The 72089-nt window shown below is 46.5% G+C and overlaps 1 long non-coding RNA gene across 1 annotated transcript; it reads right to left on the reverse strand.

Annotated features, from left to right (window-relative positions):
• Positions 1-113: 113 nt before the first annotated feature.
• LOC138663518 (uncharacterized) lies at positions 114-1806 on the reverse strand. Its single transcript, XR_011318203.1, has 3 exons — positions 1391-1806; positions 1157-1267; positions 114-709 (listed from the first exon to the last, which is right to left on the reverse strand). It is a non-coding gene; the product is annotated as an uncharacterized lncRNA (long non-coding RNA).
• Between the last annotated feature and the right edge of the window lie 70283 nt (positions 1807-72089).

Genomic DNA, 72089 nt, shown 5'->3' on the forward strand with positions numbered 1-72089 from the left:
ATTTTTGTAGTGGAAGGTTTTCTACTCTGGAGGAGTGTGTTTATCAATCCCTCCGAGAACCCCCTTGATTTTAGCATCTGCCTCTCAAATTCCAGGCCGTTAGATGTAGACTGTCCACTTGAGGGTGGAAAAACGGACCTTGGAAGAGAAGATTGGGTGTTGAGGGGAGGACCCAAGGATCTGAGACCGACATGGTTTGCAGCCACAAGAACCAAGGCCTCTTCGGCCAGAATGGAGCTATTAGTATCACCCTCGCTCCTTCGGTTCTGATTTTGCGAATGACTTGGGGTAATAGTATGATCGGCGGAAAAGCATATGCTAGACTGAACTGCCAAGGGGCTTGGAGAGCGTCCAGAATGTCCGGATGATCCGCTAGAGATAGGGAGGCAAATTTCCGGACTTTTTTGTTTTTCCTTGTGGCGAAGAGATCTTGTTGAGGTTGACCCCATAGGGATACTATGTCTTGAAAAATCTGCTGGTTTAGGCACCACTCTCCTTGTTTCAAGGTGTGTCGACTTAAGAAGTCTGCCTGCTGGTTGTTTTCCCCTCTTATGTGCAGTGCAGTAAGGGATGTTAGGTGACTTTCTGCTAGATTCAGGATTTCTGTAGCAGAAGACATCAGAGTCTCTGATCGCGTGCCTCCTTGCCTGTTTAGATACGCCACTGTGGTGGTGTTGTCGGAAAGGATTCTGACGTCTTTCCCTCGTAGCTGTGGGAGAAAATGGCATAAGGCGTATTTTACTGCATTTAATTCTTTAACATTAGAGGAATAGCAGCTTTCCTCCATGTTCCATAACCCTTGGCAAAAATCATTCCCCATATGAGTGCCCCATCCATGAGGACTGGCGTCAGTGGTTATGGTATGAGATGGCGTTATTATCCATGGAACACCACTCATCAAATGGTCTGAATTCAGCCACCACGATAAGGAAGCCACAACTTCCTGAGATAAGGTTATTTTTACATTTAGGTGACCAGATAACCGTCTATCTTCTTGTAAAATCTGGTGTTGCAGTGTACGAGTATGATGTTGAGCCCATTTTACCGCAGGTATACAAGAGATAAGGGATCCTAGTAAGGACATAGCTTGTCTTAGGGATATATGTGGATTGTTTATTGCCGCTAGGACTTTGTGTTTGATCAGTAGTATTTTTACCTGAGGCAGGAGACACTTTTGAGATACGGAGTCTAGATGGAACCCCAAGAACGCCTGACAGGATAGCGGAGTGAGTCTGGATTTGTTGGTATTGATTATCCAGCCTAGATCCTGTAGAGAGGAAATTGCATGAGTCAAACGATCAGCACATTGAGTAACTGAATTTCCAATGACCAAAAAGTCATCCAGATAGGGAACAATTAAGGTTTCTTTTTGGCGAAGGTAGGCCATCACCTCTAGCATTATCTTGGTGAAGATCCTCGGTGCTGTTGAAAGGCCGAAGGGCATGGCTGTATACTGGAAATGATGAATCTCGCCGTTGATTGTCACTGCTACTCTGAGGTACTTTTGGTATCTGTCATGGATAGGGAGATGATAATAAGCATCTTTCAAATCAATGCCCCCCATCATACAGTTTGGAAAGAGGAGTTTTATAGTGGATCTAATGGATTCCATCTTGAATGTATGGTTTTTAACAAATGAATTGAGTTTTTTAAGGTTTATGATGGTCCTGAAAGAACCGTCGGGTTTAGAAATCAGGAATAAGGGAGAGTAGAATCCTCTGCCTTCCTGTCCCTCGGGGACTTGGACTAAAACCCGCTTTGATAATAGGGTTTGAATTTCCAGCTCTAGAGCCTGCTGTTGTGCAGGCGAGCTGAGGGACGTTATAATATATGACTTGTGGGGAACACGAGAGAATTGTAGTTTAATTCCATCTCGGATGATGTTTAAAACCCACGAGCTAGATGTTACTTTTTCCCATTGGGTGGCGAAAAACTTTAGTCTGCCCCCTACTGGTATATCCTCAGAATTTATTGTCTTTTGGGGGGTTGGGTCTTCTAAACATGGTACCTCTTTGCCTGTCCTCTTTAGCAGTCCATGCTGTAGACCTATCCGTTTGCCTCCTTTTACCAAACGGTCTCCTCTTAAAGGCTCTCCTGTAAAAGGGAATAGAGGAATCAGGAAAAGCTTTCTTCCTGTCCTTTGCCTTTTTGAGTATCTCATCTAAGGTTTTACCAAAGAGGTACTCACCCTCACATGGGATTGCGCATATTTTAGATTTAGACTGCGCGTCCCCTTTCCAACTTTTCATCCAAAGTGCGCGTCTTGCATTGTTCACAAGGCCTGCAGATCTTGCTGCTAATCGAAGAGAGTCGGCAGATGCGTCCGCCATAAAAGCTGCTGCTCCACGTATTAAGGGGATGGCCGCTCGTAGTTTCTCTCTTGAAATTTTATTTTCGATCTGCTGGTCCAACTGATCAATCCAAATGATCATTGACCGGGCCGCGCAGGTGCTGGCTACTGCAGGTTTAAAAATTCCTGTAGCCGCTTCCCAAGATCGTTTAAGGGATGATTCAACTTTACGATCCAATGGATCGACCAGAAGTCCCGCATCCTCCACAGGCAGAGTGGATTGCTTAGAGGTAGAGGCTACGGCTGCATCGACCTTAGGGACTTAGGTCCATGTAAGAAGCTCCTCATCACTAAACGCGGAGGGCAAAAAGCTTCTTTGATCCTGCTTCTCCCACTCTCTTTTAATTAATGCTTTCACCGCAGGTATAACCGGAAAACATCTCCTCTTTCTCTCTGCCAAACCCGCAAACATAATTTCCTGCGTGGTTTGCGCACCCTTTACCTCCTCACACCCCATGGTATTGCGGATTGACTTTACCAAGTTGTCAACACTGTCCAAGGGGAAACATGAACGACCCTCGATTTCTGATGAGGAAGATGATGATGATGATGATAGGGAGGCCTCTGACAGTACAGTCTGGTCACTTTCGGAGTCTGACACAGGTGTTGGTGTTTTGGACTTAGCTTTACGCGGTTTTTCCTGGGTCATATTTTTTAGCTCCTCCCTAATAATGGCCCGTAAGTCCGTAACGGACACTGTCGCTCCCTGAGTTGTTTCCTTACACCAGTCCTTGCACAGTTTTTTGGGTATGAGTCCGGAAGGGGCTGGCTACACAAGGCACATTCCTTATGCTTGGACTTTTGTCGTTTTTTAGACTGGGCGTAATAAGTAGCGAGAGAGAGAGAAAAGAGAGAGATAGGGAGACAACGTCAGCTTAATAGGCAGAGTTTTAACACTCACCCAGTGAAGCGAATAGTACCGGATCAGAAGGCCGAGATCCTGTTCTGGAACTGTCACTCTTACGAGCGGTCTCCGAGGATCCTTTGTGATCTTTGGTGGGGGGCACTGGATCTCCAGCTGTGGGGTCCATGGCATCTGGGGATGACATCTCTGCATCGCCGCATTATTGTTTCTGGGCGTTTTAAATAGTGCGCCTTTTTTTTTTCGCTGCGCAATGCGCATGCGCGGATCGTCGCTGGCTCCCCCGCCCCAGATCCGGCCTAGGCGCCCCGGAAGTGACTTCTTCAGTTCCGGGGTAGCCAGTATTGCGGCGGTCGGCGCATGCGCGGTCTGGGGTTCAGCGCCGGACCGCAATGGAGATCATCTTATCCGGCTCCTGGCCGTACCGCACGCAGGAGAAGACGCCGGGTGGCCCTCCCCGGACCCGGCCGTCTGCTCGATCCACCAGCCGAGGAGGGAGCCGTTTAACGGAACTCCCCCGACGCTGCTTCTGAGCTGCAGCCCCTGCCGTTCTCACGGACACTGCGCAGGCGGCATGCTAGCCCAGGTATGTCCATGTAGTCGTCCTGTCGTTCCCGCAGGAACAGGAAACCTAAACTGAGGAGGAGAGGCGGACCGCCCCCTTTTATTTCTCGGTAGGTTTCCTGTTCCTGCGGGGCGGATCCCTCTCTCCAGTGGGGTGCTGTCGTGGCGAAAGGGAATAAAGGTTTTTTTTATTTACTATTTATAGCGAGTTTTTATGTCACACACTAAAAGACGCTTTTTATTGCAAAAAATATTTTTTGCATCACCACATTTTGAGAGCTATAATTTTTCCATATTTTGGCCCACAGAGTCATGTGAGGTCTTGTTGTTTGCGGGATGAGTTAAAGTTTTTATTGGTACCATTTTCTGGCACATGACATTTTTTGATCGCTTTTTATTCTGATTTTTGTTAGGCAGAATGAACAGAAACCAGCAATTCATGAATTTCTTTTGGGGGAGAGGGGGCAATTTATACCATTCCTCGTTTGGTAAAATTGATAAAACAGTTGTATTCTTCGGGTCAGTACGATTACAGCGATGCCTCATATAATTTTTTATGTTTTGGCGTTTTTTTATACAATGAAAACTACTTTATAGAAAAAAATTATTATTTTTGCATCACTTTATTCTGAGGGCTATAACTTTTTTATTTTTTCGCTGATAACGCTGTATGGCAGCTCATTTTTTGCGGGACAAGATGATGTTTTCAGCAGTACCATGTTTATTTATATCTATCTTTTTGATCGCGTGTTATTCCACTTTTTGTTCGGCGGTATGATGAGAAAGCGTTGTTTTTTGCCTCGTTTTTTATCTTTATTTTTTTACGGTGTTCACTGAAGGGGTTAACTAGTGGAACAGTTTTGTAGGTCGGGTTGTTACGGATGCGGTGATACTAAATATGTGCACTTTTATTTTTATATATATATATATATATGTATATATATATATATGTATATATATACAGTGGGGCAAAAAAGTATTTAGTCAGTCAGCAATAGTGCAAGTTCCACCACTTAAAAAGATGAGGGTCGTCTGTAATTTACATCATAGGTAGACCTCAACTATGGGAGACAAACTGAGAAAAAAAAATCCAGAAAATCACATTGTCTGTTTTTTTAACATTTTATTTGCATATTATGGTGGAAAATAAGTATTTGGTCAGAAACAAACAATCAAGATTTCTGGCTCTCACAGACCTGTAACTTCTTCTTTAAGAGTCTCCTCTTTCCTCCACTCATTACCTATAGTAATGGCACCTGTTTAAACTTGTTATCAGTATAAAAAGACACCTGTGCACACCCTCAAACAGTCTGACTCCAAACTCCACTATGGTGAAGACCAAAGAGCTGTCAAAGGACACCAGAAACAAAATTGTAGCCCTGCACCAGGCTGGGAAGACTGAATCTGCAATAGCCAACCAGCTTGGAGTGAAGAAATCAACAGTGGGAGCAATAATTAGAAAATGGAAGACATACAAGATCACTGATAATCTCCCTCGATCTGGGGCTCCACGCAAAATCCCACCTCGTGGGGTCAGAATGATCACAAGAACGGTGAGCAAAAATCCCAGAACCATGCGGGGGGACCTAGTGAATGAACTGCAGAGAGCTGGGACCAATGTAACAAGGCTTACCATAAGTAACACACTACGCCACCATGGACTCAGATCCTGCAGTGCCAGACGTGTCCCACTGCTTAAGCCAGTACATGTCCGGGCCCGTCTGAAGTTTGCTAGAGAGCATTTGGATGATCCAGAGGAGTTTTGGGAGAATGTCCTATGGTCTGATGAAACCAAACTGGAACTGTTTGGTAGAAACACAACTTGTCGTGTTTGGAGGAAAAAGAATACTGAGTTGCATCCATCAAACACCATACCTACTGTAAAGCATGGTGGTGGAAACATCATGCTTTGGGGCTGTTTCTCTGCAAAGGGGCCAGGACGACTGATCCGGGTACATGAAAGAATGAATGGGGCCATGTATCGTGAGATTTTGAGTGCAAACCTCCTTCCATCAGCAAGGGCATTGAAGATGAAACGTGGCTGTGTCTTTCAACATGACAATGATCCAAAGCACACCGCCAGGGCAACGAAGGAGTGGCTTCGTAAGAAGCATTTCAAGGTCCTGGAGTGGCCTAGCCAGTCTCCAGATCTCAACCCTATAGAAAACCTTTGGAGGGAGTTGAAAGTCCGTGTTGCCAAGCAAAAAGCCAAAAACATCACTGCTCTAGAGGAGATCTGCATGGAGGAATGGGCCAACATACCAACAACAGTGTGTGGCAACCTTGTGAAGACTTACAGAAAACGTTTGACCTCTGTCATTGCCAACAAAGGATATATTACAAAGTATTGAGATGAAATTTTGTTTCTGACCAAATACTTATTTTCCACCATAATATGCAAATAAAATGATAAAAAAACAGACAATGTGATTTTCTGGATTTTTTTTTCTCAGTTTGTCTCCCATAGTTGAGGTCTATCTATGATGTAAATTACAGACGCCTCTCATCTTTTTAAGTGGTGGAACTTGCACTATTGCTGACTGACTAAATACTTTTTTGCCCCACTGTATATATACATAAATATATTTATTGGAACAATATTTTTTTCTTCTTTAATTAAGAAATTTTTTTTTCTTACACACGATAATTTTTTTTAACTTTATTACTTTGTTCCAGGGTGGGACATCACTGTATAATGTCAGATCGATGATCTGACACTTTGCAAAGCACTGTGTCAGATCTGCGATCTGACAGGCAGTGCAGGAATCTCACCGGCGCCTGCTCTCAGCAGGAGCTTGCAAGCCACTTCCCTGCAGGATCCGGAAGGCCCCCCGTGGCTATCTTGGATCCAGGGCCTGCAGGGAGGAGGACAGAGGAGACGCTCGGAACAATGCGATCACATCGCGCTGTTCCAAGGGTCTCGGGGAAGCATGCAGGAATCCCCCTCCCTGTACGATGCTTCCCTATGCCGCCAGAACACTGCGATCATGTTTGATCGCAGTGTTCCGGGGGTTAATGTGCTGGGAGCGGTCCGTGACTGCTCCTGGCACATAGTGCCCAATGTCAGCTGTAATAATCAGCTGACACCCGGCCGCAATCGGCCGCGCTCCCCACGTGAGCACGGCTGATTGCATATGATGTACTATCCCGTCGGTGGTCATACGGGCCCAGACCCCCTCAACGGGATAGTACATCTAATGTCAGAAAGTGATTAAACATGAACGCATCACTGTAATGTTGTTTCCAGATTTTTCATTTGACTTGCACAAACAAAAGAGTCTCATTTATATCAATTAGGAGATGCCTGAAGAGTTGTAATATGATTTCTTCAATGGCGTACCCTGCCAGGCTGAGGTAGTAGATGGCGAAAAGGTATTTTTCTTTCAGAATCCGGCGGAAGCGGAGGAGTGAATTTCCAGGAGAGAGGTGTCAGAGGCAAAACTGAGAGTGCAGGACAATATGAAAAGTTTATTGTATTAACACATCATCAACTTGAACCCGCAGGTTACTGTTCAAAATGCTTGGCAATGGCTATGTTTATCTCTGTGTGGGGTTATCAGAATAACCAATTGAAATACCTCTCTGAATTTGATATCTGACTATCGAAATAGCGTTTATACTTGTATGGGCTTGTTGAACTCTTCATATATTGGTTAACTAAACTATGTTTTACCTCCCCTGTGTTGGTTAGCTAGGAGGAAAGGAGGCAGTGTATATTGAAGGGGGTAAGACTCATGCTTAGATTATAGACCCCTATGTTAGTGCTTTCAGAAAAGGCTGATGGAGATTATCGAAGATCCGAAATGGGATGGTGGCGAGGTACACATTTCTGCAGGTGCCTGCGCCTCAATCCTTGGCCTGGGGACTTGGTTACCCTTTTGGGTTCAGCAAAAACCGGGTTGTCAGACCAATATTTCTGTAGTTGCCTTTGCAAAGAACTATGTAAGATATATACATTGAATCTATTATAGTTGTTATTAGTGGCTCGGATAGACAACAATATAAGAATTTCTATTTATGCCTATATTTAAGTTTTGGGTAGCTTATAGGCATCCCCAGTTGTATTTCTCTGGCTATTATTGGTCAGTGGTTCTAGATCCAATTGTAATTTCAGTTGAATATGAGCATTGCACTTACTGTATATACTCGAGTATAAGCTGAGATTTTCAGCCCATTTTTCATTTTTGGGCTGAAAGTGCCCCTCTAGGCTTATACTCGAGTCATGGTCAGCGGGTGAGGGGGAGAGAGGACTGTCGCATACCCGCATACTCACCTGCTCCCGGCGCTGTCCCTGCCTGTGCCATGGTCTTCAGGTGCAGCAGCTCTTCCTCTGTTCAGTGGTCACGTGGTACCACTCATTAAAGTAATGAATATGGACTCCATTCCCATAGGGGTGGAGCCGCATATTCATTCCTGTAATGAGCGGTACCAGTGACCACTGACAGAGGAAGAAGCTGCCGTGCCCGGAGATCATCTGTCCGGGAGAAGGAGCCAGGGACCGAGCCGGAGCAGGTGAGTATTTCATATTTACCTGTCCACGTTCCACCCGCCGGGAGCCGCTCAGTCTTCCCGTCCTCTTGCTGTGACTGTTCAGGTCAGAGGGCGCGATGACGTATTAGTGTGCGTGCTGCCCTCTGCCTGCACAATTACTGTGGAGAGCCGGGATGCTGAGGAGCAGCGGGCAGCGATGAGAGGTGAGTATGTCATTTTTTTTTATTGCAGCAGCATTATATGTGGCACAATTTTATATGGAGCATCTATGGGGCAATAATGAACAGTATGGAGTAGGGTTGAGCGACTTAGTTTTTCAGGGTCGAGTCGGGTTTCGCGAAACCCGACCATCTCAAAAGTCGAGTTGAGTGAAATCGGCCGATTATCGCAAAAAGTCGGGGATCGACCGAAACACGAAACCCAATGCAAGTCAATGAGGAAGCATAGTCGGCAGTGAGTGGAGGCCAGGAAAACACCTACAGTGCCCATTTTAATGGCCAAAACATCCATTCTTGGAACTGAAGCTTGTCAATCTTAATTTACCTTATAATAATAGTTAGGCATTGGACATTGGGGGTAATTTAGCAAAATTTGTGGGGGGTATGGCTGGGTCAAGTATTTAGTGGGCCCAGGAAACATGGACCACGTCACGGCAGTGGAGCAGGGAGAGGTAAGTATTTCAACTTTGCAAGTGCTGTGATCCAGAGCAAGCATGGGGGGGCCCACTCGTTCGCATTGCCACTGGCACAGGGCCCCTCAAAGTAAGGCGGTGTGTTTGCGGGGGCGCCTCCCACCGGCAGCGACACTTTTGCTTACTATGAGGGGCCCTGTGCCAGTGGCAATGCGAACGAGTGGGCCCCCCCACCTGATGAAGGAACCTGCACTTTCATCTGCACCTTCCTATTTGTCCCCGTGTAAGGTGGTATAGTATGCGGGAAGGGGAACCTCACTTTCAGCAGGGTCAGAATCTGGCTGTGTCGCGTGCAAGGGGAATGTAGCGATCTGGGTCAATGTACCAGCAGTGTCATCTAGCACTGGCTGGGCAATGGTCAGGATGAGGAGGAAACACAGATCTAGGCCCAAATAATAAAGTAGGCTAAATGCATTTCAAAATTGGTAACAGGACTAACCAGGTGGCATTGCTTTGTTCAGTGGAGGACAACTGTAATGAGAGGCTGACACAGAGAGTAGGCCCAAATCAGTAAGTAGTCTAAATGCAGTTCAAAATTGGCAACAGTAGTAAACAAAGTATGGCAGGCAGCAATAAAAAGGAGTTGACTGATGCACAAAAAAGTCAAAAGTGTGGACAAACAAACAAGATAGCTGTGCAGAAAGGAAGGAGCAACAGGATTTGTGCTTTGAAAAAAGCAGTTGGTTTGCACAGCGGCATACAAACAGCAATGCAGCTATCAGGGAGCCTTCTAGGGCAGCCCAATGAGCTACAGCGCTGAAGAAAAAAAAATGTAGCCTCCACTGTCCCTGCAAACAAAAGGTGGTGTTGGACAGTGGAAATCGCTACAGCACAAGCGGTTTGGGGGTTAATGTACCCTACCTAACGCTATCCCTGCTTCTGACGAAGCGGCAGCAACCTCTCCCTATGCTCAGATCAGCAGCAGTAAGATGGTGGTCGGCGGGAACGCCCCTTTATAGCCCCTGTGACGCCACAGAAATCAAGCCAATCACTGCCATGCCCTTCTCTAAGATGGTGGGGACCAGGAACTATGTCATCACGCTGCCCACACTCTGCGTCTACCTTCATTGGCTTAGAAATGGCGCTGAACGCGTCATCGAAACGCGACTTTGGCGCGAAGGTCGTGTACCGCGTGGCCGACCCCACACAGGGATCGGGTCGGGTTTCATGAAACCCGACTTTGCCAAAAGTCGGCGACTTATGAAAATGACCGATCCATTTCGCTCAACCCTAGTATGGAGCATTACATGTGGCACAGTTTTATATGGAGCATAAGGAATAGACCATATAAGGGGATCACCCGAGGCTATGGATTAGGTGTAAAAAATGCAAATTTTATTCATATAACATCAATGGATACCTCACCATCATTATGGGTTCCCATATGCCATTCTTTATGTCCTGTGCTATTGCAATTAGTTTTGCTGCTTATATTTGATCCACGGTGATATATGGTTAGACCTGCTTATGTGAGGTATCCATATACTGGTACACTACAGTTACAAATATACTTCCAAAGCAGTGACACTTTATCTCTCAGCTTAGGAGTGCTGTTCATGCAGACATCTTATACTGGGTTTATTAAAACTAGCTATTGTATTGTGCCTGGGGAGTGATCGCATCAAGGGGGAGGGCTCCATTATGGGCCATTTGTTTATGTTTCTAGGTCACATGTGTGACCAATTTTAAATGCTTTTAATTGTGTGTTCCATGTGGGTTTTTTCTGTGCCCATTGATGTTATATGAATAAAATTTGCATTTTTTACACCTAATCCATAGCCTCGGGTGATCCCCTTATATGGTCTATTCCTTGTGTGTTTTTTATAGTTCATGATAGCATAGACCAGGTTGGATCCCCATTCTCTCTGTGGTGCCCCCTCTCCATTTACTAAGTTTTATATGGAGCATCTATGGGGCAATAATGAACGGTATGGAGCATTATGTGTGGCACAGTTTTATATGGAGCATCTATGGGGCAATAATGAACTGTATGGAGCATTATATGTGGCAATTTTATATGGAGCATCTATGGGGCCATAAAGAACTGTATGGAGCATTACATGTGGCAGTTTTATATGGAGCATCTATGGGGCAATAATGAACGGTATGGAGCATTATACGTGGCACAGTTTTATAAGGAGCATCTATGGGGCCATAATGAACTGTATGGGGCATTATATGGGGCACATTGTTATATGGAGCATCTTATGGGGCCATAATGAACTGTATGGAGCATTATATGCAGCACAGTTTTATATGGAGCATCTATGGGGCAATAATGAACGGTATGGAGCATTATATGTGGCACAGTTTTATAAGGAGCATCTATGGGGCCGTAATGAACTGTATGGAGCATTACATGTGGCAGTTTTATATGGAGCATCTATGGGGCAATAATGAATGGTATGGAGCATTATATGTGGCACATTTTTATATGGAGCATTGTATGGGCCCATCATGAACTTTATGGAGCATTATATGGGGCTCCTGATTCAATATGGATATTCAAAAACACTTAACCTACTGATGTCTCAATTAATTTTACTATTATTGGTATCTATTTTTATTTTTGAAATTTACCGGCGGCTGCTGCATTTCCCACCCTAGGCTTATACTCGAGTCAATAAGTTTTCCCAGTTTTTTGTGGCAAAATTAGGGGGGTCGGCTTATTCTTGGGTCGGCTTATACTCGAGTATATACAATTTACTTCATTGTTCAAGGGCGGTCTGCAAACGATAAATTTAACCACTCTTGAAGGGAATAGTATCCTATATCAAAATTTTATATGGAGTCTGTATGGTGTCACTTAAACTTCTTCCATGGAACATTAGGGGGTTGGTATTCCTCAGATACGTAAATCACAGGCACAGATAGGTCTTCAGGAAACCCACTTAACACCAGATGCTATATCCAGAATGAATAAACCTTGGTTACAATGGCAAAAGCATGCCATGAACACTTCCTATCCTAGAGGGGTAGTCACTATGGTGCATAAATCACTGACATAGCTGGTTCAAGGGGTCAAAAGAAACCTGGAGGGTAGATTTATTTTTATATATGCATTTAATAATATGGTGCCTTATGTACTGCTTAATATTTACAACCCACCACCAGCCAAAATAGATGTACTCCAACAGGCAGCGATTTTTGTATCACAGTACCCTGATGCCAAGATGTTATGTATGGGTGATTTTAATATGGTTCTCAATCTACATTTGGATAGAATGAGCGTGGCAAATTTTAGGCCTGGTAATCAAGACCCCACCGAATTACATTCATAACAGAGATGGGCTGGATTGATTTATAGAGGCAGCAACATCCACTTAGGAAAGAATTCTCCAGCCGCTCGATGTTTATCTAGGATAAAGCATATATTTGGGAATAATGCTGCATTTTCAGATCTGAGTAAAATGAAATATTCCGCTAAGGCAGTGTTCGATCATGCTCCATTCGTGGTATGCCTTCATCTATGGGACCAAAACAGACCAAAGAGATTCCGCATACATCCGTTTTGGTTATCCCTTATAGGGGAATACGATAGAATAACAGATCAATTGGAGGTATTTATAGCAGATCATGGTGTTTTTCCTGATAGATTGGTGGTGTGAGACACACTTAAAGCATATTTGAGAGGATGTGTCAGGTCCACGATTTAATATAATAAATGGGAGTCTGTTGTGAATTCTGTGGCAGAGCTCCCTCCTGTGGTCACAAGTGGTACTTCGGCTGGTTTTCTCTGTGAGCTTCCGTTGGTGGAGGAAAGTGGTACTGTGGCTTCTGAGTTTCCTTCCTCAGGTGATGTGGTGAAGTCGTTAGGTGCTGCTCTATTTAACTCCACCTAGTGCTTTGATCCTGGCCTCCAGTCAATGTTCTAGTTTTGGACCTGTTTCCTCCTGGATCGTTCCTGTGGCCTGCTGCTCTGCATAGCTAAGTTCCTCTTTGCTATTTGTTTGCTGTTTTTTTCTGTCCAGCTTGTCAATTTGTTTTTTTTTCTGCTTGCTGGAAGCTCTGGGATGCAGAGGGTGTACCTCCGTGCCGTTAGTTCGGTACGGAGGGTCTTTTTGCCCCCTTTGCGTGGTTTTTGTAGGGTTTTGTGTTGACCGCAAAGTTACCTTTCCTATCCTCGCTCTGTTCAGAAAGTTGGGCCTCACTTTGCTAAATCTATTTCATCTCTACGTTTGTCTTTTCATCTTAACTCACAGTCATTATATGTGGGGGCTGCCTTTTCCTTTGGGGTATTTCTCTGAGGCAAGGTAGGCTTATTTTCTATCTTCAGGCTAGCTAGTTTCTCAGGCCGTGCCGAGTTGCATAGGGAGCGTTAGGCGCAATCCACGGCTGCCTTTAGTGTGGTTGGAGAGGATTAGGAATTGCGGTCAACAGAGTTCCCACGTCTCAGAGCTCGTTCTTGTTTTTTGGGTTATTGCCAGGTCACTTTATGTGCGCTGACCTCTATGTCCATTGTGGTACTGAATTACCTTTCATAACAGTACTGGAGGCCATAAGTACTAATGATTCCCAATAGAGGGAAAAAAGAAGTTCTGAGACCATTTTTTTTTCTTTGCACTGTGTTTTGCCTTTTTTTTCCCCTAGACATTTGGGTCGTTCAGGACACAGGTGTAGCAATGGACATTAAAGGTCTGTCTTCATGTGTGGATCAGCTCACGGCAAGAGTACAAAGTATTCAAGACTTTGTGGTTCAGAATTCTATGTTAGAACCGAGAATTCCTATTCCTGATTTGTTTTTTGGAGATAGAACTAAATTTCTGAGTATCAAAAATAATTGTAAACTATTTCTGGCTTTGAAACCTCGCTCCTCTGGTGACCCAGTTCAACAAGTTAGGATCGTTATTTCTTTTTTGCGTGGCGACCCTCAGGACTGGGCATTTTCTCTTGCGTCAGTAGATCCTGCATTAAGTAATATCGATGCATTTTTCCTGGCGCTCGGATTGCTGTACGATGAGCCTAATTCTGTGGATCAGGCAGAGAAGAATTTGCTGGCTCTGTGTCAGGGTCAGGATGAAATAGAGGTATATTGTCAGAAATTTAGAAAGTGGTCCGTACTCACTCAGTGGAATGAAGGTGCGCTCGCAGCTATTTTCAGAAAAGGTCTCTCTGAAGCCCTTAAGGATGTCATGGTGGGATTTCCTATGCCTGCTGGTCTGAATGAGTCTATGTCTTTGGCCATTCAGATCGGTCGACGCTTGCGCGAGCGTAAATCTGTGCACCATTTGGCGGTATTACCTGAGCTTAAACCTGAGCCTATGCAGTGCGATAGGACTTTGACCAGAGTTGAACGGCAAGAACACAGACGTCTGAATGGGCTGTGTTTCTACTGTGGTGATTCCACTCATGCTATCTCTGATTGTCCTAAGCGCACTAAGCGGTTCGCTAGGTCTGCCACCATTGGTACGGTACAGTCAAAATTTCTTCTGTCTGTTACCTTGATCTGCTCTTTGTCATCGTATTCTGTCATGGCATTTGTGGACTCAGGCGCTGCTCTGAATTTGATGGACTTGGAGTATGCTAGGCGTTGTGGGTTTTTCTTGGAGCCCTTACAGTGTCCTATTCAATTGAGAGGAATTGATGCTACGCCTTTGGCCAAGAATAAGCCTCAGTACTGGACCCAGCTGACCATGTGCATGGCTCCTGCACATCAGGAGGTTATTCGCTTTCTGGTGTTGCATAATCTGCATGATGTGGTCGTGTTGGGGTTGCCATGGCTACAAGTCCATAATCCAGTATTAGATTGGAAATCCATGTCTGTGTCCAGCTGGGGTTGTCAGGGGGTACGTGGTGATGTCCCATTTCTGACTATTTCGTCATCCACCCCTTCTGAGGTTCCTGAGTTCTTGTCTGATTACCGGGATTTATTTGATGAGCCCAAGTCCGATACCCTACCTCCGCATAGGGATTGTGATTGTGCTATCGATTTGATTCCTGGTAGTAAATTCCCAAAAGGTCGACTGTTTAATTTATCTGTGCCTGAGCACGCCGCTATGCGGAGTTATGTGAAGGAGTCTTTGGAGAAGGGGCATATTCGCCCGTCATCATCGCCATTAGGAGCAGGGTTCTTTTTTGTAGCCAAGAAGGATGGTTCACTGAGACCTTGTATAGATTACCGCCTTCTAAATAAGATCACGGTTAAATTTCAGTACCCCTTGCCATTGTTATCTGATTTGTTTGCTCGGATTAAGGGGGCTAGTTGGTTCACCAAGATAGATCTTCGTGGTGCGTATAATCTTGTGCGTATTAAGCGAGGCGATGAGTGGAAAACTGCATTTAATACGCCCGAGGGCCATTTTGAGTATCTAGTAATGCCATTCGGACTTGCCAATGCTCCATCAGTGTTTCAGTCCTTTATGCATGACATCTTCCGAGAGTACCTGGATAAATTCCTGATTGTGTACTTAGATGACATTTTGATCTTCTCGGATGATTGGGAGTCTCATGTGAAGCAGGTCAGAACGGTGTTTCAGGTCCTGCGTGCTAATTCTTTGTTTGTGAAGGGATCAAAGTGTCTCTTTGGTGTTCAGAAGTTTTCATTTTTGGGGTTCATCTTTTCCCCTTCTACTATCGAGATGGACCCTGTTAAGGTCCAAGCCATCCATAATTGGACTCAGCCGACATCTCTGAAAAGTCTGCAAAAGTTCCTGGGCTTTGCTAATTTTTATCGTCGCTTCATCTGCAATTTTTCTAGTATTGCTAAACCATTGACCGATTTGACCAAGAAAGGTGCTGATTTGGTCAATTGGTCTTCTGCTGCAGTGGAAGCTTTTCAAGAGTTGAAGCGTCGTTTTTCTTCTGCCCCTGTGTTGTGTCAACCAGATGTTTCGCTTCCGTTCCAGGTCGAGGTTGATGCTTCTGAGATTGGAGCAGGGGCTGTTTTGTCGCAGAGAAGTTCTGATTGCTCGGTGATGAAACCATGCGCCTTCTTTTCCAGGAAGTTTTCGCCTGCTGAGCGAAATCATGATGTGGGCAATCGAGAGTTGCTGGCCATGAAGTGGGCATTCGAGGAGTGGCGTCATTGGCTTGAAGGAGCTAAGCATCGCGTGGTGGTCTTGACTGATCATAAGAACTTGACGTATCTCGAGTCCGCCAAGCGGTTGAATCCTAGACAAGCTCGTTGGTCGTTGTTTTTTGCCCGTTTTGACTTTGTGATTTCATACTTTCCGGGCTCTAAAAATGTGAAGGCGGATGCTCTGTCTAGGAGTTTTGTGCCCGACTCTCCGGGTGTATCTGAGCCGGCGGGTATCCTCAAGGAGGGAGTAATTGTGTCGGCCATCTCCCCTGATTTGCGGCGGGTGCTGCAAAAATTTCAGGCTAATAAACCTGATCGTTGCCCAGCGGAGAAACTGTTTGTCCCTGATAGGTGGACGAATAAAGTTATCTCTGAGGTTCATTGTTCGGTGTTGGCTGGTCATCCTGGAATCTTTGGTATCAGAGAGTTAGTGGCTAGATCCTTTTGGTGGCCATCTCTGTCGCGGGATGTGCGTGCTTTTGTGCAGTCCTGTGGGATTTGTGCTCGGGCTATGCCCTGCTGTTCTCGTGCCAGTGGGTTGCTTTTGCCCTTGCCGGTCCCGAAGAGGCCTTGGACACATATCTCTATGGATTTTATTTCAGATCTTCCCGTCTCTCAAAAGATGTCAGTCATTTGGGTGGTCTGTGATCGCTTCTCTAAGATGGTCCATTTGGTACCTTTGTCTAAATTGCCTTCCTCCTCTGATTTGGTGCCATTGTTTTTCCTGCATGTGGTTCGTTTGCATGGCATTCCAGAGAATATCGTTTCTGACAGAGGTTCCCAGTTTGTTTCGAGGTTTTGGCGAGCCTTTTGTGGTAGGATGGGCATTGACTTGTCTTTTTCCTCGGCTTTCCATCCTCAGACTAATGGCCAGACCGAACGAACCAATCAGACCTTGGAAACATATCTGAGATGCTTTGTTTCTGCTGATCAGGATGACTGGGTGTCCTTTTTGCCTTTGGCTGAGTTCGCCCTTAATAATCGGGCCAGCTCGGCTACCTTGGTTTCACCGTTTTTCTGCAACTCTGGGTTCCATCCTCGTTTCTCTTCAGGGCAGGTTGAGTCTTCGGACTGTCCTGGTGTGGATACTGTGGTGGACAGGTTGCAGCAGATTTGGACTCATGTAGTGGACAATTTGACTTTGTCCCAGGAGAAGGCTCAACGTTTTGCTAATCGCAGACGCTGTGTGGGTCCCCGACTTCGGGTTGGGGACTTGGTTTGGTTATCTTCTCGTCATATTCCTATGAAGGTTTCCTCTCCTAAGTTTAAAATTCGTTTTATTGGTCCGTATAGGATTTCTGAGGTTCTTAATCCTGTGTCTTTTCGTTTGACCCTTCCAGATTCTTTTTCCATACATAACGTATTCCATAGGTCATTGTTGCGGAGATACGTGGCACCTATGGTTCCATCTGTTGATCCTCCTGCCCCGGTTTTGGTGGAGGGGGAGTTGGAGTATATTGTGGAGAAGATTTTGGATTCTCGTGTTTCAAGGCGGAAACTCCAGTATCTGATTAAGTGGAAGGGTTATGCTCAGGAAGATAATTCCTGGGTCTTTGCCTCTGATGTCCATGCTCCCGATCTTGTTCGTGCCTTTCATATGGCTCATCCTGGTCGTCCTGGGACCTCTGGTGAGGGTTCGGTGACCCCTCCTCAAGGGGGGGTACTGTTGTGAATTCTGTGGCAGAGCTCCCTCCTGTGGTCACAAGTGGTACTTCGGCTGGTTTTCTCTGTGAGCTTCCGTTGGTGGAGGAAAGTGGTACTGCGGCTTCTGAGTTTCCTTCCTCAGGTGATGTGGTGAAGTCGTTAGGTGCTGCTCTATTTAACTCCACCTAGTGCTTTGATCCTGGCCTCCAGTCAATGTTCTAGTTTTGGACCTGCTTCCTCCTGGATCGTTCCTGTGGCCTGCTGCTCTGCATAGCTAAGTTCCTCTTTGCTATTTGTTTGCTGTTTTTTTCTGTCCAGCTTGTCAATTTGTTTTTTTTCTGCTTGCTGGAAGCTCTGGGACGCAGAGGGTGTACCTCCGTGCCGTTAGTTCGGTACGGAGGGTCTTTTTGCCCCCTTTGCGTGGTTTTTGTAGGGTTTTGTGTTGACCGCAAAGTTACCTTTCCTATCCTCGCTCTGTTCAGAAAGTTGGGCCTCACTTTGCTAAATCTATTTCATCTCTACGTTTGTCTTTTCATCTTAACTCACAGTCATTATATGTGGGGGTTGCCTTTTCCTTTGGGGTATTTCTCTGAGGCAAGGTAGGCTTATTTTCTATCTTCAGGCTAGCTAGTTTCTCAGGCTGTGCCGAGTTGCATAGGGAGCGTTAGGCGCAATCCACGGCTGCCTTTAGTGTGGTTGGAGAGGATTAGGAATTGCGGTCAACAGAGTTCCCACGTCTCAGGCACTCACTTCCTCAATCCTTCTACGATGCCACGGTAGTGGTAATTCCAAAGCCAGATAAACCAGCTGAGGAGTGTGGTTCTTATCGCCCCATATCCTTAACACGGATTACAAAATACTTACAAAACTTATAGTTAAAACAGATTGAAAACAGTAATATTAAGCATTATACATGAGGATCAATCCAGCTTCATGCCAGAAAGGTCCACCTCATCTAATATTAGAAGAGTGCAGGTTGTAACCCAGATAGGTCACAAATATGGGGAACCCTGAGCGATAGCTTCTTTAGACATGGCAATAGCTTTCGATTCCTTGGAGTGGACATTTTTTGCAGTGTGTGCTTCTGAAATTTGGTTTCTCTGACAAATTTTGCAAGTGGATTAAATTACTTTACTGCATGCCGAAAGCTAATATCCTTGTAAATGGAATACTGTCGGAGTACTTTGATCTAGGTAAAGGAACCAGACAAGGCTGCCCTCTGTCCCTGATGCGCTTTGCCCTAGCGATAGAGCCTATTGTGCTTAAGATTAGACAGGACCCATTGGTGGAGGGTATTAATATAAATTCCAGAATAGACAAAGTGGGATTATATGCAGATGACCTGGTACTTTTCCTAAATAGAGTGGAACAATCAGAGGAATTGACCTCATTAATTATTTTGGAGAATGGTCAGGTCTCAAAATGAATTGGAGCAAATCTGTGGTCATGCCATTTATAGGTAGCATAACTGAATCTGTGATGTTTGGACTACAAGTAGTACAGAAGTCCAAGTATTTAGGCATTATAATGAATTAAAACCCAATTAAAGACCTTAGGGACAATGTATTTCCCTTAGGTGATATGATGAAAAAAAGATTTGAGGTCTGGTCTCAGCTACCCCTATCTGTAGCATGCAGAATTGGTTTATCAAGATGATAATTCTTCCAAAGTGTTTATATGTACTGGAACCTTCATCAATTAAGGTCTCCACAGGAATTTTTAGGAAAATGCATGGCATGATGGCGGCATTTATATGGGGTTCATCAAGGCCTAAATTAAGCATTGGATCCCTGCAGAGACCCCAAAAATCAGGGTGGGTATGCAGTACCTGACCTAATTTTGTATAATCTAGCTGGTCAACGACGTTATTTAAAGCAATGGATAATTGGTGACAAGCTAACCAGTGCAGAAGCTTATCTCATACACTTTTTGGGTGGACCTGCACATTGCACATGGGCAATATTAGAGGATTCCTACAGACCATCACACAGTTTATTTATTATTATTTATTGCTATAGCGCCATTTATTCCATGGCGCATTACATGTGAGGAGGGGTATAAATAATAAAAACAAGTACAATAACCTTAAACAATACAAGTCATAACTGGTACAGGAGAAGAGAGGACCCTGCCCGCAAAGGCTCACAATCTACAAGGGATGGGTGAGAATACAGTAGGTGAGGATAGAGCTGGTCATGCAGCGGTTTGATCGATCAGTGGTTACTGCAGGTTGTAGGCTTGTCGGAAGAGGTGGGTCTTCAGGCTCTTTTTGAAGGTTTCGATGGTAGGCGAGAGTTTGATGTGTTGTGGTAGAGGGTTCCAGAGTAGGGGTGATACGCGAAAGAAATCTTGTATACGATTGTGGGAAGAGGAGATAAGAGGGGAGTAGAGAAGGAGATCTTGTGAGGATCGGAGGTTGCGTGTAGGTTAGTACCAGGAGACGAGGTCACAGATGTATGGAGGAGACAGGTTGTGGATGGCTTTGTACGTCACGGTTACGGTTTTGTAGTGGAGTGTCTGGGCAATGGGGAGCCAGTGAAGGGATTGACAGAGGGGAGAGGCCGGTTCCTATAGGAGTATATCTGAACTCCATTATGCACTGACACTTTACTTAGTGCCTACTTGGCGAATTTATAATCGGCATTGCCCCATACTCACTGGCCACTTTGGCACTCCTCATAGGTACAATTTGACTACCTTACACTATATGGGTTTCAGTAGCCCTTATAGGGAACATTGGTTACCATCTGTTACATTTATGTCTTCAGGAAACTTCTTAACATATATGTTTTGTTGAGAGGTACTTTATTGATTATAGTTGCATCTACTTTGTGGTCAAAATATTATTTTCTCTAATCCAGTGCCTGCTGGTGCATGTACAATTAGTTACTTATTTATTTATCTTTTTTTATATGTATTTGTATTGACACACCACTTGGATTTGCTCTGAGTCCATTCTGCCGTGTTCTCATTCCCCTTGAATTGTTTACATTTGAATATTATTCATATTTTTGTCTCTTAACTGATGTTAATAAAATTTCTTAAATATTAAGAGTTTAGAATAGATTGGAGGGGTGCGAGAGTGTTAGAGGGGAGGCCACAGAGCAGGAGGTTGCAGTAGTCAAGGCGAGAGATGATGAGGGCATGGACTAGGATTTTTGCAGATTCTTGGTTGAGGAATGTACGGATTCGTGAAATATTTTTGAGTTGAAGTCGGCAGGAAGTGGTAAGGGCTTGGATATGTGGTTTGAAGGAGACATCAGCGTCAAGGATTACCCCAAGGCATCAAGCTTGGGGGACTGGGGAAAGTGGGCAGCCATGTACTGTAATGGATAGGTTCGTTGGGGGGGTCGCGTGAGATGGGGGAAAGATGATGAATTCTGTTTTGTCCATGTTAAGTTTCAGAAATCTAGCGGAGAAGAAGGATGAAATAGTGGACAGACATTGAGGAATTCTGGTTAGTAGGGAGGTGATATCTAGTCCAGAGATGTAGATCTGTGTGTCATCAGCATAGAGGTGATACTGAAAGCCATGAGATTCTATGAGCTGTCCCAGGCCAAAGGTGTAAATGGAGAAGAGCAGGGGCCCAAGGACTGAACCTTGTGGGACCCCGACAGATAGGGGGCGAGGTGAGGAGGTGGTGTGTGAGTGGGAGACGCAGAATGTCCGGTCTGTTAGGTATGAGGAGATCCAGGATAGGGCCAAGTCTGTGATGCCAAGGGATGAGAGGGTCTGTAATAATAGGGAATGGTCCACTGTGTCAAATGCAGCCAACAGGTCGAGGAGGAGGAGGACAGAGTAGTGTCGCTTGCTCTTGGGGGTTAAGAGGTCATTGGTGACCTTAGTTAGTGCAGTTTCAGTGGAATGGTGTGACCGGAAGCCAGATTGTAAGCGGTCAAAGAGGGAGCAAGAAGAGAGATGGCAGGACAGTTCAAGGTAGACGTGTTGTTCCAGTAGTTAGGAGGCATAAGGGAGAAGTGATATAGGGCGATAGCTAGATAATGAGGATGGGTCAAGAGAGGGCTTTTTGAGGATAGGTGTGATGGAGGCATGTTTAAAGCTTGAGGGGAAAACACCAGTTGTTAGTGATAGGTTGAAGAGATGGGTTAGGGTTGGGATGAAGACTGTGGTGAGGTTTGGGATGAAGTGGGATGGGAGCGGGTCAAGTGCACAGGTGGTGAGATGCAATCTTGAGAGTAGAGTGGAGTTGATCTTCTGCAATGGTGGAGAAGTTGGTTTTGGAGTTGGAGGGCTGGGAAGTCGGGAGGAAGGGCTCTGGGGGTTGTTGACTGAAACTGTCTCTGATGCCATCAATCTTCTGCTTGAAAAATGAGGCAAAGTCTTCAGCTGAGATAAGTGGGGAGGGAGGAGGTGCTGGGGGACGGAGGAGAGAATTGAAGGTGTTGAATAACCGTTTAAGGTTGTGGGACAGGCAGGATATGAGAGATGAGAAGTAGGTTTGTTTAGCTGTGGCGAGTGTGGTCTTGAAAGTAGTGAGAGACTGTTTGAATGCGATGAAGTGCTCGTTGGAGTGGAATCTTTTCCATCTGCGCTCAGCAGCCCTGGAAGCTCGCCTCAGTTCTTTGGTCAGGCTGGTGTGTCAGGGCTGTCTGATGATTTTGCGAGCTTTGGTATGTGTTAGGGGGCAGCAGATTCCAAAGATACAGCTATTGTGGTGTTATATAGAGCGGCAGCGTCATCCGCATTGTGTAAGGAACTTATATCTGTGAGAGGGAGGAGGGATTCAGAGAATCAATGTAGGTCAAGATGTTTAAGATTTCTGCGAGGGTGTGAAAGTTTGTGGGGTGGGGATTGTAGACATGGAGTGGAGAGGGAAGAGAATGTGAGAAGGTTGTGGTCAGAGAGAGGAAGAGGTGAGTTAGAGAGGTTAGACAGGGAGCAGAGGCGGCTGAAGATGAGGTCTAGTGTGTGACCATCTTTGTGAGTGGCTGCAGAAGACCATTGAGTGAGGCTGAAGGAGGAAGTGAGAGATAGAAGTTTAGTGGCAGCTGAGAGGGAAGTGTCAATGGGGATGTTGAAGTCGCCCATGATGATAGTGGGGATGTCCGCGGAAAGGAAATGAAGTAGCACGGGGGTGAAGTGGTCAAAGAAGGTGGTGGCTGGCCCTGGGGGGTGGTAAATGACAGCCAGTTGGAGGGGGAGTAGATACGCATAGAGTGCACCTCAAAGGAAGGGAGGGTAACAGAGGGTGGCAGTGGGATTGGGGTGAAGGAGCAGTTATCTGACAGGAGAAAACCAACTCCTCCGCCATGTTTGCTGCTGGCGCGGGGTGAGTGAGAAAGGTGGAAGCCACCGTAAGAGAGTGCAGCAGGTGAGGCTGTGTCAGAAGGGGTGAGCACAAAGCTTGGCGATACAGGTGTGGCGAGAAAGTCTTAGTTACTCACCGGTTAACAGAGCACAAGAGGACCACCAAGGTTAATGACATAATTTATATATACATATATAACAATATCACAACTTAACTATCCACCCCCAGTGGACTATATAAAAGAAAAAGGGAAGAGGTGTACACCCAGAACCCAGAAAGAAGACGGGAGGGTATGTACGGGTGCTGTCATGGACTTCGAAAAACACCGTTAACCGGTGAGTAACTAAAACTTTATCGGTCGTCCATGATAGCACCACGGAGAGAATTACAGAGAGTAACTATTTAGGGAGGGACTACAGCTTGCAGCAAAAGACAGGTCCGAGGAAGCACCCAGGTTCAATCTATAATGGTTATAGAAAGTGTTTGGAGAAGACCAAATGTTACAGAACCCCCAGCACCAAGAATGTTATGCAGTATATATTATGTATAATAGGTTCCATGTGAAATGCATCAGTCCACAGGCTGCGCCCCTGGTCAGAGGGGACACAATATTCCCCTTTTGTCCTCCCCCACCTTTGTAATTCCCACAGTAAATATCAGCAGGCACCGGCCCCCTGCGGCTATTGTAATGTATGTCTGGCCTGCTTTTTCTATTGGCCTGCCCTGTGTATCTGTGTTATATATTCTGTGTGCTGAAAATAATGTGTTTTCTTTTAGACTGGAAATAAGTGGAGTAGCAGTCAGCTTTTATATGCTCTCACGTAATCAAGGAATTCCAGCCAGCGTCCTTCATTCAGAATCCAGCAAAAGCAGAGTGGACCTCCTGAAACACGGGGCGGTACTGAAAGAGGTACCCCAGCATGGTAGACCCCGTTACACTGGTGGCAGACAGCGGGATACCCCTTCTACAGGAGGAAAGGAATGAATGGAAGACAACTACCAGAAGTTAAAGAGGACTACATTAAAAGATCTGGTGGAAGCCTGAGGGTTAATCGCCAGCAACAAAACAAAAGCGGATTTGATAGCAGCCATCATGGAACACGACAGTGCAGCGCCCCCCAATGTGAACGTGGAGGAGACTGAATTCCAGAGGGAGGTAAAGAACAGACTGGCGTTCTATGGCCCAAACCCTGCAGTAGAGATCATACGAGAGGCGATGGCTGATGTGCGTTCTGATCTGAAGGAAAAGATGGCCGAGCGGACCAGGATAGAGCTAGCCAAGATGGAGATGGCAGAGCGGACCAAAGTGGAGCTGGCCAAGATGGAGATGGCAGAGCGGAGAGAGGAGAGTCAGCGAGCAGGGGGAGCTCTGGCCTCCGCCTAGGTACCTTCAACAGTAAGCCACAAAAAGATCCAGTATAATGCCTTCCGACAGTTGGGGGAGGCAGAGGAAGACATTGATGGCTTTCTGCAGGACTTTGAGCGGCTGTGTGCCCTTCATCAAGTGAAGCCGGAGGAACGGGTTCAGATTCTGGCCAGCAAGCTGACAAGCCGGGCAGCAGACGCCTATCGCACGGTACCTGATGAGGACTGTATGGACTATGAGCGGATCAAAGAAGTGATCTTGGCCCGGTATGCGCTGACACCAGAGGCATACCGCCAAAAGTTCCGCGGACTTATAAAACGAGTAACCGATACCCACGCTGAATGGGCCTGTAAATTACGTTGGTCACTGCTACAGTGGGTACAAGGGAGCCAAGCAACAACTAAGGAGGACGTCCTCCAGCTCTTCTTGTTAGAACGATTCTTTAATGGACTAACCCCCGAGACACAGGAATGGCTTCGGGACAGGCAGCCAATGACTCTTGAGGAAGCCGCTCGTCTGGCCGATGAACATCATGACGACAGGAGGCCTCAGTTGTCCGGATCAAAGATGGTCACTAGGGGTCCGCCCATGGACCTGGAGGGACCCAAACCACCGAAGATTGTAGGGGGACCAGCTAGAAACCCGGCCTACCACAGCTCCCCTGGGGCGCGATGCCACACCTGCCGTCAGCTGGGCCACCTGCAAAGACAATGTCCCAACCGGACTCAGCATACCCAGTGGCCAAAGGCGGGAACAGCTACCTTCCACCGGGCCGCTGTACACTGCTACCAAGGCGAAGCTGACCCGGCATTGGGGGCTACAACTAACCAAGGGGTGGAAGACATGGAGGAAGTGCTGCATGAAGTAGACCCCGTGCAGGCAGCCCGGGCAGATAATCCACAACAGCATCGACAGGTCATGTGGGTTAATGGAAAACGCATGCAGGGACTAAGAGATTCCGGAGCAACTTTGACCCTTGTGAAGCCTCATCTCGCCCGGGACCAAGAGAAGACGGACCAGACAGTGGCAGTCCGTGTAGCAGGGGGAGCCATACATCGACTGCCCACTGCCAGGATTCACCTGAACTGGGGAGTTGGGGATGGCCTTGTTGAGGTCGGCTTGATGGAGGATTTGCTTGCAGATGTTTTGCTGGGAAATGACTTGGGGCCCATGTTGTCTGCCTTTTCGGTTGCCCCTCTGGCTGAGACATATCCTGTGACCACCCGGAGACAAGCTCGAGCTGCGGAGGCGGAATCACACTCAGAGGAGGCCCAGGTAAGACATCCCAGCCCTACACATATTCCCATAGCCAGACACATTTCTTGGGCCACCCCAGATGAATTTAAGAGGGAGTTACTTGAGGATCCTTCATTGGAGGGATATCGTGGGAAGGCACAGGAGGGGAGAGGGGTACTGGAAGGGGAACAGTTTATATGGAAGCAGGGACTCCTCTACCGGATCACAGAGCAGCACCACACAGGGACGAGCCCCACTATCAAACGACAGCTGGTAGTTCCCAAGAAGTATAGGCAGGAGTTACTGCGAATCCCTCATGACATACCCTTGGCCGGGCACTTCGGCGTCAGTCGCACCAGGCATCGTCTGACACAAAACTTCTTTTGGCCGGGGGTAACCTATGATGTTCGTCAATACTGCCAGACCTGTGACAGTTGCCAGCGCATTGGCAAGAGGGGAGATCGATGCACGGCCAAATTACGCCCCCTCCCCATTGTGGAGGAACCATTTAGCTGAGTAGCGGTCGATCTGATAGGGCCGTTAGCCAAACCCAGTCCATCAGGGAAAAGGTATATATTGACAGTGGTAGATTATGCCACACGGTATCCAAAGGCAGTTGCGTAACCTAACATACTGGCAGAGACGGTGGCGGCTGCCCTGCTCCAGGTTTTCTCACGGGTTGGATTTCCCTGGGAGATTATCTCAGACCAGGGTACCCAGTTTACAGCAGAGGCGACCAACCAACTGTGGAAGCTGTGCGGCGTAAAGTCCATTAGAAGTGCCCCGTACCACCCGCAAACCAATGGGTTGTGTGAACGCTTTAACGGGACGTTAAAACAACTCATTGGGACTTTTACCAGGACCTACAGGGACTGGGAGAAATTCTTGCCTCACCTCCTGTTTGCCTATCGAGAGGTGCCCCAAGAATCCACGGGGTTCTCCCCATTCAAACTGGTATACGGGAGACGGGTAAGGGGACCCCTAGACTTAGTGCTAGAACACTGGGAAGGAGAGGGCATCATAGAAGGGGTACCTATTGTACCCTATGTGCTGGAATTCCGGGACCGGCTACAGGAGCTGACCCAGGCTGTACGTGGGAATATGCAGGTGGCCCAGCGGCGCCAGCGCGTATGGTACGATCGGAGGGCCAGAGAGCGCACCTTGGAAATAGGGCAGAAGGTCCTGGTGTTAGAGCCCACTAGGCAGAACAAGTTCCAAGCTGCATGGCAGGGGCCCTACCAGGTAGTGGGGAAAATAGCCGACACCACCTATAATGTCGCCGATTGTGACGACCGCAGGGTTATCCGCATGTTCCACGTGAATATGCTGAAGCCCTACCGGGAGCGCCCTGAAGAGGTAGTGGCCATCTGTGCACCTGAAGCAGAGGATTTAGCCAGACTTCCCTTGCCTGATGTCTTAGGGGAGAGGACTCAGTCTAAAACATGGGACCAGGTACACTGGGGTGAAGACTTAGGTCCCCGGGAGAGACAGCAGGCGGAGGAGTTGTTGAGGCAGCGACAGAGGATGTTTTCGGGGAAACCCGGGTACACTCACCTGGCACAACACAAGGTTGAGACCCAGGTTCAGACCCCACTGCGATAACCCCCCTTCCGCGTCCCTGAGTCTGTACGAGAAGGGATGCGACAAGAGATACAAGAGATGTTGCGTTTAGGGGTCATTGAAGAGTCAGATAGTCCCTGGGCATCCCCCGTAGTGTTAGTGCCCAAGAAGGATGGGACTACACGGTTTTGTGTAGACTATCGTAAGTTCAATGAGAAAACAGTGACGGATGCGTATCCCATGCCGCGTGTGGATGACTTGTTAGACTGGCTGGCAGGGGCAAAGTATTTGACCACCATCGATCTATGCAAAGGCTACTGGCAGATTCCCCTTAGTCCTGATGCTATTCCTAAGTCGGCATTTGTCACCCCGTTTGGCTTATTCCAGTTTTGAGTTATGCCATTCGGGATGAAGACTGCCCCGGCGACCTTCCAGAGGCTGGCTGACCAGGTACCCTGGACCCCAGAGTGTGAGGAAGCCTTTCGCCAGCTAAAGGACGCCCTCACCAATACCCCTGTATTGGCCGCACCCGATCCAACTAAACGTTTCCTTGTTCACACAGACGCTTCTATGTTTGGATTGGGGGCAGTATTGAGCCAAGTCGGCCCGGACGGCCAAGAACACCCGGTAGCTTACCTGAGTCGGAAACTACTGCCCCGTGAAGTGAGCTATGCGGCCATCGAGAAGGAGTGCCTGGCAATAGTATGGGCACTCAAAAAGTTACAACCATATTTGTATGGACGACAGTTTTCCCTCCTAACGGACCATAGTCCCCTAGTCTGGCTTAATCGGGTCTCCGGAGACAACGCCAGATTACTGCGGTGGAGTTTAGCCCTACAACCTCTGGACTTCACCATCCACTACTGACCCGGCAAACAAAACGGTAATGCCGATGGACTAAGTCGACAAACGGAACTTGTACCAACCCCATAAACTTCGGTCATCCCCAATCCGATTCGTTAAGGATCAGACTGTGTATGCCGATCGCGTCGCTGAAAAGGGGAGCCGTGTTACAGAACCCCCAGCACCAAGAATATGTTATGCAGTATATATTATGTATAATAGGTTCCATGTGAAATGCATCAGTCCACAGGCTGCGCCCCTGGGCAGAGGGGACACGAAATTCCCCTTTTGTCCTCCCCCACCTTTGTAATTCCCACAGTAAATATCAGCAGGCTCCGGCCCCCTGCGGCTATTGTAATGTATGTCTGGCCTGCTTTTTCTATTGGCCTGCTCTGTGTATCTGTGTTATATATTCTGTGTGCTGAAAATAAAGTGTGTTCTTTTAGACTGGAAATACGTGGAGTAGCAGTCAGCTTTTATATGCTCTCACGTAATCAAGGAATTCCAGCCAGCGTCCTTCATTCAGAATCCAGCAAAAGCAGAGTGGACCTCCTGAAACACGGGGTGGTACTGAAAGAGGTACCCCAGCATGGTAGACCCCGTTACACCAAGTAGCAGCCTTACATACTTGGTCGATCGACACCTCTAACCTCTCCGCCCACGAGGCCGCCATAGCTCTAGTGGAATGCGCTTTAAGACCTTCAGGCACAGGCTTGCCCTTTGAGACATATGCCAGCGAGATAGCCTCCCTGATCCATCTAGCTAATGTAGCTTTTGATGCTCTATGACCTTTCCTGCTATCCTGATAGGACACAAATAAGGCGTTATCTATTTTCCAAGGATCAGTCACTGCTAGATACTCTAGGATACATCTTTTTACATCTAAAGTGTGTAGTTTCCTTTCCTTACCATTAGTAGGATTAGGGAGGAAAGATGGAAGAACTATTTCCCGTGTTCTGTGGAACCTGGACACTACCTTAGGAAGATATGCTGGATCAGGGGACAGTATCACTCTATCATCCCTAAGTTGCACAGAAGGGGGAACCCTGGATAATGCCTGGATGTCGCCTATCCTACGAGCTGACGTTAGGGCCACCAGGAAGGCTACTTTAAGAGACAGATTTTTAATAGAGGCTGAAGAAATTGGCTCAAATGGGGCCTCTGTCATGGCTGAGAGGACTAGGTTTAGGTCCCACAGCATGACCCTATTCTTCACCATTGGCCTAGACCGTTTTGTTGCCCTGATAAATCTGCTGACCCAGTAATTTTCGGCAATATTGCAGCCAAAGAGGGCCCCTAAGGCTGACACCTGTACTTTAAGAGTATTTGGGGATAACCCCATATCTAACCCCTTTTGCAAGAATTCCAAAATCTGGTCTATTAGTGTTGACTGACCAGCTACTACCCCTGAGTTTTGAAGAAATCTCTTCCAAATCCTGACATAAATTTTTGTGCTGATTATTTTTCTGCTCTTCAGCAGAGTATTAATGAGGCCCGGAGAGAACCCCCTATCTTTTAACAGCGCCCGCTCAAAATCCACACCGTCAGATGAAGGCCAGCCGCCCGAGGATGGTAGACTGGGCCCTGGGATAAGAGATCCGGGATGTCTGGTAAGACCCATGGGTCAGATATCGACATGGTCCTGAGGCATGAAAACCACGTCCTTCTGGGCCAGAAGGGGGCAATTACTATAACTGTGGCCTTGTCCTTCCTGATTTTCCTCACCACCATAGGAAGTAGAGATAGGGGAGGAAAGGCGTAAGCTAGCCTGAAGTTCCAGTCTATGAGGAGGGCGTCTACTGACAGAGGATTTTCTCTGGGGTTCAGAGAGCAGAATTGTTTTACTTTTCGGTTTCCTTTTGTGGCAAAAAGATCTATCTCCGGTTGACCCCACCTTTCCACAATGAGGTTGATGATAGCGTCGTTTAGTGACCATTCTCCCTGCCTCAAGGTGTTGCGGCTTAAGAAATCCGCCGTAGTGTTTTCTATTCCTCTTATGTGAAGAGCTGTCAACGAGAGGAAGTGCTGCTCTGCTAGCTGGAATAGACGATCTGCCACATTCATTAGGGATTTGGAACGGGTTCCGCCTTGATGATCGATATATGCCACGGTGACCCGATTGTCGGAGAATATCCGCACGTGGTGGTCCTGCAGACAGACAAGGAGTTTTTTAACTGCCTGCTCCACTGCCATTAACTCCTTCAAATTAGAGGACGTTTCCGTTTGAAGCTGGTCCCAAAGTCCCTGGATTATAATCTCACCCATGTGAGCCCCCCAACCAGAAGGTCTAGCTTCTGTGGTGATTATACAGGTTACGTTGTATTCCCAGGGAACTTCCGTGGATAGGTTATTTCGGTCTAGCCACCATTCGAGGGATATAATAGTGTTTCGGGACAAGGTCAGCTGGCTCTCTAGGTGACCCCCCCAAATTTTTTGTTGTAATAACATCTCGCTCTGAAGTATCCTTGTATGATACTGGGCCCATCGGACCGCTGGAATGCAGGAAGAGAGAGACCCTAACAGAGACATCGCTTTCCTAAGGGACATGGTGGGGTTTTTAGAGGCGTTAAGCACTTGAAGGTGCAGGCGCTCTATTTTCTCGTGAGGAAAACAATATTCCTGAACCTGGGAATCCAAGGTCAGGCCTAAAAATCGCTGCACCTTCATGGGCTGTAGCCAGGATTTTTTGACATTTAGTAACCATCCCAGACGCTCCAGGGCAGACATTACTTTTTGCAGTTGTTCTAAACAGTGCCCCCGTTTTACCTACTATGAGGAGATCGTCCAGGTAGGGGATTATCAGAATGTCAGACTCATGTAGGTGGGCCATTACCTCAGCCATGACCTTAGTAAATACACGGGGGGTGACCGATATACCAAAGGGGAGAGCCCTATACTGGAAATGTCTGACCACCCCATCTAACCAGACCGCTACCCTCAGGAATCTTTGGTGTCCTGCATAAATTGGAATATGGTAATAGGCGTCCTTTCAATCCAACACCACCATAAAACAGTTTTGAAACAGTAGTTTTATTGCGGTGTTAACAGTCTCCATTTTAAACAGTTGTATGGTCAGAAAATTGTTAAGAGCCCTAAGGTTGATAATAGTTCTGAAGGAGCCGTCTGGTTTACGTATCAGGAATAGAGGCGAGTAGAATCCTCTACCCCGTTCTCCTTCCGGAACCTCTGATAGGACTTTCTTACTGAGCAGGTCGTGAATTTCCGTTTCCAGGGCCATCTGTTCTGCTGCAGAGGACCTGAGTGGGGTAACCCTGAAGAAATTATGAGGGATAGAGGAAAACTCTAGCCGTAGACCCGTAGCTATTATTCCCAAAATCCAATTGCTACTGGATATATTGGACCAGGCTGGGTAGAAGGCAGATATTCTACCTCCCACCGGGGCGACTAGTCATTGGGGTGGCTTTTTGATCTCACGGGATGGCTCCTAACGTCCCCCACCTCCAAACATGAATCCAGTACCTCTTTACTTTTTCTCGTCCCATCTGCGCTGATCCCTGGCTGGCCTTCTGCGAAAGAATCTTTTCCCTGTGAAGGGAAGCCTGTAAGAAGTGGTCGGTAGACTGGGAAATTTCTTTTTCTCGTCACCGGCCTTCTCTAGTAGTTCGTCTAGAACCGGACCAAACAGGTATTCTCCTTCGCACGGGATAGAACAAAGACGGGACCTGGCCTGAATGTCGCCGGGCCAACACTTCAGCCATAGGGCCCTGCGTGCTGCATTCGATAACCCTGCAGCCCTAGCTGCCATCCTTGCAGAATCTGCGGATGCATCTGCGAGAAAAGCAGCGGCATTCTGGATAGTCGGTAGGGATTTTAATATGGATTCCCTAGAGGCTCCATCTTCTAGATTAGACTCTAGTTGGTCCAGCCAGACCATCATTGATCTGGCTGCGCATGTCACAGCTACTGCAGGTCTTAGAGCACCAGCCGACATCTCCCAAGCCCCTTTAAGAAACGAATCTGCTTTCTTATCTAGAGGATATTTTAAGAAAGCCCTGTCATCGAAGGGAATAGAGGATTTCTTAGAAGCTTTAGCCACTGCTGCGTCTAATTTTGGTGCCTTATCCCACGTGTTCACTAAGGGGTCGTCAAAGGGAGATCTCCGCTTAAAAGCCGGTGGTAGGGAGCCCTTTATTCTGGCTTTTTCCACTCTCTTTTGACAAGGTTCTGAACCCTGTCATTAAGTGGAAATGATTTGTTTCCTTGGGTCTAGACCGCCGAACATTAGGTCTTGCGCCGAAAGTTGTTTTTCATCAGCCACCCCCATGGTGGATCTGACTGATTTAACGAGTCTGTCTATTTGATCTAGCGGGAAACAGAATCGATTAGCATCCTCCTCTGAAGAGGACGCAGAGGAGACAGAGGCTTCCGAATCATATTCTTTCCTAGGGGCAGTAGACGAATCTGAGACGCTAGGCTCCCTCTTCTCTTGGATTTTAAGGAATCTTTTACTTCTCTCCTGATAATTTCTCTAAGGTCTGAAGTAAAATCGGGAGATTCTTCCGCCACCTATGGGAGCAGAAAAAAACCCCCATGTAATTTAACCAGTACTACCGCTATACCATGTGTATATATATTTCCTTACTCCCTACCGTCCGTCGCACACACGACTGACAGTCTTTTAGGGTAGGCGTCTGGCAAAGGGTGCAACACGGTGGCGCAGTGGTTAGCACTGCAGCCTTGCAGCGCTGGAGTCCTGGGTTCGAATCCCACTCAGGACAACATCTGCAAAGAGTTTGTATGTTCTCTCCGTGTTTGTGTGGGTTTCCTCCGGGTACTCCGGTTTCCTCCCACATTCCAAAGACATACTGATAGGGATTTTAGATTGTGAGCCCCATCGGGGACAGCAATGACAATATAATGTGTGCAAAATGTAAAGCGCTGCGGAATATGTTAGCGCTATATGAAAATAAAGATTGTTGTTGTTGTTGTTGACTACATAGTGCACACTCCTTATTCTTTGCTTTACCAGCGCAAACATAGGAAAAGACTGCATCAGGGCACGTTCATGAAGATCTCTTACCCAGGCAGCAGCGGTAGGTACCGGATCTTTGGGGGAACGAACCAGATCCTTCAGTCTAGACGAAGTCTTGCGACTGGGCTGATCACTGCGTCCGCGGGTCTTCAGCTGTGGGTTAGCATGGGACCTTTCCGAGGCTCTGTCCTGCTCCAGCAGACCGATGGGAGCTTCTGGCTCATCCATTGCTGCAGATGGGCTCATTAGCAGCCCTGCAGCCTTCTGTGCGGCTATATATAGCCCTTCCCCCGAATCCGGATTGTCAGGAGGTGTGTGGCCACCTGTACCCCCCCTCCCCATGTGGCCGCCGTTCTCCGGGAGGTTCTATTTATGGCTAGGAAAGCAATAGCATTGAGGTTGATGGGGGGGGGGGGGGGGGCTTCCTATTATTAATCAGTGGAAAAAAATAGTGAATGATATAATACTATATGAGAATATATTATATAGATATAGAGGATGTCCCCAGAAATTCCATAAGATATGGGAGAGATGGTGTGATTCACCCTTAATGCACCTCCCCTAATGCCATGACTCCATCTATCTCGCGACACGTACCCTGATGTATATCCCTTCCAGTATATGAAAGTAATGGTATATGTAGACTTAAGGAGTGTTTTTTTTATTTTTTTATTATGACCCAAATTGGTACAAGTTCTGAATTCTGAGAAAGAACCTGTTAATTTGAGTGTGCAATGCTTTGCAATGGAAATTGTCTCAAAATGCTATGCTCCATTCTGTATGTTCCCTTTTCTTTATTTATTTACTCTATTATTGAGAGTGTGATGTTACATCCATGTTATTGTGGAAGGCGACTGTAGGGATTATTCTGACCTTACACTGCATTGTTATGTGTTTGTAACCTTATCCTGCGGAATCTTTATAATAAAAAGAATTATAAAACATTTCCCACATTCTGAATGGAAAAAGGCTTCTTCCCTGTGTGAGTTTGCTGGAGGATATTTAGATTAAGGGCTTGTTTTCACATGCGAGAAACACGTCCGTGTCTCGCATGTGGAAACGAAGCTCTGGCGCCAGCACTGTGGAGCAGAGCGTGCGGCCGCATAGCAACACATGCAGCCGCACGCTCCACTCTGGAGTGCCGGTGCCAGAACTTCGTTTCCACATGCGAGACACGGACGTGTTTCTCGCATGTGGAAACAAGCCCTTACTCTCCAGCTAAAACATTTCCCATGTTCTGAACAGGAAAAAGGCTTCTCCTTGTGCGAGTTCTCTTATGTGTAGCAAGAGTTGATTTATCTACAAAACATTTCCCACTTTATAAACATGAAACGGGCTTCTCCCCTGTGTGAGTTCTCTGATGTTTGAGAAGACCTAATTTCTGTCTAAAACATTTCCCACATTCTGAACATGAAAAAGGCTTCTCCCCTGTGTGAGTTCGCTGGTGACTAACAAGATTTGAGTGGCAGTTAAAACATTTCCCACATTCTGAACACGAAAAAGGCTTCTCCCCTGTGTGAGTTTTCTGATGTTTGATAAGACCTAATTTGTGACTAAAACATTTCCCACATTCTGAACATGAAAAAGGCTTCTCCCCAGTGTGATTTAGCTGGTGGCTAACAAGATGTGATTTTAGGCTAAAACATTTCCCACATTCTGAGCATGAAAAAGGCTTCACCCCCTGTGTGAGTTCTCTGGTGACTAACAAGATTTGATTTCCATAAAAAACATTTCCCACATTCTAAGCATGAAAAAGCCTTCTCCCCTGTGTGAGTTCTCTGGTGACTAACAAGATTTGATTTCTTGTTAAAGCATTTCCCACATTCTGAACATGAAAAAGGCTTCTCCCCAGTGTGATTTAGCTGGTGGCTAACAAGATGTGATTTTAGGGTAAAACATTTCCCACATTCTGAACATGAAAATGTCTCCACCCCTGTGTGAGTTCTCTGGTGACTAACAAGATTGGATTTCTGGTTAAAACATTTTCCACATTCCGAACATGAAAAAGGCTTCTCCCCTGTGTGAGTTTGCTTGTGACGAACAAGATTTGAGTTGCAGTTAAAACATTTCCCACATTCTGAACATGAAAAAGATTTCACCCCTGTGTGAGTTGGCTGATGACTAACAAGATCTGATTTGTGGTTAAACCACTTCCCACACTTAGCAAAGAATAGATTTTCTTGTTCTGTGTTTTTTATTTTACGTTTAAGAAAACACTTTTCTAGGGGAAAACTATTTCCATATTCTGAATGAGGAATTGGCTTCTTTGCATTAGGAGCAATTCGTTTTTTAATGCTTATTTTGGCACTCTGATTTTGCTTAATAGTCGGTAATGAATCACGTGACAGATTTTTGCTATGAAGGGATGATGGTATATCTGGAGCAATGGAATTCACTTCAACCGTGTCCTGTGGGATCTCAAGATCATCTGACTTAAAAATTGAAGATGTCAGCTGTCCCTCTGATCTCCTGGTACAGTCATCTGCCAAGAATAAAATGAATTATCATTTTTGAATTAAAAAAAAATCACGGATATTTTAACATTTCTACATTATTTATTTAAACAGTCCGTAAAAATAGCAAGCTATGTGAAAATATTGAATTATTTACCAAGACAATGACAGTTCACAGTCTAATAGAAAACCTCATAGGATGGAGCGGTGTACAACTGTTTGTTCATTCTGCCGCCCAAACAAGGAATAAAAAGCCAACAATGTTATGTAGGCAAAATAACAAAAAAAGTTTATTCTCATCCCGCAAAACAAAAGTCCCCACACAGGTCCATCATCTGCCAATGGAAATATCTTAGTTACTTACAGGTAATGGGATTTTACAGAGCCCTTGACAGCACTATCTGAGAGAGGGTGTCTGCCAATAAAGGACAGGAAACCTACTGAATAAAATGGTGGTACCTCTCCTCCACATCAGTTAGATTTCAGCACATGAGAGGACCTCCAGATAATTAATAACACAGCAATCACCAATCAACACTCCTATGTAGTACACACCAACTAGTGATAAAAAGGGAGGGAATATAAGGGTTCTGTCATGGGTTCTGTAAATTCCCGTTACCGGTAAGTAACTAAGATTTTCCCCCTTCTCTCATGACAGCATCACCTGAGAGATTTACATAGACCAAAGCACCTGAGGGAGGGGTCACCACTTGCAACACCTTTCTCCCAAAGGAGAGGTCATCAGAAGAAGACAGATTAAGTTGATAATGCTTATATAGAAGGTAGGAGAAGACCATGGCACTGCATTATATATCCTGTCGATCAACACTTCCACCGTCTTAGCCCAGGAAGTTGCCATGGCCCTGGTGGAATGAGCCTTCAAGTTCTTTGGAACTGGTATATTACTAGAGGATAGACAAAGCTAATGGCGTTGATATTCCATCTAGCTACGGTTGCCCTTGTTACTTTAAGACCTTTCCTAATTCCTTGGAATGACACAAATAAGGATTCAGTCTTTCTTCACTGTTTTGAAATGGCTAAATACTGTACCAAGACCCGTTTAACATATAGCGTGTGAAACCTCTGCTCCTCTGCATTTTTAGGATTGCTAAAGAAAGAGGGGAGAACAATTTCTTGGCTCCCATAAAATATAGATGCCACTTTTGGATGATATGCTGGGTCTGGTCTCAACATACTCTATTTTTCAGATTATAAGACACGCTTTTTTTCCTCAAAATTTGAGGGGAAAATGGAGGTGCATCTTATAATGCAGATACACCTTACTGGTAACGCTGCAGGCCGCTGGCTGGGATGAGGGAGTGTGTCGGTGCTACGGGGTTTTTCGGTGCTGCGGGGGCCCTGCTGACATTTTGTGATCGGAGAGAGCCCACGCAGTTCCATGGTTTCATATGCGGTGGACTCCGGGAAAATGGCCACCGGGGGGCCGCACATGTGCAGATGGAGATCTCGGCACCAAGATATCAGGAGATTGAGATCTCAGCGCTGAAATCTCATCTCCCGAGATCTTGGTGCCAAGATCTCCATCTGCGCATGTGCCGCCTCCTGGAGGCCATTTTCCCAGAGTCCACTGCATAGAAAACCATGGAACTGTGGGGGCTCTGGCCTTTCACAAAATGTCAGCAGGGCCCCCGCAGTACCGGAGACCCCTGCAACAGCACTGAACACCTGAAGCAGCGCGCCGCACATTGGAACACCCCCTCATCCCAGCCTGCGGCCTGTAGCATCACCCCACTCCTGCCTCCTGCAGCAGCGACCGTGGGACCCCGCTTCACCGCAGCCACCACCCCCAGTAAGCAATAAGACACATGGATTACAAGAAGCACCACCATTTTATTTTTTAAAAAAAGTATGATACAAAGAGGGAAAAATAATAAACTGTGTAACATTATTATTATTATTTTCTGTACTATAGGCTTCTTTTTTTATTAAGTACTTTCCTTTCATCTCTTTTTGCTGCTTATTGTTTTCCCACCTATAGTTTAATAGGTATTTAACAGGGTGAGTTAGGGATAGCCGCCACTGAGTGGGGGCGCCAAATCGTGTCTATAGGGTGCCAACCTCCACTGATAGGTAGGGTCAGCAGCTAAGCATAGGTAAACTGCTAGGTTATTGGTATGGAGTAGATCTTTATTCTGTTACACTGGGATTTGGTGTGTTTTTTTTTTTAAATAGTTGGTAATACATGTTACATATTTAAAAAAAAAAAAAATTATATTTTTCTCCTCAAAATTTGGGGTATGTCTTATAATCCGGTGTGTCTTATAATACAGAGAATACGGTAACTATCTTCCGTGATCTGTGTAAACAAGTGGTTCATTTATAGAGCCTGTAAGTCACTGACTCTACGGGCTGATCTTAAGGCCACCAATATTATCGTTGTCAGGGTGAGTATCTTGAATGGTAATTTGTCTAAGGGCTCAAAGGGAGAGCTCGTTAAAGCCTCCAAGACCAGGTTTAGATCCCAAGGAGGCATTTTTGGGGCTGGTATCAGTCCAGACCTATCACATTGCATAATGAATCTAATTATCCATCTATCTGTCACTAATTTATAATTACCGTATATATATTCGAGTATAAGCCGACCCGAGCATAAGCTGAGACCCCTAATTTTGCCACAAAAAACCGGGAAAACTTATTGACTCGAGTACAAGCATAGGGTGGGAAATGCAGCAGCTACCGGTAAATTTCAAAAATAAAAATAGATACCAATAAAAGTAAAATTAATTGAGACATCAGTAGATTAAGCATTTTTGAATATCCATATTGAATCAGGAGCCCCATATAATGCTCCATAAAGTTCATGATGGGCCCCATATTAAAATATGCCCCATATAATGCTGCACAAAAGGTTAATGATGGTCCCATATGATGCTCCATACAATATTATGCCCCATATAATGCTGCACAAAAGGTTGATGGCCCCATAAGATGCTCCACAGAATAATATGCCCTATATGCTGCTACTGCTGCGGTGATTAAAAAAAAAAAAAAAATTACATACTCACCTCTCGTCGCTGGGAGCCAGGTGCCGGTGTCGCTGCAGGCTCAGGCCCCCGGCACTTGCGATATTCACCTGTCCTCGTTCCACTGCTGCGCGCCGCTGTGTCTTCCGGGTCTCTGCAGTGACTGTTCAGGCAGAGAGCGCACAATAACCACATCATCGCATCCTCTGACCTGAACGTCACAACCAGAGGACGCGGAAGACGTTCAAATTTTATGGACTCCATCGTGAAGGGTCTGTAGACCAGAAACTTGTTCAGTCCCTTCAGGTTGACTATCGTCCTGAAGGTGCCTGTGAGGAACTGGACACGGACTAAAGACTATTGGACCAGTGCCTGTAGAGCGGAGTCCACTGATCTAGGAGATGCAGACTTTTCCAGCACGGAGCACCAGTTGTGTCAATATTGTTTTATTACAGATTTGATTGCTGTGTTTTATTATTGATTAGCTTGCTCGTCAGTTTAGCCTCAGGAATCAATGTTTTCATTCAGTGACTGCAAGCAAAGGAGGACGTGCGGGACGGATCTAATGTAAACCTAAAGGTAAATGTAAAGCAATCATTCTATCAATCTCATCTGTATCTCAAGGTCTCAATTCATTGTGCTGCCAGCAACTAGGCCCATTGCGTGGATGGGGATAGTAGACCCACGGGCGCCATCACCACAGGGGGTCTCACTTGCAATCATAGGTGATGGGTCTCAGCATGAGGGAAACACCCATACAATGCACCGTTAGCTTTGGGAGGGGAGCGTTTCCCAAGGGTCAGGCGACTTGGGGTGGGGTATTGAGGACGAACGAGGAAATGTTTTTGGAGGAGTGGTCAAAAACAAGCCGGTGGACATCCACCGGTTAGATTTGAGCCACAAGGCAGCGTTTGTTACATTCGCTGCTCTGGCCGCTAACCTGACTGCGTCCAAGGAAGCATCCACAAGGAAGGAAGCAAGCAGCATCTTGCATTAGCAGGAGATTTGCCAGCATCTTTTATGTCAGAGTGTTATTCCAGATCTGATCATCGAGTTGCTGTAAGCAGCCCATCATAGATCTGGCCGTGCAGGTTGCTGCTATTGCTGGCTTTAATGCCCCTGCTAAAGATTACCATGTTTGTTTTAAATAAATTTCAGCTTTACTGTCCAGGGGGTCCCTAAGAGTTCCCAGATCCACAAAAGGTAAGGTGGCATTTTTGGAGGATTTTGCTACATCAATCTTAGGGGTCTTCTCCCATAAGCCTGTTTCTTCCTTTGATGCAGGCAGTAGCGGACCCTTTTTATCACGTCTCGTCCATTGTTTTACAATGAGCATTTTAATTTTTTCATTTGACTGGGAATGAGCACCTCCATTTCTGTTTTAAACTACCAAACATGATGTCCTGAACTGTAGTAGGGGTTTTAGAATTTACGATACCTATGGTTGTCCTAATGGACCTTACCCAGTTGTCAGTATCTTCCGAGAAAAGGGACCTATTTAATATGGTGAACTTTCCCAAAGATCACTCACCATTCTGAAGTTCAGTCTCGCTGCTGCTGTGGTGACAGTGTCTGTGGCTGAGGTTCCTGCTGCTGTGGCTTCTCAACCACATCCATGCTTGAAGTTGCTACAAGGTGCCATCTTCTTTTGACCATCACATATATAGGGATAGTCCTGTCACACCTCTGCCGGCACCTCCCTGATTTTCAGGTCATACATAATTCAAATCCGGTGCGCTGTGCGCAGGGTGTTAGGGCTAGCGGAACGCACCGAGTAAATATAGATGTTTTTATTGATATTGGTGCATTCGCAGCCTGGGGTCCACCGTGCAGGAGAACCTGCTGCTAGCAAATGGCGGCACTATATGGCGGTATGGACTAACTCAGTTAATTCACCGAGTAGCCGTGAAAGCAAAGCACTGTGCCCTGTTAGACTTCACAGAGGCACAGGCTAACTGCCCAAACAGAGAGCAGTCAGTGGTCACGCATGCACACAAAACTCCTCGCCGGAGGTGCCAGCATTCTAGGGGCTTATTTCAGCCGGGTCCCTAAACACACTCTTACGTGACCACACTGGCGCAAAGCACATAACATAAAACAATACTAGCGCATAGCAGTGCGGCCATGTGAGCCTTAAATAGTTGCAGCACGTACAGGACCTTCCTAGAAGGACCAATGAGAGGCTGCCACAGAGAGTGAGCACCTACAGGACCTTCCTGAAGGACCAATGGCCTTAGCTGCAGTATCTGATCATGTGACCCTCGATCTCCACTGAGGGATCTTACTCTGGGCATGCTCAGAACGAGAAAAGCAGGACTTAGTCCCAGAAGCATCTGCCCGCCGCTGCCCAGCACTGACTTCAATGGCAGAAGCAGGAAAAGCAGCAGTAACTCTTTGTACAGAGTAAGACTGAGCGAGACGCTGGGACCGACGTCTCCGTTGAGCAGGCTCCGCTGCGGCAGGAGAAGAATGGGAGACCGCAGCGGAGATGGCCCGAGATTTCCCCTGTGCAGAGGCAGGAACTCGACCCCTAACACAGGGAGCCTCAGGCAGCCCTGAGCATGATCAGACCTAGATGGCCGCATAATGTCTGGCTCACTGCGTCATCAGGACACACTAGATATTACATCCCATGTACTGGTCAGAGCTAGGCAGCCATGCTTTCCAGTGTGCTCATCATTGCGTGTGCAGTCCCTGAAGCATGTCCCGGTTCACTTTGCATGACGTGCTCCTGCAGCCCCGGCGTGCGCAGACCAGACCTCTTGTCAGCAGGAGACTTTTACCAAGAGGTCTCTGCCTGCACCAACGCCCTGGCCAGTGGATGTATACCCCATCCGGAAGGCATCTCGTCCCTGGACACACACTGGACCAGGGAAAAAGCTTTAGAGTACCGCTCTTCCTTCGGCTCCCTCAAGGACAGGAAACCAACTGTTGTCGAGGAGAGGTAACTCTCATTCATTCAGTAGGTTTCCTGTCACTTGATGGGCAGATACACTTTCTCAGGTGGTGCTGTGAGGGGAGAGGTTATGTAGGCGAAAATAATATTAATAAAAAATTCTACACATCTGACTTAAAAACAAGTCTCCACTCAGGTCCATCATCTCTCAAAAACAGAGGTTTCCACATTATTAGTGGCTCAAAAGCTCCTGAATAGCAACATTACACCCATAAACCAATCCAGCAATATCCGCCCTCCCAAAAGTCAAATCTCCCCCTCACTTCTCAACCTTGAAGTGAACCCAAACGACATTTGGCATCCATATATTTGTAAATAATACAGTGAGAAGAACCCACTTAAATTGACGGTGCAGGCGTCTCCTGGAGCACAATCTGGGTACTATGTGGTGGGTATTAAAATGGTATATTGCCATTTTGAATTTTCTCTGTCCTCCTGGTTTTGACCCAGCTATATGACTATTCTTCTTGCCATCTCACACCACAGAACAGCAGGAACCACCATGGCATAAGCCTAGGGGTCTCCGTGTAAGTCAATATCCAAATAGAAGGATTAAAGGATGGTGAGCAAGGCAATCCTTGTGATCTGGAAAATGGAGTAGATAATGCCAAGCATGTTCGTGCTGGACATCTTTTGAGCTGCCACGTGACCATAAACAGTGCTCCAATACATTGTTTCTGAAAACTATTCCAGGTAGATCTGCATTCAAATAGCTACATGGCTCTCCTTCCCTGCTTAACCTGCCATGTGCCCAGACAGTAGTGTACAACCATATATAGGGTATTGTCGAATTCAAGAGAATTTGGAAAAACATTTGTAAGGTCCATTTGTTTTCTATTATTCTTTGTGAAAAATTTTCAAAGTTATCACCACATAAAGTGACACACGTCAGATTTGAAAAATGAGTCCTGATTAGGAACACAAAACTGGCTATAGTCAAAAACTGACTATAGACCATAACATCTACTAAAATTATCAAACTCAACAGTCTTCATAAGTAATGAATGAGTAACCAGTGGTGAAACCTCTATGGGGGAATTAGAGTATGGGATTTCGTGGCTCTGGGCAATTAAACTGTCACGCACGCGCCCAGACTGGTTGGCGCGGGCATACGGGGGTGTGGCCCCACTGGACCACAGACCAAACTTCCCTGGAAGGGGCGTAACTAAGTAGCTTCCTAGGTGTTCGCTGGAGCCTCTGATGGTGAGGTCAGACTTGTGCAATAGGAAGCTACCAGGTACCACTCCAGGGTAATGTCTGGCTGTGGCTGCTGATCCCACTTAAAGAACGGAGCGGGCACGGCTGGCACACTGGCTGACAGGCGGGTAAGTACGGCTGGAACATAGGAAGAACCGGTAGGGACCGGTCTGCAGGCAGGTATGAGAAACAGGTAGGAACCTGTTCAGACAGGAGGACTAAGTAACAAGTAGAGAAAGACCGCAAGAGCGGATGCAGAGCGAAAGCACAAGAGCTAGAACCAAGAACAGAAATGCAGGAGGCTGAGTACGAGTAGAAGGTGGAACTAAGAAGAGAAGGAGAAGGCAAAGCCAAGGACGGAGCTGCAAGAGGCGGAGCCAGGAGCAGAGACGCTGGAGGCAGAGCCAAGAGCGGAGACGCTGGAGGCGGAGCCAAGAGCGGAGACGCTGGAGGCGGAGCCAAGAGCGGAGACGCTGGAGGCGGAGCCAAGAGCGGAGACGCTGGAGGCGGAGCCAAGAGCGGAGACGCTGGAGGCGGAGCCAAGAGCAGAGACGCTGGAGGCGGAGCCAAGAGCAGAGACGCTGGAGGCGGAGCCAAGAGCAGAGACGCTGGAGGCGGAGCCACAGAGCAAAGCCACAGAGTGCGAAGCAAGGTCAGAGTACAGAGCAGAGAGCAAAGCCACAGGCCGGCGTCACACATGCGAGTTTTATGGACGTAAGAGCGCAGAAACTGCGTCCGTAAAACTCGCAAAAAATACGGCACAATTATTCTCTATGCCTCTGCTCCTATCTGCCGTATTTTACTGATCAGTATTATACGGCTTTCTACGGCCGTACAAAATCGCAGCATGCTGCGTTTGTCAGCGTACTGCGCAAGAAATACGCCAATGAAAGTCTATGGAAGCGTGAAAAATACGGATTACACACGGACAAGCAGTGTGACTTGCGAGAAATACGCAGCGCTGTTAGAGAGAAAAGCCGGCAATTCAGTGCGGTGTACAGTAAAATCACACTGACAGCTTACAGTAGAATAGGTAGAATAAATGTGTACACATATATATATATATATATACCTATTCTATGTCAGTGAGACACATATATGTATATATATTAATATTTATTCCAGCGCTATACAGCTTGAAAGCCGGTAATTCAATTACCGGCTTTTTCTTTCTCCTTCCTAAAACCCGACATGATTTGAGACATGGTTTACATACAGTAAACCATGTCTTCTCTCCATTTTTTTTGCAGATTCCACACTACTAATGTCAGTAGAGTGTATCTGCAAAATTTGGCCGTTCTAGCTCTTAAAATAAAGGGTTAAATGGCGGAAAAAATTGGCGTGGGCTCCCGCGCAATTTTCTCCGCCAGAGTAGTAAAGCCAGTGACTGAGGGCAGATATTAATAGCCTGGAGAGGGTCCATGGTTATTGGCCCCCCCTGGCTAAAAATATCTGCCCCCAGCCACCCCAGAAAAGGCACATCTGGAAGATGCGCCTATTCTGGCACTTGGCCACTCTCTTCCCATTCCCGTGTAGCGGTGGGATATGGGGTAATGAAGGGTTAATGCCACCTTGCTATTGTAAGGTGACATTAAGCCTAATTAATAATGGAGAGGCGTCAATTATGACACCTATCCATTATTAATCCAATTGTAGTAAAGGGTTAAATAAAACACAAACACATTATTTAAAATTATTTTAATGAAATAAAAACAATGGTTGTTGTAGTATTTTATTGTACACCCAATCCAGTCACTGAAGACCCTCGTTCTGTGAAAGAAAAACATAATAAACCAACAATATACTTACCCTCCGCAGATCTGTAACGTCCAACGATGTAAATCCTTCTGAAGGGGTTAAAACATTTTGCAGCAAGGAGCTTTGCTAATGCAATGCTACTCCTCGCTGCAAAACCCCGGGGAATGAGTCTAAATATAGATCAATGAGCTATATTTAGCTTCATTTGCGGTGAGGCGCCCTCTGCTGGATGTTCATAGATCGTGGGAACTTTCCTAGAAAGCCTGGGAGCTGTACATTTGAGCATGGTTTAGCTTCATTTGCGGTGAGGCGCCCTCTGCTGGATGTTCATAGATCGTGGGAACTTTCCTAGAAAGCCTGGGAGCTTTCTAGGTAAGTTCCCACGATCTATGAACATCCAGCAGAGGGCGCCTCACCGCAAATGAAGCTAAATATAGCTCATTGATCTATATTTAGACTCATTCCCCGGGGTTTTGCAGCGAGGAGTAGCATTGCATTAGCAAAGCTCCTTGCTGCAAAATGTTTTAACCCCTTCAGAAGGATTTACATCGTTGGACGTTACAGATCTGCGGAGGGTAAGTATATTGTTGGTTTATTATGTTTTTCTTTCACAGAACGAGGGTCTTCAGTGACTGGATTGAGTGTACAATAAAATACTACAACAACCATTGTTTTTATTTCATTAAAATAATTTTAAATAATGTGTTTGTGTTTTATTTAACCCTTTACTACAATTGGATTAATAATGGATAGGTGTCATAATTGACGCCTCTCCATTATTAATTAGGCTTAATGTCACCTTACAATAGCAAGGTGGCATTAACCCTTCATTACCCCATATCCCACCGCTACACGGGAATGGGAAGAGAGTGGCCAAGTGCCAGAATAGGCGCATCTTCCAGATGTGCCTTTTCTGGGGTGGCTGGGGGCAGATATTTTTAGCCAGGGGGGGCCAATAACCATGGACCCTCTCCAGGCTATTAATATCTGCCCTCAGTCACTGGCTTTACTACTCTGGCGGAGAAAATTGCGCGGGAGCCCACGCCAATTTTTTCCGCCATTTAACCCTTTATTTTAAGAGCTAGAACGGCCAAATTTTGCAGATACACTCTACTGACATTAGTAGTGTGGAATCTGCAAAAAAAATGGAGAGAAGACATGGTTTACTGTATGTAAACCATGTCTCAAATCATGTCGGGTTTTAGGAAGGAGAAAGAAAAAGCCGGTAATTGAATTACCGGCTTTCAAGCTGTATAGCGCTGGAATAAATATTAATATATATACATATATGTGTCTACTGACATTATATATATATATATATATATATATATATATATATATATATACAGCATATATATATTTTTTTCTTTTTGGGACACATGGATCATTTCTATAGCGGTATGTTGGTTTTGCAAGCCTGCGAGAAAACCACGCAGTACGGATGCCATACGGATTACATACGGAGGATGCCATGCGCAAAAAACGCTGACACACCCTGCCTACGGAGGAGCTACGGACCACTATTTTCGGGACTTTTCAGCGTATTACGGCCGTAATATACGGACCGTATTGTTTTACGCTGTGTGTGACGCCGGCCACAGAGTGTAAAGTAAGGTCAGAGTGCAGAGCAAGGTTACAGAGAGCAGAGCTGAGGGAAAAGCTGAGAGACACAGAAGCACAGGTTGTGGTAGAACTGAGCAAAGAGAAGCAGAGCCACAGACAGTGGCGAACAGAGCAGAAAAGGCAAACCAAGACAGATATAAACAGGCAGTGGAATAGGACTAGACTAAGACAGAGTCAGAATTGAGACAAGACACAGAGACATAGACACAAGCCAGGGTATGATGCCCCTCTGGGTGGCAGACAAAGGTCAGGGTACGAAGCCCTGCTGGGTGGCTACACAAGACAGAGACCAGGGTACTAAGCCCCACTGGGTGGCTACACAGGACTCGAGAGAGTAACCGAGACAGGACCTGGCACCTCAGCAGCAAGAACTGACTGAGGGAGTAAGTTGCACAGGCCCAGAGCACAGGGTGGAGCTGCACTATATACAGGAGGCCTCTTGGTAATTGGTCAGGAACTGATTAGACAGATGCACCTGATTCCTATAAGAACCAGAGAGTTCGGGCGCCGGCCCCCTATACACATAACCATGAAGCATGCACAGAGCAGAGAAACAGAACATGGAGCTGGCATGAAACAGAAACCACATCATGGCCTGGAGCAGTGGGTAAGATTGTGTGAGAGATGTGAGGCCATGCCGTGATGCCAGCAGAGTTGTTACAGAAACTATCTTAAGGGCCAATATTTTCTGACAGATTAGTTTCTAGACATTCGAAGAGAACTTTTTATAGTACTGTAGAGCTGAGGTGTCTTAAAAGTAGATCTCGGGCATTTGGAAGAGTCAATGGAGACCTTTTTTTTAAAGACTACCAGACAGTTACAGATACACATAAGTGAGGCAGACCGATCCCACATCAAACTATCATACAGAATGAACCTGTAAAATATAAAAAAATACCCACACAGAATAATGTTTGGGAGAGAGCTCCAACACTAAACCGCAGTTGCACTTATTTATGGTGGACCTTTGGAGCTACTGTGTGTCAGTTTTAAAACTCATTGAAAAGTGAGGTGAAATTTTAACCCAGCACGTTCCAATTCACCAAACAATTTTGCCCCGATCTACATAATGGGGAAAAAGTGAAAGGAAAAGTTTTGGAGGCAAATTGACAGCTGCCAGATGTGAACAAGGGGGGCTTAAAGAATGAGAGCGATTGCGCCAAAGAGTATATACCGTACAGTTGCTAAGGTGGTGCCCCGACATGGGATACACACCACACACAAAATGCGCCACACACTACCACGTGCTTGAACACATATACCACCCTCAGCACACGTTTCACCACACATACACCAACCTCGCCACATAAAAGTCAAAACACAAAAGTCGCCACTCAAAACTCGCCACGCACACCTGTTCAGATCTCTCCCGATACCAATTTCAGCCAAAACGTTCTCTAGCCTTCACGCTACAATCTCTAAATTTATATGGCAGAACAAAAGAGCTAGAATCCCTCAAAATTTAATGTTCTTTCATAGGAGATATGGAGGAGTTTCGCTTCCAAACCTATCTCTATACTACAAAGCTGCACAAATAGCACAACTAACAAATATTTGCGCCCAAATTAACAAACCAAGGTGGGTCCACTTTCACTTCCAGGGCTGATGTGGTCTACGGGAAAATTCCCTAAAGAACTCTCTCTAACAGCACCTTATACAGTTCACGCCTTCAATTTATGGAGAAAAGTTAGATTCAAACACTCATTGCAATCTGATCCCTCACCTTTGACCTCTATACTAGGTAACCCGATGTTTACCCCAGATCTTAATTCACATTTGTTCGCGTGGTGGATATTAAGGGGGATTACTACAATAAAACACCTTTGTAACCCATTCAATGTTCTGATGGATAGAGCAGAATTCATAAGGAAATTTGAACCCCCGATTAGAGAAGCAATGCACATTAATAAAGTTTTACACTTTGCTGGGAGTTTGACACATGGTAGACGCCCCGGCCCTGTCTCCAGTTTTGAACAAAAGTGCCTTTCTGATCCTATGGGCAGAGGGACGATATCATTGCTCTATTCAATTACAAACCCACCCATAATCGGGAGAAGCTGAGATTCATGGGACAGTGGGAGGAGGAGTTGGGTGTCGAGCTGTCGGTGGAGACTTGGAGGAGGTGCTGCGACACGTTGTCCAAGGGCAGTCATCAATCCTCATTAGTAGAGACCTCGGTCAAAGTCCTTCACAGGACCTATTTAGTGCCAACTAAACTCCATAGCATATTCCCGAATGTCTCAAACTTATGCTTTCGGGGATGTAACTTACCTGGGGACATGACACATATATGGTGGACATGCCCAGTGGTATCCAATTTATGGCAAAAGATTAATCTTCTGGTGGACCAATTGGCTGGGAGAAAAACCAGTTTGGACGCCTCTGTTTTCCTCCTTGGGGCGGGACACCCGACTCTTCCTAAAAGTCTATTTAAGTTGGCTACTTTCCTCTTTATGGCTACTAAAATTCACATCGCTTCGAAGTGGAGGTCTCCCACGCTGTCGCTATAATTGGTTAAGGATAGGATGAATAAAATTATGCTTTATGAACGCATTGAGGCTACCAGAAATGACAAGTGGGATCAGTTCTTCAAGATATGGAGTCCTTGGATGGACCTGCAGCGTAACCTACTTTTGAGTCAGACTCTACGCCTGTCCCCATAGGGGTTGGAACCTGCGGGGACAATGATTGATACATTTTAAGATGTAAATGCAGTCCCCCTTTCCCTTAATGTTTCCTCCCTATGTTGTCTTGGTATTGTCTTCCCCTACGTTCAAAATAAGTTTATGTTCATATATTTCTCAGTGATAGACTCCCCTGCGAGGGAGTACATCTACATTTAAATTTCGTACTGTTATTGAAAATTTCAATAAAAAATTTTTTAAACAAACTCGCCACGCACAAAATTCGCCACATGCAAAACTAGGCTCACGCAAAGCTCGCCACACGTGCAAAACTCACCTCATGGAAAACTCACCACATGCAAAACTTTAACACGCGGAAAAATTGCCACATGCACAAAAGTTGCAACACATGCAAAAGCTGCCTCATACAAAACTTGTACATACTCAAAACGCACCACACATAAAACTCGCCACACGCAAAACTTGCTGCACACAACTTGCTACACTAACCTGTCACATGCAACTCGACACACAAAAAGTTGTTACACGCATGTCGCCACACAAAACTCACAAAAGTCGCTACATGCATGTCGCCACACTCAACTCAACACACACAACTTGACACATGAAACTCGCCCTAAAACACACACAAGTCTGGTATTATCCTTCAAAAATAAAAATCTGATTAATAAACAGACAAACTACAAGAGCAACAAATGTACCATATAGGAATTAAGGCAGCTGTCAGTCACATGACCTGTCTATTACGTGTATGTGTGAGCCAATATATACTGCCAGGGGGGAGGGCTTCCTGTTGGCTGGGGATTTATCAGGCTGCCAATAGCAACCAATCACAGCTCAGCTTCTATTTTGCTACAGTTAATTAATCTGAGCTCCGATTGGTTAATACAGGCAGCAAAGGACATTCTCAGTATAAAAAAGCTTGTGTGAGGTAATAGCATGTCAGTTAGGGTGTGTTGGTGAAAAGGCTGATATCAGTCACATTACCTCTATGTGAGAGGATATAGAAACTGCCAGTTACAGACTATTTTTACCATAATAATGCCTCATAAGAAAAGGAATTCCATGGCACGAATGTCAGCTGATGCGAAAAGAAAAGCTGCATTACGGGCCAATGTAAAATGTGAAGACCGAGAAACAAGCCACTAAGAGAATTGCTATTTCTTCCACCAGGGCACAGGAAATGGTTGGAGATTTGAAACATGCTGCCTTTTGTTACAAGTCAGACATAAACTATCAGCATAATCCTAAAGTTTAGATAGGAAAAATGGATGTGGTCTGCATGTACTGCAGTGCTCTGAAATGGAAAGATGAACAACCAGGTTTATGCTGTGCAAATGGCAAGATAAAACTTCCACCTCTCCTGTCACCACCAGATCCCCTAAAGTCTCTGATGACAGGTACCAGTGCAATATCAAAGCATTTTTTGGACAACATCAGGAAGTACAACTACTGCTTCCAAATGACATCATTTGGTGCAACAAAAGAAACGTCTACAACAGGATTTATGCCGACATTTAAAGTTCAAGGACAGGTTTACCACTCAATTGGCTAAACCACTGGACAGATCACCTTCCCAAGCAACGTTTGTTGTATTGTGACTTCCATTGAGGAGTTGAAAGCAAAGGTTTTTCCAAACATTCAACTCCACTTCAAAAATTCTGGCTGGCTGTGTGAAAGGGCTATTCTTGCTCCCAAAAATGACATCGTCAACAAGATCAATCTTCAAATTCTAAATCTCCTTCCAGGTGTGTGCACAACCTACAAGTCAGTGGATACAGTAATAGATCCTGCTCAACCATAATTTTATCCAACTGAGATCCTCAACTCCTTGGAGCCACAAGATCTTCCTCCTCACAACCTGTTTCTAAAACCTGGAGCACCTATTCTGCTATTGAGAAGTTTGGATCCACCAAAGCTGTGTAATGGAACAAGACTCTTGATTAAGAGCCTGTTTCCACATGTAATTGAGGCAACCATTTTGACAGGATGTGCCACAGGAGATGTTTTCATTCCAACAATTCCTCTCATTCCATCTGATTTGCCTTTTCATTTTAAACACCTCCAGTTTCCTGTTCGACTGGCATTTGCTATATCCATCAACAAGGCTCAGGGACAGTCCTTGAAAGTAGTTGGAATCGATTTACAATCTCCATGCTTTTCTCATGGTCAACTTTATGTGCTCTGTTCAAGAGTTGGAACAGCCAAGAATCTGTTAGGGTATGTGTCCACGTTCAGGATTGCATCAGGATTTGGTCAGGATTTTTCATCAGTATTTGTAAGCCAAAACCAGGAGTGGGTGATAAATGCAAAAGTGGAGCATATGTTTATATTATACTTTTCCTCTAATTGTTCCACTCCTGGTTTTGGCTTACAAATACTGATGAAAAATCCTGACCAAATCCTGATGCAATCCTGAACGTGGACACATACCCTTAGTCTTTGCACCTGATGGAAAAACTAAGAATGTCGTTTATCAAAAGGCTCTCGAATAAGCATTACTTGGCCAATTTAGTTAAATCTGTGTGGAATATCTCTGGTGTTGAAATACATGTTGTGAAATGCTTCTATTAGCTTAGTTTTTGCCTTTTAATAATTACCGTATTTTTCGGACTATAAGACGCACCGGACTATAAGGCGCACCCAGGTTTTAGAGGTAGCAAATAGGGAAAAAAATATTTGAAGCAAAAAAATGTGGTAAAATATTTAATAACATACTATTATATATAATAACACCACATATAATAGTATGTTATTATGTTGGAAGCTGCGGGACCAGTGTGGTGTCTGTACAGTACTATATGAAGATGCTGGAGGGTGAGTATAAGAATGGGGGCACAGGGCTTATATTTAAAGCACCACTCCAGCACTGCAAAATAACACTGGAGTGCTGCTTTAAAATCCAATGGGAGAACTATAACTCCCAGCATGTCCTGCAGATCCTATGACATGCTGGGAGTTATAGTTCACTAAAGAAGTGGCAGAGTGCTTTATTGTGTTTTGGAAAGACTAACCTCTTAATTGTGGCAGCCAGCCACACTGTGGTGAGGTAAAAGCATCCCATGACTGCACACAGAGCCCTCCCTCTTGTTGCCTTTCCACAGCACAGGTAATGGAAGCCAGCAGATTCTAGGGTTGAAGTCTGAAGGACCTGTGATGATGTCAAGAAGAGGGAGGGCTCTGTGCTGCCATGTGATGCTCCAGCCCACCCACTTCTGATATCATCACAGGTCCTCCTTGTGCACACTGCACAGCACTTAGCTCCAGCCCAGGAAGGTACAGCTATCTCCTCTCCCCCGGACCCTGCTGCTGCTGCCTCCTCTCCCCCGGACACACGGATCTCCCCAGCTGCTGCAGGAATCAGCGCTGGGGAAGCCATGTGTGTCCCTGCTTAAGTGCAGTATTCATTTGCCTCTCCAGGCTCACAGCTGAGCTGATAGGTGGGCGGGGAGCAGCTAATGAATACTCACTGCACTTAATCATCGGGACCACATGGTTTCCCCAGCACTGATTCCAGGCAGCCCGGACATCCTGAAGTGGGATAACAGTGCGATCCCACTCACTGCTGCCCCCCTCCCCACATGCTACATCCGTACCATAAGACGCACCCACACTTTCGTCCCAAATTTGGAGGAAAAAAAGTGCGTCTTATGGTCAGAAAAATACGGTACATTTCTATCTTTTTGTTTTGTGGTTTTTGTGTGCAGAATAAATTTTTGTCAACACATACTATTTTGCTAACAGCAGTTATTAACCCGGGCGAAGCCGGGTAGTACAGCTAGTTCAATCTTAAAACTGAAGATTGGCCAGAAACACTGGACCTGGTCTTGTAGGGACCATATGAGCACATTCAGCAGCACGGGAGAAAGAAGATTCCAATAAGATTTCAGGGATCTAGGAAGACAATAGCATCATTACCCTCCGCTTTCTATTACAGGCCCATCATAATATTTTTCTTCAAGTGATTTTCTAACTTGTCAGCACATTCTACGTACGGTGTCATTTGACTTTGTAGTTTACAAATCTGGGCATGTAATGGTCAGCGTCTTTTCACTTCAGTTGGATCTACCAGGTGGTAAGTTCTTAAGAAAAGGGAATTCAATAACCAAAGTCATTTGAACAGTTTTGGGTGGTTGACTATGCCGTGGTCTAGAAGCAAAATGGCGACTCTGGAGCGGCTACACTACACCACTGATAAAGCAGCCACAGATGGTGACGGAAAAGAATCTGTGACGTCTCTGCATTTAGTGGTTACTACTCACCTGAGTAGTCATATGTAGGAATCTCCTCTTTACACCGCTCCTCACCCCTCACATATGTCTCTGTAGCATTAATATGGGTCAGATCTTCACCCTGAAATAAATATTGTAAGAGTCACAGACAGATGGAGAAGTCACATCTATGATCAGCTCTAATCCTGCCATCTCCACCATTCTCATTACACTGGTCAACACAAAAATATCATCAGCAAAGGTAATATATCTGTTTTATGGAGTTTGATGTGCTGATTCCAAAAATATGCTTAGTTTTGCTCTATCACAAATTTTCTGAGATCGAAGTATTTTTGTTATTACGTTATTTCTGCATTTTCAATGTTTGTGGTTTTTCTAGGTTATTCCCATTTCTTGGTTTGTCTTACTTAAATGTGAATTCTCTTATAGGAGCATCATTAGTAAAGGTTTTAGTGAGTTTTATGGGAAGGAGTATTGACAGTGCAGTCAACCAATGACTGCTTCTCGGAAAGTCACATGTTATGGGGAGGAGCTAACTGTTATGAGGCGGTAAGATTTGAGTCAGTCAGAAAAGGATGGTGATGGCAGCAAGGACTGGTATGTGAAACTGACAGGAGACAGGCTCTACAGGGATCTGAGCCCTGCCACAGGGAGATAGAAGGGAAGGCAGTGAACAGCAGCCATTGTGAGGATTTTCACTGTATTTCCGGGAGGGCAAGTCACCTCAGAGGGAGGAAAACAGCACAGCCACTGAGGTGTAACTGAGTGAGGGTCTCCACAGAGAGAGAACCTGAAAGCAGCCAATATCACACTGAGAAACTAGCTGCCTGCAAATGTTCATCTGTAAGGAATAGGCTGACCCAGTTACTTCACAACTGTATATAGTTATCTACCAGATTACCCCCAGTAAAATCAGTTCTAAATACAAGCTGCCTCTGTCATCTCTGGGGAAATATCTACATACAGCTATGGCTAAAATTTCAGGTTTGTCAAATTTTTCTCTTTATCGGTATATTTGAGTAAAATGTAAATTGCTCTTTTATTCTATAAACTACTGACAACATGTCTCCAAAGTTCCAAGCAATGCATTTTGTATTTATTTTCTGAAAATGAGAAAAGGCCAAAATAACAAAAAAAATGCATTGCTTGAAGACGTCAAATAATGCAAAAAAAAAAAAAAAAAACAAGTTCATAATCATTTAGAAACAACAATACTAATGTTTTAACTCAGGAAGAGTTCAGAAATCAATATTATGTGGAATAACCATGATTTTTAATCACAGCTTTCATGCATCTTGGCATGCTTTCCACCTATCTTTCCCACTGCTTTTGGGTGACCTTATGCTATTCCTGGTACAAAGATTTAAGCAGTTCTTTGTTTGATGGCTTGTGACTCTGATTTGGGAGTGGCTATTTCTTGGGGCTCTTGCTGGCAGCTTGTGTCACTGATAGTTTAGGGCTTGCTGGGGCTGTTAACCTATTAAACCCAATGCGAATGGCCTCTTTGAAAAACTGAATCAAGAGTATTTTGTAGCAGATTGGTGATTGTTTATTGACTTATCCCAGAGAAGTTTGAAAACAGTGTCGCTTCACAATGGAAATACGAAACCATCAATCCCATTACTCACTCATGTCATCTCAAGGAAAGTTATGAAAATCTGTTAGTTGTTTTGGATGCTATACAATATAAGCATCATCACTGGAATATCTGTGGAGATTTGAAACTGATTGGTCTGCTAATGGGATTGCAAAGAGGTTTCCCAAAATATTGTTGCTTCTTGTGTTCATGGGACAGTAGAAATACAGTAGAGCATTATGTTCGTCGTGATTGGAGACAGAGAAACATCTATGCTCCAGGTAGAGACAATGTTCAGCATAATCTTTTTTCTCCACTACATATAAAGTTGGGATTGATTAAAAGCTTTGTGAAAGCCATGGCAAAGACAAATTCACAAGGGCTCCAGTACATTTCACGGAAATTCTCCAGCATTTCACCAGCAACACTGAATGAATGGGTATTTGTTGGTCCTCAGATCAGAGAGGTTATGAGTGATGATGTGTTTGAAGGAATTTGAAATAAGGAATTGAGATCATGGAAAAGCTTCATGTGGATCTGTGAAAACTTCTTATGAAATTAAAAATCTCCAGAATATGTTGAAGGTGTTGAGGAACTGCTAAATGCATGCCAGTGTCTTGGATGTCGCATGCCTCTGGCAATGTACTTTTTGCATTCACATTTAGATTTCTTCCCTCAAAATCTAAGGGATGTAAGCGATGAACAAGGCGAGCGGTTTCACCAGAACATTAAAGTAATGGAGCACCGCTACCAGGGTTTTGGGAATGACTTAATGATGGCAGATTACTGTCGGATGTTATATAGGGACAACCCGGAAAAATTGTATCAACGACAGTCTAATGTCAAGCAATTTTAATTTCTGCTCATATTTTGGTTTCTATTTTGCATATGAAATTATTTTGGTTTAATAAAAACTGTTTTGTAAAGTGAAGCTTTTTTTTCTGATATGCAGATTACTGTTTTCTTAATGGACCAGTATATTTCCTATACCTTATAATAATGACGCTGCTCCATGGAAACTATACATGCTATAGAAAAACTATACACATTTTTAAAATCAGGACAAAAAGAGGATTCAGAAAAGTACAAAGAATATTTTTTTGTGTCGACCTGTGTTACACAAGTATAAAACATATAATACTGGTGGTTAAAACAAGACTGAGCACAAGACCTTCACAGCCGTCTACACATCATAGGGGAGATCTCATGACACCTTCTCTCCATCTACCTGATGGTCCTGAGGAACATTGGGATCTTCTTGTTTACAGTCCTGTGGAAGAAGAGGATGGGGACATCTCTCTGGTGTTGTCCTCTTACTGGATAGATCTGGAGGAAACACATACAGGGACTGAATTCATTCTTTACATACAGATAATTACATTCCGTGTGTATTTAGTCCTGTCTATTACCTGGAGATGTGAGGGGCTGGGGAACCTCCATCATGACGTCCTTGTACAGATCTTTGTGTCCTTCTACATACTCCCACTCCTCCATGGAGAAATAGACAACGACTTCCTGACATCTTATAGGAACCTGACACATACAATGTCATCATCATACCCTGATCCCTTCATAGCGTTACTGTATAATGTCCCAGCATTCCCAGCAGTGTCACCTCTCCAGTCAGCAGCTCAATCATCCTGTAGATGAGTTCTAGGATCTTCTGGTCATTGATGTCCTCATGTATCAGGGGGTGAGGTGGAGGCCCCGTGATTGGGCTCAGGGGTCTTCCCCTTCCCTCAGACACAGGGTCCTGACAGCGCTCACTAGAGGTCTTCTTCACTACTGTGTAATCCTGATAATGGAGAGACACATTAATAAATCTCACTACAGACATTTCCAGAGTCCTCACCTCTCCAGTTCTGTCCATCTGTTATTCCCATAGATAAGAATGATGTAATGTGACGTCATCAGAATCTCTCACCTCTCCAGTAAGCCGGACGAGGATCTCTAGGGTGAGGTGTAATATCCTCTCCGCCATCTTGTCTCTGTCCAGATCCATCTGTGATGGGTAAATCAGGAAAATTATCTTCTATAGAAGATCTTCACTGAGAGGATCCGATATTGTAGAGACCTGAATGAGAAGAAGATGAGCCGATGTTTCCAGGAATTTTCTTGTGGGAATTGGCTGCGATATCCCCTGTGCAATATATTTCTAGTATTAATGCGCCAGTAATGGGGAATATCCACATCCCTCCACCCGCAGAGCCGCACTCCACATAGAGAATCATGGAGCCTCCAGCACCGACCTCCACCCGCAGAGCCGCACTCCACATAGAGAATAATGGAGCCTCCAGCACCGACCTCCACCCGCAGAGCCGTACTCCACATAGAGAATAATGGAGCCTCCAGCACCGACCTCCACCCTCAGAGCCACACTCCACATAGAGAATAATGGGGCCTCCAGCACCGACCTCCACCCTCAGAGCCGCACTCCACATAGAGAATAATGGGGCCTCCAGCACCGACCTCCACCCGCAGAGCCGCACTCCACATAGAGAATAATGGAGCCTCCAGCATCAACCTCCACCCGCAGAGCCGCACTCCACATAGAGAATAATGGAGCCTCCAGCACAGACCTCCACCCGCAGAGCCTCACTCCACATAGAGAATAATGGAGCCTCCAGCACCGACCTCCACCCGCAGAGCCGCACTCCACATAGAGAATAATGGAGCCTCCAGCACCTACCTCCACCCGCAGAGCCGCACTCCACATAGAGAATAATGGAGCCTCCAGCACCGACCTCCACCCGCAGAGCCGCACTCCACATAGAGAATAATGGAGCCTCCAGCACCGACCTCCACCCGCAGAGCCGCACTCCACATAGAGAATAATGGAGCCTCCAGCACCGACCTCCACCCGCAGAGCTGCACTCCACATAGAGAATAATGGAGCCTCCAGCACCGACCTCCACCCGCAGAGCCGCACTCCACATAGAGAATAATGGAGCCTCCAGCACCGACCTCCACCCGCAGAGCCGCACTCCACATAGAGAATAATGGAGCCTCCAGCACCGACCTCCACCCGCAGAGCCGCACTCCACATAGAGAATAATGGAGCCTCCAGCACAGACCTCCACCCGCAGAGCCGCACTCCACATAGAGAATAATGGAGCCTCCAGCACCGACCTCCACCCGCAGAGCCGCACTCCACATAGAGAATAATGGAGCCTCCAGCACCGACCTCCACCCGCAGAGCCGCACTCCACATAGAGAATAATGGAGCCTCCAGCACCGACCTCCACCCGCAGAGCCGCACTCCACATAGAGAATAATGGAGCCTCCAGCACCGACCTCCACCCGCAGAGCCGCACTCCACATAGAGAATAATGGGGCCTCCAGCACCTACCTCCACCCGCAGAGCCGCACTCCACATAGAGAATAATGGGGCCTCCAGCACCGACCTCCACCCACAGAGCCGCACTCCACATAGAGAATAATGGAGCCTCCAGCACCGACCTCCACCTGCAGAGCCACAATCCACATAGAGAATAATGGAGCCTCCAGCACCGACCTCCACCCGCAGAGCCGCACTCCACATAGAGAATAATGGAGCCTCCAGCACCGACCTCCACCAGCAGAACCGCACTCCACATAGAGAATAATGGAGCCTCCAGCACCGACCTCCACCAGCAGAACCGCACTCCACATAGAGAATAATGGAGCCTCCAGCACCTACCTCCAACTGCAAAGTCGCACTCCACATATGGTTGTGGCTAAATCCAAGTCGGCTAAAGGACCTGGTCCCTCTGCCGACTTGGATTTAGCCGGCTCAGTATAGAGAAAGCTAAATCCCAGTCGGCTAAAGGACCAGGTCCTTCTGTGCACTGGGATTTAGCTTTCTCACACAGAGTCGGCTATTTCCCGGTCAGCAGAGGGACCAGGTCCTTTAGCCGACTTGGTTTTAGGCTGCTCTATATAAGAATGCTAAATCCCAGTAGATAGAAGGACCCTTATTGTATATAGATAGATATATATGGATCCTGTCATGTCATTTTTTTGAGCCGCAGACTAAATATGACATCTGATCGTGATCACACATTTATTTATATGTGACGATTATACGCAAGAATTTTCCCCTTAATCCCAGTGTGTACAATATTCTGCGCCAATCTCATCCGCGTCCCGTTTTATTTTCTGGTGATCATTTTTGTAGATTACACAACCACAGATTTTTTTCCATGCATGCACCTAGGAGTGTTTTAACCCTCGGGCGATTTTCCGTTTTTTAACATTTTTATTTCCTTCCCATAACTTATTTTTCCATCCACATCGCCGTTGGGATTTTTTTTTTTATTTTGGCGGGACGTTATTAATGATACCATTTTGGCGCGGATACCATGTTTTGATCACCTCTTATTTCATTTTATTGCAATGTTGCAGCGACAAAAAAAACGTAATTATGGCGTTTCGAGTTTACTTCTCGTTATGCCGTTTACCAATCAGATTATTTTATATTTTCATTGGTCAGACATTTCTGAACACATCAATTCCCAATTTATTTTTTTTAATGGAGCAAAAGCGATATTTTTTTTTCTTATATTTTTATGATATATGACGTAATTTGTAGATCACACAACCACAGGAGTGATTTAACTCTCCGGCGATTTTCATTTTTTTAATATTTTTTTTTTCCTGCCCATAACTTATTTTTCCATCCACATCGCCTTTGGGATTTTTTTTTATTTTGGCGGGACGTTCTTATTGATGCCATTTTGGCGCGGATACCATGTTTTGATCACCTCTTATTTCATTTTATTGCAATGTTGCGGCGACCAAAAAAAAGTCATTATGGTGTTTCGAGTTTTTTTCTCGTTATGCCGTTTACTGATCAGATTATTTTACATTTTGATTGGTCAGACCTTTCTGAACACGACAAGTCCCAATTTCCAATTTTTTTTTTTTTTAAATGGAGCAAAAGTGATATTTTTTTTATATATTTTTATGATATATGACGTAACTACATCATGCGTTGTGAAGGGGTCAATTGTATAACTATTGGCCAAATGGACCAGGTCCTTCTGCCGACTTGGATTTAGCCGGCTCTCTGTGAGAAAGCTAAATCACGGTCGGCTAAAGGACCAGGTCCCTCTGTGCACTGGCATTTAGCTTTCTCACATAGAGTCGGCTATTTCCAAGTCGGCAGAGGGACCAGGTCCTTTAGCCGACTTGGTTTTAGCCTGCTCTATATAAGAATGCTAAATCCCAGTAGACAGAAGGACCCTTATTGTATATAGATATATATGAATCCTGTCATGTGATTTTTTTTTTGCAGTAATATTGAGCCGCAGACTAAATATGACATCTGATCACACATTTATTTATATGCGACAATTATACGCAAGAATTTTCCCCTTAATCCTAGTGTGTACAATATTCTGCGCCAATCTCATCTGCGTCCCGTTTTATTTACTGGTGATCATTTTTGTAGATCACACAACCACAATTTTTTTTACATGCATGCACCTAGGAGTGTTTTAACCCTCGGGTGAATTTCCTTTTATTAGAAAAAAAATTTCCTTCCCATAACTTATTTATTTTTCCATCCACATCGCACATGGGAATTTTTTTTATTTTGGCGGGACGTTCTTATTGATGCCATTTTGGCGCGGATACCATGTTTTGATCACCTCTTATTTCATTTTATTGCAATGTTGCGGCGACCCAAAAAAAGTCATTATGGTGTTTCGAGTTTTTTTCTCGTTATGGCGTTTACTGATCAGATTATTTTACATTTTGATTGGTCAGACCTTTCTGAACACTTAAATTCCAAATTTGTGTATTTTTTTAATTGAGCAAAAGCAATATATTTTTTTCTCATTTCTATGATATATGATGTAACTGCATCATGCGTTGTGAAGGGGTTAATACTATAATTATTGACCAAATGGACCAGGTCCTTCTGCCAACTTGGATTTAGCCTGCCCTCTGTGAGAAAGCTAAATCCCGGTCGGCTAAAGGACCAGGTCCCTGTGAGTGTTTTAATACTAGATCTAGTAGGTTAAAGGACCAGGTCCTTCTTTCAACTTGGATTTATCCTGGTCTCTGTGAGAAAACTAAATCCCAGTTGGCTAAAGGACCAGGTCCCTGTGAGTGTTTTAATGCTAGACCTAGCAAGCTAAAGGACCAGATCCTTCTGCCAACTTGGATTTAGCCTGCTCTCTGTGAGAAAGCTAAATCCCATTTGGCTAAGGCCTCTTTCACACTTCCTTTTCTTGCAATCCGTCGCAATCCGTCATTTTGGGCAAAAACGGATCCTGCAAATGTGCTCGCAGGATGCGTTTTTTTACCACACGTCGCGTCCGTCATGCTACGGATCCGTCGTGTTTTGGCGGACCGTCGTCACAAAAAAATGTTCAATGTAACGTGTTTTTGTACGTCGCGTCCGCCATTTTCGACCGCGCATGCGCGGCCGAAACTCCGCCCCCTCCTCCCCAGACTGCAGAATGGTCAGCGGATGCGTCAAAAAACTGCATCCGCTGCCCACGTCGTGCAAAACTTTCACAACGTCCGTCGGTACGTCGGCTCAACGCATTGCGACGAAAGATGATCTACTAGATCTAGCAGGCTAAAAGACCAGGTCCTTCTGCCAACTTGAATTTAGCCTGCTCACTGTGAGAAAGCTAAATCCAAGTGGGATAAAGGACCAGGTCCCTTGAAGTGGTTTAATACCAGACTTAGGCTAGGGTCACATTGCGTTATGTTGTATTGTATATTGGGCGTGCGCTAGCGATTTGAGTGACGGACCGCGAACACTGCTTGCAGCGTTCGCGGTCCGTTCCTCGCTAGCGCAGATCGGGGATCTGCGCTAGCGGGATCGGCTAATGCGATCCCTTTTGGGACGTTGCGTTAGCGCAGTCCATAGCGCTATGCGCTAAACGGACTGCCCTAACGCAATGTGACCCTAGCCTTAGTAAGCTAAAACACCAGGTCCTTCTGCCCACTTAGATTTAGCTTGCTGTATGTAACAAATTCTAGTGGGCAACGCAGTCCAACAGTGATTCACCATCTGATGCACTGTAATGATTCCACTGGTTCACTGTCGGACTTCCGTACTGTAGTGCCCCTGTGTCACGCATGGGGCAGTCCGGCAATCCAACCTACTACAATGTTTCCGCCAGGTTATGCGTATTGCCGGTCACTGTGCTCCTTGAGTTCACCTCAAGTGACAGTTGACAGCTCAGAGGGTTCTGTGATAACCGCAAACTGTAATCTCCAGTGACTTCACAGGTGGTGGCTTCCATGCCACCCTTAGGCCGGCGTCACACTCGGCGTAAGACAATACGGTCCGTAATTTACGGCCGTAATACGCAGAAAAGTCCCCAAAATAGTGGTCCGTATCTCCTCCGTAGGCAGGATGTGTCAGCGTATTTTGCGCATGGCATCCTCCGTATGTAATCCGTATGGCATCCGTACTGCAAGATTTTCTCGCAGGCTTGCAAAACCGACATATGGACATACAATGGATCTATGTGCTCAAAAAATCGTAACAACATATATACTGTCTATATATATATATATATATATATATATATATATATATATATATATATATATATATACTAGATTGTGGCCCGATTCTAACGCATCGGGTATTCTAGAATATGCATGCCCCCGTAGTATATGGACAATGTTGATTCCAGAATTCGCGGCAGACTGTGCCCGTCGCTGATTGGTCGAGGCAACCTTCATGACATCATCGTTGCCATGGCAACCATTATGACATCATCGTCGCTGTGCCCGTTGATGATTGGTCGAGGCCTGGCGGCCTTGACCAATCAGAGACGCGGGATTTCCAGGACAGACAGACAGACGGAAAAACCCTTAGGCAATTATATATATAGATATCTATAATATAACGCTGGGAGCGTCACTCTGTCCGAAGCCTTTATAGACTGCGCAAGCGCCGGCGCAGTCTGGGCCTCACAGAGTGACGCTCCCGGGAGATCGCGGTATGCGTTAACACTGAACGCACCCCGCGATCTCCACCGGAGAGTCAGGGACCGCCAGGAGGGTGATTATCGGCTATATTCACCTGTCCCGTTCCACCGCTGCACGCCGCCATCTTCCTGGTCCTCGGCCTGTGACCTTCAGTTCAGAGGGCGCGATGACGCGCTTAATGCGCGCCGGTGCCACCCTCTGACTGAACAGTCACAGCCAGAGGACCGGGAAGATGGCGGCACGCAGCGGTGGAACGGAGGACAGGTGAATATAGTAAGTGCTGGGGGGCCTGAGCTGGCGGCGATACCGGCACCTGACCCCCACAGCGCGCCGGTGTCCCCGCCTGCTCAGGCCCCCCAGCACTCGGCGCCGAGCGGGTCAGAGGCAGCAGGGCCGAGCGGGTCAGAGGCAGCGGGGCCGAGCGGGTCAGAGGCAGCGGGCCGAGCGGGTCAGAGCAGAGTGTGGCAGATGTAGCAGGCAGGGTGTGGCAGATGTAGCAGAGCAGAGTGTGGCAAACGTAGCAGAGTAGAATGTGGCAGATGTAGCAGAGCTGAGTGTGGCAGATGTAGCAGAGCTGAGTGTGGCAGGATGGGAGCAGCCCATGTCAGAATGGGGGCGCAGGATGGAGCAGCGCATGACAGGATGGGGACGCAGGATGGAGCAGCACATGACAGGATGGAGACGCAGGATGGGAGCAGCACATGACAGGATGGGGGCGCAGGATGGAGCAGCACATACCAGGATGGAGACCATATACCAATATAAATGCTCGCCACCCGGGCGTAGAACGGGTTCAATAGCTAGTATATATATATATATATATATATATATATATATATGTCAGTAGACACATATATGTATATATATATATATATATATATATGTCAGTAGACACATATATGTATATATATTAATATTTCATCCAGCGCGAGATAGCAAAAGCCGGCAATTGAATTACCGGCTTTAAAGCTATCTCCTTCCTAAACCCGACATGATATGAGACATGGTTTACATACAGTAAACCATCGCATATCCCCATTTTTTTGCATATTCCACACTACTAATGCTAGTAGTGTGTATGTGCAAAATTTGGGCGCTCTAGCTATTAAATTAAAGGGTTAAATGGCGGAAAAAATTGGCGTGGGCTCCCGTGCAATTTTCTCCGCCAGAGTAGTAAAGCCAGTGACTGAGGGCAGATATTAATAGCCTGGAGAGGGTCCATGGGTATTGGCCCCCCTGGCTAAAAACATCTGCCCCCAGAAAAGGCACATCTGGAAGATGCGCCTATTCTGGCACTTGGCCACTCTCTTCCCACTCCCGTGTAGCAGTGGGATATGGGGTAATGAAGGGTTAATGTCACCTTGCTATTGTAAGGTGACATTAAGCCAGATTAATAATGGAGAGACTTCAATTATGACACCTATCCATTATTAATCCAATTGTATGAAATGGTTAAAAAACACACACACACACACATTATTACAAAGTCTTTTAATGAAATACAAACACAGGTTGTTGGAATATTTTATTATCCTGGTAATCCACCTGAAGACCCTCGCTCTGTAACAAAGGAAAAATAAAAAAAAACAATATCTCATACCTTCTGATGATCTGTCACGTCCCACGATGTAAATCCATCTGAAGGGGTTAAAATATTTTACAGGCAGGAGCTCTGCTATAATGCAGCTGTGCTCCTGCCTGTAAAACCCCAGCGAATGAATGGAAAGTAGGTCAATGACCTGTAGTTTCTCCATTCGCGGTGATGCGCCCTCTGCTGGTTGTCCTCATAAGACCTCGAGGCTGGGAAAATATTCTGAAAAGTTCCCATGCTCGAGATCATATGAGGACAACCAGCAGTAGTGTCTATCAACCATATCCTCCTTCTTCACCTCTCGCTTCCTAAAACTCAATGTAGACAATACCGAACTCATCATCTTTCCTCCATCTCGCGTATCCCCCCTACCTGATCTATCTATTATGGTAAGCGGCATCACGCTCTCTCCCACACCTGAAATCCGCTGCCTCGCGGATGGGAAAATATTCTGAAAAGTTCCCAGGCTCGAGTTCATATGAGGACATCCAGCAGAGGGCGCATCACCGCGACTTGAGGTAACTACAGGTCATTCCCCTACATTCCATTAATTCCCCGGGTTTTTACAGCCACGAGCACAGCTGCATTAGCAGAGCTACTGGGTGTAAAATGATTTAACCCCTTCAGATGGATTTAAAGCGTGGGACAAAACTGAACGACGGAAGGTATGGAATATTGTTGTTTGTTTTGTTTAACTTTGTTTCAGGTGACAAGTGTCTTCAGGTGGATTAAGAGTATAATAAAATACTAAAACAACCTGTGTCTTTATTTCATTAAAATTCTTTGCAATAATGTGTGTGTTTTATTAACCATTTCATACAATTGGATTAATAATGGATAGGTGTCATAATTGAAGCCTCTCCATTATTAATCTGGCTTAATGTCACCTTACAATAGCAAGGTGACATTAACCCTTCATTACTCCATATCCCACCGCTACACGGGAGTGGGAAGAGAGAGGCTACATGCCAGAATAGGCGCATCTTCCAGATGTGCCTTTTCTGGGGTGGCTGGGGGCAGATGTTTTAAGCTTGGAGGGGGGGGGGGGGAGTGGCAATAACCATGGTCCCTCTCCAGGCTATTAATATCTGCCCTCAGTCACTGGCTTTCCCACTCTGGCGGAGAAAATTGCGTGGGAGCCCACGACAATGTTTTCCGCGATTTTACCCTTTAATTTAATAGATAGAGCCCCCAAATTTTACACCAAGACACTTCTTACATTACTAAAGAGGAATATGTAATAAAAGAAGAGATATGAGATGGTTTACTGTATGTAACCATGTCTCATATCATGTCGGGTTGGGGAAGGAGATAGGAAAATCCGGCAATTGAATTACCGGCTTTTCTGCTATCTAGCGCTGCATGGAATATTAATATATATATATATATGTGTGTGTGTGTGTCTCACTGACATATATATATATATATATCCCTATACTATGTATAGACATTTATTTTAGCTATTCTATTCTAACCTGTCAGTGAGATTTAACTGTACACCGCACTGAATTGCCGGCTTTTCTATAGAACACCGCTGCGTATTTCTCGCAAGTCACACTGTTGGTCCGTGTGTAATCCGTATTTTTCTCGCCCCCATTGACTTTCATTGGCTTTTTTTTTTTGCGCAATACGCTGACAAACGCAGCATGCTGCGATTTTCTACGGCCGTTAAAGACCGTATAATACGGATCTATAAAATACGGCAGATAGGAGCTGGGCCATAGAGAATCATTGTACCGTGTGCAATCCGTATTTTCTACACCTCTCATACATCCGTAAAACTCGCTAGTGTGACGCCGGCCTAACTCTCGACTCTGCCCTGTCCATCAAACCGCATGTTCAAACTCTTGCCACCTCCTGTCGCCTCCAACTCAAACATATTGCCAGAATCCGTCCCTTCCTCTGCCCTCAATCTACTAAAACGCTTGTGCATGCCCTCATCATCTCTCGCCTCGACTACTGCAACACCCTCATCTGTGGCCTCCCTGCTAACTCTCTTGCACCACTCCAGTCTGTCCTCAACTCTGCTGCCCGGCTAATCCACCTCTCTCCTCCCCTCTGCAAATCCCTCCACTGGCTCCCAATTCCCCAACGAATCCAATTCAAACTACTAACACTCACCTACAAAGCCATCCACAACCTGTCCCCTCCCTATATCTCTGAACTATTCTCCCAATATCTTCCCTCACGTAATCTTCGATCCTCCCAAGACCTCCTACTCTCCTCCACACTTATTCATTCCTCACACAACCGTCTCCAAGATTTCTCCCCAATATCCCCCATCCTCTGGAATTCAACACCTCAACACGTCTGATTAGCCACCAGTGCCACCACCCTCGGATCCTTCAGACAGAACCTGAAAACCCATCTCTTCAGGAAAGCCTACAGCCTGCAATAACCATTCTGCCGCCTCCCCACCACCCGACCTTCTGTCTCTTCCCCATTATCCCATAGAACATAAATCCGCAAGGACAGGGTCCTCTCCCCTCTGTACCCGTCTGTCATTGTAAATTTGTTCACTGTAAATGATATCTATAACCCTGTATGTAACCCCTTTCTCATGTACAGCACCATGGAATTAATTATGCTATATAAATAATAATAATTCATGCCAGGCTGCCCAGAGGCAAAGACAAACTGTCCTCTGTGGGAGGTGTATGGTCTATGTCCTCCCTGCCATGCTCCAGTGATGCCCGTGAGCTACTTTGAGTGCCACCCTGTTGTGTTCACGACATGGTGAAGTGTTGTTCCACAGAGCTACTCGCCCGTGCGTGCTGCAGCTGAAACTCCAGTATTGCTTCTGCTCGCACAGCCTCTACAGCGTATTCACCTTTTGAGTTCCACCTTGTTGATGTCACATATGAGGCGCTGATCGAGAAGGTAGAAGTGAAGCTGCAGCGCAGACCGTCGAGCAGCTGCAGGGTGTGAACGCCATAATCGTGCACAGACGACCTCTCACATATGGGTAATTTTTAAGAAAGATTTGCACCACCAAACTTGACACGTGTGCCAGGCAAGGGATGTGGTCAAACCAGCTAGGCCTAGAGCTGTTACCAGATTCCGCCCGTTATTGCACACCACCAGGTCTGGATTTAGGTCCAGCGGCACCAACCACTCATCAGTCTCGTTTATTCCTTGTCCACAGCTCTTGCGCAGTATGGAACTTGTCCCCCAAAATGATGAGTTTGAGAACAGCCTACTGTCTTTTCCCCCTGGCTGTGTTGAAGTTGCAGGTGCTAGTCTTACTGCTAGGTGATGGAGTAAGTGGAGTAGGCCACATGGGCAGAGCAATGTCCAACAATAGATGTAGGACATGCGCTTGGACGCCTTCCTCCTCTGTCCCAGCTGCCACATTTACCCAGTGTGCAGATAGGGAGATGTAACGTCCCTGCCAATACTTACTGGTCCACGTATCGGTAGTTATCTGGACCGTGCCACTGATGGCGTTGCACAGTGCACACCTGATTTTGGTTGCAACATGTGTGTGCTGGGCAGGGATGGCCAACTTGAAACATTAGTGGTGGATGAGAGCCACGTACTTCGCAACAGCCACCACCATCTTTTTTTTAAATGGTTTTTCTCCATCAGCTGGAATGGCAGTGTTTCAAAGGCCAGGAATTGGTAAATGCTGTTATTCAGGACCAGGGCCTGTGGGCGGGTAGTGGGGTATTTCCTCTTTATGGGGTTTGGGTGATGGAGAGATGAACACTTCCATGAGACAGGGTGGAGATGCTTGGTGACACTGCTGGTGGTGGTGCTGTCACATCCTGTCTTTGCGGGTAGGCTGTTGTTCGTGAGCTGGATGAAGAGGTCAAGACCGCAGCAGAAGAGGGAGCAGGAGAAAAGCTCACATCTGTCATGTTTTTTAAGGTGTCTACTCTACTGCAGCTCGTACTTAGAACTCAGATGCAGGTGGTGCTCAGGTTAAGAAAATGTTAAAAAAAAAAAAAATCAGAAGAGACTGCTTCATGACTTTGGGCTGATACTGCTTGGCCGATTTGCAAGGGGGTGAGGTGGTAGAAAGATGCCCACGGTCCTCAGGTGAAAACTGCGCTTTCAGCAGTGGACCCATTGGAAGGAACTAGAGGCGCTCTCAGCCATCCAAACACCGTCTGCACATGTTCTTGCCTCACAATCCATCCAGCGGTGCTCATGCCTAGGATATGGTGCACAACATCCCGTGGACTGCATGCACCAGAGGAACGTGTTTCATGTAGACACGTAACGGGCCAGATCAACTATGTCACCTCCACCACAACCTTCATTTGATGCTCTCCTCATGTCACTCCCCCAACAATAATTCCCAGTAGAGAAGAGGCTGAATTAGGGCACTCTGAACCATGCTTCATTACTGGCAGCATGCATCAGGTTATTACAGCATGCTGCACAAGGGTGGTAAATAAACAGTATATGGTAATTGTCTAAATTTTTCTATTAAAAAAAAAAAAAAAATTTTAAAATTTGAGAATCATTAGTGGTTGATACCCTTTTAAAGGAGAAGTGTAACAATGATTGCAGCCAGCGTCTTGGGAGTCTCCTCCGGTCTTTATCTGGCTCAGTATAGGAGGAGGCTTACAGCAGTGGATACAGAAAGCGCTCCCACTCTCATCCAGAACGGATCCACGATTTGTTCCCACTTCTCATTGGTGTATTAGCCCAGTTTTTATTAATCTTACAGGACCATTTCCAGTTTTCCATATTACAGAATTGTATCTTTATAAATATCGCACTGATGGGCCGTACGGCATCCTATGCTTTCTGCTCACACCCATCTGATCTCAGTCACATTGCAGCTGAATACAGATCTGCCCGGCCTGATAGAAGAACATTGCTCTGAGGGCAGCCGACATTTACAGGATTGCCCTCATCAGATTTTTATGCTAACAAAAGCGAGATAAAATGTGAAGAGTGACATATTATACAGAACTGGCCATAAATAAGACAAGTGATGCAGAACTATCAATATGGGAGGGGGAAACAGTTGGGGCCAGAAATATTGCAGCAGTTCATAGATGAGGAGGGTGAGGTTTTATTGTCCTGTGATTTAGGTCTGATCCAGGGTTGTGAAGTCTCCAGGAGGTCTGAGGGAAACATTCCTTAATTGATAGAGCAAGATAAATACATTCGACATATTCATTCCAGCTGTGTCACAGGTCGTCAGAATTTTGTAAACCATTAGTACAAAAAAATTAAAATGTGAATATTGCCTAACATTCCAGAGATACATTATTCCTCTGGAAAATGTCACAGCCAGTCCCATCAGTACCAGCAGCAGTGAAACCCTCATAGAAAACCAGCTTATGTATTTTAAAGAAAAAACAATTATGGACTTAAAAAAAAAAACAAAAAAAAAAACCATACAGCTAGTCCGGCTGTATGGGCTACATGGAAGTGCGGGTCTGGTCTACTGGTGAGGACGTCCCTACAGATCGTTTCCCCAATAACCTGCAATGTGTAACTCAGCCTGATACGGATCCAACTGCGTTACCCTCCACTAATACCACCCAGCGCTTAAGAATTATAGAAATGAAAACTCAACTCATAGCTGTCAAACAAGTTTATTACAAGTCAAATAGTTAGAAATAAAGAAGAGATATATAAATATATGCATACATACAAATGAATAATAAAGAGATTAAGAAATCAAAACAATAAATTAAACATTAAAGACAGATTAATGACAAAAAAGCAAAACACATTTTGTACCAAAAGCCCCTGTGCTTTAGCTGCAAAAATCGGGACCCGACGGGGCCGGGGAGGCGGAGGGACCCGACGGGGCCGGGGAGGCGGAGGGACCCGACGGGGCCGGGGAGGCGGAGGGACCCGACGGGGCCGGGGAGGCGGAGGGACCCGACGGGGCCGGGGAGGCGGAGGGACCCGACGGGGCCGGGGAGGCGGAGGGACCCGACGGGGCCGGGGAGGCGGAGGGACCCGACGGGGCCGGGGAGGCGGAGGGACCCGACGGGGCCGGGGAGGCGGAGGGACCCGACGGGGCCGGGGAGGCGGAGGGACCCGACGGGGCCGGGGAGGCGGAGGGACCCGACGGGGCCGGGGAGGCGGAGGGACCCGACGGGGCCGGGGAGGCGGAGGGACCCGACGGGGCCGGGGAGGCGGAGGGACCCGACGGGGCCGGGGAGGCGGAGGGACCCGACGGGGCCGGGGAGGCGGAGGGACCCGACGGGGCCGGGGAGGCGGAGGGACCCGACGGGGCCGGGGAGGCGGAGGGACCCGACGGGGCCGGGGAGGCGGAGGGACCCGACGGGGCCGGGGAGGCGGAGGGACCCGACGGGGCCGGGGAGGCGGAGGGACCCGACGGGGCCGGGGAGGCGGAGGGACCCGACGGGGCCGGGGAGGCGGAGGGACCCGACGGGGCCGGGGAGGCGGAGGGACCCGACGGGGCCGGGGAGGCGGAGGGACCCGACGGGGCCGGGGAGGCGGAGGGACCCGACGGGGCCGGGGAGGCGGAGGGACCCGACGGGGCCGGGGAGGCGGAGGGACCCGACGGGGCCGGGGAGGCGGAGGGACCCGACGGGGCCGGGGAGGCGGAGGGACCCGACGGGGCCGGGGAGGCGGAGGGACCCGACGGGGCCGGGGAGGCGGAGGGACCCGACGGGGCCGGGGAGGCGGAGGGACCCGACGGGGCCGGGGAGGCGGAGGGACCCGACGGGGCCGGGGAGGCGGAGGGACCCGACGGGGCCGGGGAGGCGGAGGGACCCGACGGGGCCGGGGAGGCGGAGGGACCCGACGGGGCCGGGGAGGCGGAGGGACCCGACGGGGCCGGGGAGGCGGAGGGACCCGACATTATCAGACACCCACAGTGTCATCACTTTGGGTCCTCACATGGATTGTGAGGCACAAGCATTCCACTTGGTGAAGAGAAGTCCAGTGATGAAATGACATCTGCAGGGAGGTCACTGCTCTGGAGGACACAGGATGGGGAAAAGCCACAATACCTAGAATAAAACAGAAAAAATCATGTAGAAAACTCAAGTAGTGGCTGACACCAGTGGCCACCAGGCTAATACTGAACAGAATAGCGTGCGAGGAGAGAATAAAGCCCGGGATCTGGAGACATTATCACGCAGTTTTGCTCCCAGAGGTCATAGGTCAGTCATCAACCTGACGTCATGTGCGCCCAATAATATTAATAAGAAAGTTTTATGTAAAAAACAAAACACACAACAGGACCGACTCGCCATCAGGCAGAGATTCTCATGTTAAGTAATATCAATCCCTCAGATCTCCATCATCATTCATCCCCTCCCCTGTTCGCCCGCTCACACTATTCTTCCCTACACACACCCCACCGCAAGTGACATCACACACTGACCTGCCCAGTACGTGACAACAGCCCCCCACACCATGCAGACCCATGCAAATAACATCAGCCCCACTCTGCAGGTAGACCCCCCTGCAAACAGATCCCCCACGCATGCAACATGACCCCCTTCCCAACATAGACTCCAGCACACAGCCTCTCTTCCCCAGAGACCCCCAGCACGCAGTCTCACGCAAGCATCACCCCCTTCCCCAGGCAGACCCCCAGCATGCAGTCCCACGCAAGCATCACCCCTTTCCTCAGGCAGACCCCCAGCACGCAGTCTCACGCAAGCATCACCCCCTTCCCCAGGCAGACCCCCAGCACGCAGTCCCACGCAAGCATCACCCCTTTCCTCAGGCAGACCCCCAGCACGCAGTCCCACGCAAGCAATGTCACCACCTTCCCTAGGTAGCGCCCCCAGCACGCAGTCCCACGCAAGCTATGTACCCCCTTCTCCAGGCAGACCATCAGCACGCAGTGCCATGCAAGCATCACCAGCTTACCCAGGCAGACCACCAGCACACAATCCCATGCAAGCACCATCTCCCCTGGCAGACCCCCCCCTTCCAGCATGCACATGCAGCCCCATGCAAACATCACCCCCTCCTCCCCAGACAGACCCCCTCCAGCATGCACATGCAGCCCCATGCAAGCCCCCTCCAGCATGTGCATGCAGCCCCATGCAAGCCCCCTCCAGCATGCACATGCAGCCCCATGCAAGCATCACCACCCCTTCTCCCCAGGCAGACCCCGCTCCAGCGTGCACATGCAGCCCCATGCAAGTATCACCCCCTTCTCTCCAGGCAGACCCCCCCTCCACTATACACATGCAGCCCCATGCAAGCATCACCACCCCTTCTCCCCAGGCAGACTCCCCTCCAGCGTGCACATGCAGCCCCATGCAAGTATCACCCCCTTCTCTCCA

The sequence above is a fragment of the Ranitomeya imitator genome, chromosome 2, assembly GCF_032444005.1.
Source record: "Ranitomeya imitator isolate aRanImi1 chromosome 2, aRanImi1.pri, whole genome shotgun sequence".
Classification (NCBI taxonomy): domain Eukaryota; kingdom Metazoa; phylum Chordata; class Amphibia; order Anura; family Dendrobatidae; genus Ranitomeya; species Ranitomeya imitator.